This window comes from Sturnus vulgaris, chromosome 7, assembly GCF_052056855.1.
Source record: "Sturnus vulgaris isolate bStuVul1 chromosome 7, bStuVul1.hap1, whole genome shotgun sequence".
Classification (NCBI taxonomy): Eukaryota; Metazoa; Chordata; class Aves; order Passeriformes; family Sturnidae; genus Sturnus; species Sturnus vulgaris.
In genome coordinates this window covers 19,670,570-19,735,887 of record NC_142249.1, presented here as the reverse complement: position 1 = coordinate 19,735,887, position 65,318 = coordinate 19,670,570, and the positions used below count along the sequence as shown (strand labels likewise).

General features: G+C 36.9%; 1 protein-coding gene across 8 annotated transcripts; it reads right to left on the bottom strand.

The window, feature by feature from the left end:
• Positions 1-6,405: 6,405 nt before the first annotated feature.
• Positions 6,406-52,994, bottom strand: LNPK (lunapark, ER junction formation factor). 8 transcript variants are annotated; one of them, XR_001403375.2, is made up of 14 exons: positions 52,394-52,467; positions 48,727-48,808; positions 47,443-47,487; positions 46,090-46,277; positions 42,752-42,810; positions 39,494-39,534; positions 33,496-33,576; positions 33,358-33,409; positions 26,123-26,341; positions 21,102-21,207; positions 20,338-20,408; positions 18,887-19,057; positions 13,407-13,663; positions 6,406-7,041 (listed from the first exon to the last, which is right to left on the bottom strand). XR_001403375.2 is itself a non-coding variant. In XM_088168003.1 (13 exons), exons 2-13 carry the CDS (start codon positions 48,751-48,753, stop codon positions 13,470-13,472), a joined length of 1,254 nt encoding a protein of 417 aa, XP_088024129.1. In that variant the 5' UTR covers positions 48,754-48,808; positions 52,691-52,994; the 3' UTR covers positions 12,708-13,469. The 8 variants fall into 8 exon arrangements, 6 of the variants coding, with proteins under 6 accessions (XP_088024129.1, XP_088024132.1, XP_014735703.1 ...); XR_015804821.1 differs by having other exon boundaries at positions 47,443-47,484; positions 52,394-52,466; XM_088168003.1 differs by lacking the exons at positions 6,406-7,041; positions 52,394-52,467 and adding an exon at positions 52,691-52,994 and having other exon boundaries at positions 12,708-13,663.
• Between the last annotated feature and the right edge of the window lie 12,324 nt (positions 52,995-65,318).

The window sequence follows — 65,318 nt, the reverse complement described above, 5'->3', positions numbered from 1 at the left end:
TTAAGAGCTAAAGACAGCCTTGCCATTTCAAGGCACTATTTATAATATCCCTGCAAAGTACCAGTAGGAGCAGAGACATCATAGCCTAGATCTGGGCATTGGCTGCCATGAGGAATCCAAACTGGCACAGTTTTCTCCAGGGGGTCTTTCATTTCATGCTACTGAGGTGACACTGGCACCAGCACCTGCTGCTCACCCCCATCCTCCTCGGTCATGCCCACCTGGTGCAGACAGGCACTGGAGGGCTCCAGGCACAGAGAAGCCCAAGCCTGGCACAGCACTGGCTTTGCTGTTAAGTCTTGAGAGATTTCCTTGCTCATTTGTTTTTGTTTAAATGTTCTCTACAAAAAGAATTTAGTTTGTGGAGGGCAAAACAAGAGCCAAGGCCTGCATTTTCCCACTGCAAGATAAGTAAGAAACTTCCGCATTCTCATACCAGAATAACCACCACAAATACCATGTAATTGTTGACATGAGAGCTTCTTTCTCCAGTAACTGCACTTCCCAGAGCTTCCTGTGATTTCTTGGCTAAGAGTATTTTCTTATTCAGTGAAAACAGACTCATTCTCTAGAGATATGCCTTAGAACTCCAGTAAATAATAGTTTTTTTTAAATTTACTTGCAGTCCTAGCATACTTTCAGCATAAAAGACAGTAAGTTAATATCTGAAAGATGTCTTTTCTCTCTAACATCTTCTGGCCTCCCACATCACATGGAAAATGACACACATTGCCCACAGCTAAGGAATTTTCAACTAAGCATTACAGAAACCACTAACTGTTTATCTGCAATAATAAATATTTCAATTCATAATTACTTGGACAAACACCACATTACAGTAAGACTTCCAAGGAAGTAATTGGTACAACAAAAGTTCAATAAAAACATGGTGATTCCCTTTAGACCTAGAGACACTGTCCTTGTCATTACAAATGAAAAGTATTGGTAGACAAATCATCCTGTATAATCTGAGGCATTTGAAATGAATCTTGGGTTTATCAAAAGTGCTTGAATTTAGAACTTAGTATTACCATGTTTATTCCTTCTTATACCTGCTGTATAGAAGCAAGCATTCAGCTTATTCAGTGTGCCAGTTATCACCACTATAATCATATACAATAGTGAACACATACAAACAGAACACAAAAATTCACTTTTCTAGAATTCTACCATGATCCTTACAAAAAGGGTCCCTATCCAAGCCTTTTTTCATTCAATGAAGGGATAATCACTCAATTAAATGTTATTAGTCTGGTATTGTTCAGATATTAAATACCAGGTAATATTCCAGCCTAGTATAAGCTCAGAGAGCAGAGTTTATTAAATCATTATTTTTTAAAGACTGAAAAATTTTTTACAAAGAGAAGAGGGACGTTGGTCACTATTAAACACATACATATTGAAAAAAATACATGCATCTTTTATCCGTAGATATATCACAGAATTTAGCCAGAGATGGAGTCCATTGACTGAGAATCCTTACAAAAATAAAATTAAAGCTGGTATTAACCAACTCTTCTGAGCACCAAAATCCAAAGCTTAACAACAGTCATAAGACATGCATTACTCAAATGCAGCTCAAAGTACACTCCCCAACAAGCCATGTTTTGGAAGATGTACAGACACACCTTCCTCAGCCAGTCCTGGGTAACCAGGCATTTGCAGAGCCATGACATCAGCTTTCTCAATCCTCCTGCTCAAGGAATATTTTTCTATCTCAGCTATTATGTCAGTGATGGAAATTAGAGTGGCAGCAGCATCCTTGACCTGAAGAGTGCATTTCTGAAAGCCACAGTATTTGGAGGAACGTCCCTGCAGCCTCAGTGTGGCAGCCTTTGGCAGAACCTGAAGAAAGCAACAGCCAGGCAGCACACCCTGACCAGAGGTGGAGGCAGCACCTGTGGAAGGATCTTACAACCACTAAGCCAAGTTTTCAGTGCAGCAGTACTGGCTCAGGGGGAAATCTCAGAGCATTAAGCAGAATACACTATCCCAAACACATAGCTGGATGCTCCACTATAAACATGAACTTTCAGTTATTTAACAATTCATAAACATGTGTTTAGCTACTGAGCTTTTTGATATCCCGTATTTTTACCAATCTACCTTCTAAGCCCAAAAGCAAAGATAATGGAGAATCAGCATTAGTTTCTCCAAGGGAAGGCAAAAGACAAGATATATTCTTGTACATTTGGTATGCATATTTTTGGGAGTTATACAACTTTAGTTTTGCAAAGCAATTTTCCAAACTTTCAGTGACAAACAAATCTGATATGAAAACTCTTACATCAGCAGGGTTGGTTTGCAGATGTTATTTGTGCTGTTTATTTATCAAAAATAACTAGAAAATATTTTTAAAACATCATTCCAGACTGTACAAATAGGAATGTGACATGGGCTGTCTATTTTACTTATACCATTTTACTGCTTCGTATTCTGAGCAAACAGAGAGGCTATTTTCCCCAGGGGTTCAGGAGGGCATACTATTTCATTTCTTCAGAAAATTGTTTCTCTGGGTTTCAATCTTTTTAGCTAGATATGACAAAATATAATATCAAGAACACTTATGCTTTTTATCAGCTCTATTTTCAAAGCATAAATAATAGATCAGTATATATTTAAGTCAGGTGACCAAGTCTTATTTGTGAAATCAAATAAGCGTTTTGCAGTTTTTAAATGATGCTGTACATTTTCACTAGAGCATCATTATGCCTTTAAAATGCTTTCAAAAGACTAATTTATAAGCATGAAGTGATTTTGAAGATATTTCACTAGTGTTAATAATACCTCACTCAGGTAGCATTCAATTTTCTGAATCCTTGGGTTAATGAGGCAAATAAATCAAAATTAAATTGGCATAGGGAAAAAAAAATCAAACAAAATTGCATCTATTACGTTATACATTCTGAGACGCCTTCAGTACTGTTCACAATGGCAAACAATATTCCAGCTCCCAGAATCATTACACTTCCTCAGAATCTGAGATTAATCTCACAATCTGAGATTTAAAATCAAATAGATCAGACTTCATGACTAGACAAACATAACACCTTATTATGATGTATCAGGAGTATTCACAAAATGTTGTGCACAGTCTTAGCCAAGTACTTTCCATTAAGTGTCCATAACTTCAGCTGCTTACCGTTTCTTCAATAATTCAACCAATTCCTTCCAGGAGGATTTTACCATTGCAAACTGCTAGGTCTTTTAAGATAAGCCTTAAAAAGAAAATAAATTCTGCAACCAGGCCATCACTCACCATTTTTTTAAAAAGCCACAGAATCACACAGATGTAGGCAAATAGCTGAAACAAACAAAAATCCTAGCATTTCTGAAAAATAAATACTTCTAGTCATACTGCTATAGTATGAACCATGGAAAAAATATTACCTTTACCCCTTGCTCTAAAATAGGAAAGGAAATATTTTATAGATACTATAAAAAAGATCCTACTGCTGGGGAATACCAGTGTTTCAGCTCTTTTTAAAAAGTGGTTAATAATATACAATATAGAAAACTATATAGACCAAAGTTGTTAGCAGAAGTAATAAATTCAGCATGAGCAAGTAACAACCAACAAATACTGCCATGCAATGAGCAGTTGCCATTGTTATCCTCTTATTACTTGTAGTCAAGTAACAAATGCACTTCTCCACCCAGAGGCACCTACCTGCACAAGGGCAGCCTTTCAGCCTAAGGAACTTAGTGTGAACATGGAGCCCCAGCTGAGAAACAAACTTCCCCACTGAGCTGCCATCACCTGCTTAGCCAGCACCATAGACTCAAGACTTCCATATATACAGTATTCACATTTTTTAATGGAAAACACTGCAAAAAAGTAGGTTGGGTGGTTTTATAAAGTAAGTTACTACTGGCTATTAACATTTAAAATTTAATGACAGTAAAAAAAACCAAAAACTCTACTTTTTTGCATATTTTAAAGGAGTTAAGGGCCCAAGTGCCCTTAAGTGGCACAGGCCAAAAGCAACAAGAAACAAACCAAAAATACATTTGCATGCTGTCCTCAGGTTGCACCTTCCTTGTGGCTTTGCAAAACAATGTGTATGGTCAAGAGCTTGCTTAGGAGCAAGTTACATGGTGATCTAATAAATTTGTTTTGATTTTACTCCCTGGGGACAAACAACACCACAATAGCTACTTGCTAGAAAATAGTGAGCAAAAAAAGACACCTTACCATTGCATTAGAAAAGCTTTTAGTTTTATCAGTCTATAACAAGTGCATATGTGCAGCAAGTGAGCAACCTCCACAGGCAGGAATTAAAAGACAAAGCCAGCCTAGCAAAAACATCCCTCTGCTTATGCAAGGTTTGGAAGGGAGTGGCTCTATTCAGTTTCTATTCCACATCAGCCACTGAACCACCAGAGTAAGCTGCCTCCTGTGCCCCAGAATGGCCAAATGGTACTGGGGGCTAGGGGTTTACATTTCTGACAGCTTAAAGAAAGCCATTCCAAAAGGTGTTGATTTCACCTCAATATAGAAAAAGATAAGCACTTCCCCAGCTCCTGAATTAAAGTTCAGTGCCTAACTCTGGCACACCAACACCCCTCAGTGCTTGGCTGCTGAGGAGGCAGGTATTTTACAAGAACATGAAGTTCTATTTCAAATTATTCCTTCGAGTTTGGGTTGTGACAGACAACACTGACAGAGTCACCATTCAGTGGTTACTCAACTGTTTGCTCAGAATGACACAGTAATTTTATTCTGATTCTTAGTCCACAGAACAGAAACCACAACTGCTGTCAGTCCTCTCAAGGCCTTATGCTCTTTGGCAAGGAGCACTGATCTGTGTTTTTACAGCACTACCAGGTAGTGGGTGTGCACTATCATTATCCAAATAATTTATAACAACAAGTGAGAAAGAACATCTGGAAATAAACCAAATGCATCTTGATCTGCTCAGGAAAAAGATGAAATATTGCTGGGGTACCTAAAAACAGCCTCTTAAATCAGTATGTGATGCACGTCTGAGATGCTCTGAAAGGCACTTAAAAGCATGTAAACTTGCATTATTACCATGCACAGAACCAACTCATGAGTATTATCACGGGAGCAACATGAACACAGTGACATGTCAACTGCCTGCAGGATCAGGCATTGGCCATAAATTAAAAGATGAAATTTGGATTGCATTAGAACACAACAAAAATGTTTAAAGAAACTCTCGCAGAAAAAAAGTATTGTAAGAACCAATGGCACCAGACTCCTTTCTACCACTAAAACAATGTTAATTTAAAAGCCCAGACTCATTTGAAAACATTCACCTGTAAATTAGGAAGTCCCTAGAGATTAATTTCTGCACTTACACTATTTGCAAAAAATATTTAACTTAAAGGCATCCCTTTTTTCCTGAAATAATTGCTTGCAAGATGAGAACTAAAACACAATCTGAAGTGTAGTAAAGGTAATTGCTGCACTTACTGCTCATGTCATGTTGATGTATTACTACGTATCAAAGGTCACAGTTCTGTACTCATACATTATCAAATTTGAAAGAGCAATATTCGAATCCGACCAACCTTTAAACTGCCCGGAATCTGTGTGAAAATGGATGTGGCTAACTTGGATTTAAAAAAAAAGAAAAATGAACCCATGTTTCGGAAGCTGAGGGGTCAATCAAGGCAGACTGACAGGGTTACGTGTCACTTCTGTGCATCTAATACCCTCTTAGATTATCAATGAGGTGCAGTACACTGATCACAAGCTAAAGCAGCTGTGCTAATGAAAATGAAACAGTCTGAAAAAAATAGGTAATACAGGCCTGTGACACAGGGCAGTACCTTGTGGACAATAATGGAGGAATAAGGACATAAATCACCATTTAGATACAATAAAACCTGCAATACCCATCCTGAAACGTCTATGGAATCGTGGGCCAAAGTCAGCATCTGCACAACTCCACAATTCTCTCTGAAGCTGCCACATATTTTCAATCCTGAATCAAGGCAGGTTTTCCCTGCCTCTACTTCAGCACACACAACACTTCACAGTCCCGTGCCAGCCTGACCTTTGAGGGTGGAGAGCTGGCTGCTGATGCCATGAGCCAGGAGTTCTCACAATTGGTTGTAGCACAGACAAATGGGTCTTATCAGAAACGACTCAACCTTGAACAACTTTCTTCTCCTACATATGCCAGTCCAACTGGGGGGCAGGGACTGCACTAAAGAGGCAGGGGCATATCCTCATCTTTGGTAACATATGGATGGGATCCTTAAAAACATCCAAGTAACTACAAAACTCAAGTTGATTGAGAACAGCCCACACAGAAGGAATTATTAAAACAGAATTATCACCTTAAATCATCAGTTAAGCTCAGGTAAATAAATAGCTTTTTCATAACCAGTTTTTTCCTTGAGAAGTTACATACACAGGAAAGACAGCACATATTCAAATAACAAGCTATGCAATTTAATTTCATATGCTTTAAAATTGGCTTCATTTGGCTTCAAAATAGAAAATTTCAAAAGGGGAGCACAAGTTCAAATATTTTCTCAATTACAAACAGAAAAGCTAAGACAGACATTTCAGGAAGTCTATTAGAGCTTAAGAATTCACAGTAATTAATGTTTCTGCCATTGATTTTAAATGAATTTCAACTGCAGGTGATGTATAGTCAAGGCTACAGCTAGGATTAAAATGATACTTCTGATTAAAGATAATATTTATAGTACATAAACACACATACCCTTTACTAATGCAACAAGGCTATTACAGCAATAGCGTCTATAAATATACAGGATCTCCTGTTTAAATAAAAGCACAATATACAAAAAAATACAAGTACAAACATTCCTAAAGAAATAAAAACTTTCACATTTCCTTTCAAACATCACTCAAAATAGTTTTCTTAAAATGAATTTTCTTGGTGGTTTTGGAAAATGTTTTTTAGTGCTGAACAAGTCAAAATTAAGTTTCATCAACTGAGCAGAACTCCTTGAAGTGATGCAAGTAATAAGAGGGTAGACCACTTGAGAAGAGCTGGAAGGTCTTTGTTGCTTGAGTTTTCTACAAATCCAGCTTCTCTATTTTCAGTGAGGCAGCAAAATGGAGAAAGAAAGAGAGAAAGAATGATTATTTCAATATAAGTTACAAATTTAGAGATGACTTCGAATTTACAAATTGAACACCCAAATCTGTCAGCTCTCCAGTTTCTGCACCCCGTTTTCTCTTATATCTGTTTATCTCAGGATCTTGCTGCATGTATTCCTCTGGCAATTGCAATCTCCCTTGTGCAAATTATTTTTGTCACACAACAAAAGAAGAATACTTGATTTCAGAGTGGCAAAGGCTTATGAAGCCCTCCTGAAAAACATCATTAATTGTTCACTGAAAATCCTAGCAGTACAATGCTAGGTACATACAGTGGCAGTCCTGAAATAGGTTTATTCCCACAGTGACTACTGTGAGAAATAACCAGTATTACAAGACTTGGTCAGGACATCCCCATCTAACCAAAAATTTACGTCATGATCAAATTGATTTTATGCAACCTTGAAAGTTATATTATGATACAGTGCTTTAGATTTTTCACTGTTGCAAAGTTAAATAATCTATCGAGAATCTTTGAAGTGTTTGCTTTAATCTCAAAACCCCTTGCTTTGGGAACAAATTATTGTATAATCAATACATTTCATTTTAAAGCCCTTCTCACTATCCTGCCTATCATACACCTCTCTAGGTCTTATTCTTCATAGAATCACAGAATCGTTATTCTTTCAGAGAAAAGATTGAGTGTGACCTGACAAGATCCTAGAGAGGTCCACAAATCAAAAGCAACGGTGAAGTCAAATTCCTTGAGACTCGCCATCTTAAGGGACAACTCAATTTCTTATTTTTTAAAATGCTGGGGGGTAGCAGCTCCCATTGTTAAACACTATTGGAGCTTATTCTATTTGTTGTGTAAACAAACCTCTAGTAAAAACCCAAGGCTAAGAAATTCCCACCTACTCAGGATGCCATTCTTTTCCTCCAAACACCAAGAATCCAAACTAGGGAGTACACTGAATTTCAGACTACCAGACAATCTCAACTAGGACATATTTCTGATTGAAGGTTACAGTTTGTCCTTTGACAGAAACTTTGGTGCATTACTACACAGGACCTGGAGCCAACAACCCTATGCCAGTCAACCCTATCAGCTGTAATTCCTTGCCTTCATCACCTTCCACAAGCCTGAGGCATATGAATTCCACCTAAAGACCACACCATGGAAGAGAGGAGCAGTGCCAAAGACCAGTAATCATTCCACACACATTTTCCTGTCAGTTAAACAAAACTTTCTGACAACCACCAAAAATCTCTGTCACCCATATACTACCATTAAATACATTCTTAAGCAATTATAAGAAATCACATGCCATCAATCAAATACAATCCACTGGCCATGGAGCAATCTTTTATTGCCCTCTCATTCTCCAACTTAATTTTAAATCTAATCCCTCCTGCAAGCCTATTTGTCCAAATTATTTAGAACTTTCAAATTTCCAGTCTTTATTCCTGGAAAACTTACTCTCCTCCCAATGTTTATGATGTATCTACAGCTTTTTTTAAAATTAGCCTGTATTAGAGATATGTTTTCTGAACAGTCTCCTTCAGAGTCTCACTACACCAGAAATCTGGAGAGGGTTGCATTTTACCAATTCTAGAAGGGAACTGAAACATGAGATGCTGACATCTGAGGCATTAACTTTTAACCACTTGACTGGACAGCAAAGAACCTCTCAGAGAGATTAGGGGAAAAAAACAAATTAAACTAAAGCCAGTCTGTAATACACAGAAGGAAATGAAGGCCTAAAGATTTTGCTTGAGAACACTCAGTGAGCTGGTCAAATGATTATTTGCCACACAAATAATGTGCCAAAGACACAAAATGAATCTTCAAGGTTATTGTTCTAGTGCAACATTCACAGACAGGACATCCCTTGCCCCATGAAGTTTTCCTCATTGTAGGACAAAACCTCACTCCAGCAGCAGAATAAATAAGGAGAAGCAGCTTATTTAAAACTTTCTTTACATCCAGCATTCTTGTACTGAATGTGTTAAGACTTCACAAAAATTAAAGACTAAGTTCTTAATAGCAGACTTAGCTACTGAATAAGGAAAGTTTCCTCTAGCCTACTCATTCCTCCAGCACCACATATCCACAAGTCATAAATGTTGCTAAGTTCAGAACCATGTACCAATAAAGAAGTGTTTCTCCTAGCCTCTGAAGTTTAAAAAAGTTTAGAAGTATCTCATAATAGCCAGATGGCCTTTTTTCCAGCAAGTTATTATCATATGCTCATTCTGGAATTAACTCTAAAAAGCAAACAAACTTCTCCAAAATGATTCCTTGTCAATTGCATTCTTATTATTTCTGAGGTAAGAACATGATATTAACCTGAGTTACATACTGCCTTGTGGTAACAGCCAAATCCTACTGCATTTTCTGAAAAAAATCTCTTCAAGCTCATCTTTTTTATCTCTTGATTTGTCTTTGTTCCAAAAGAAAAAAAACATTATCCCTTTCCTCCCCCAACTGTTTCACTCCATCATTAAGTCCTTCCATCAGCTTCTACTCATGTACCACATGGGGTTCAATCTTCTTGACTTCAAGGCAACCATACCCACCCTTGGTTACTTGCTTTTTATAATCTCTAGATATTTCTAAACCATCAGCTATTGCATTCTCTTCATTTGCCATTCCTTGAGAGCTTCTCTTTCCTGCACGAAGGCTAAACAGATGTCTTGAGAAATCATCATACCAAGATTCCACTAAATGTTTTAACTCAAAATGTCCAAGGGCAATCAATTGTGTTCTCCTTTAGAAGTATTAGAATTTGAAATACTATTGCCTTTTTTAACTCGCTTCTAAAGTAAAATTGACATTTGACCACCTCACTTCAATTTATTTTGAACAAGAACACTCATTTGTCTTTTGTGGCAGAGTTTCTGTACAGCCAAGATAACTCCTCCCTAAATTTAACTATAAATTTAGTTAATTTATAAACTAAGTGAATAAAGGACATCTCTGCAGTTATTCACAATATTCCAGAGTCAATAAAAACACTGCACCAACAAGCTTGCTAAGTATTACTTCACTACCCTACTCAGTTTTGCTTTTCATCCCAGCCACAGAAAAAAGGGGGCTCCTATGACATGGTAGAAGCCTCGTCCTGTGAGAAATCTCAGTACTTCTGAAAAAATTGAGATTTGAGTACATGCCAAGAAGTCAGAAGACAACAAAACATGGAACCACGGTATTTCTGTATTTTCTTCTCTCCATTCTTAAGAGTCAAACTGCAACTGGATTAAATATGACAATTACTGTACTTTTTTTGTCTACATACTCCTACCTCCAAGGGCTTTTTTGGTGTTAATGACATGACTAAGTGTGGTTACTGCTGTTCATTTACAGGTATTTTTGGATTCAATTCCTGTTGGACAGGTGCCCTTTACTACTGCCACACTTCTAGTACACAGAAGCCAAGAAGCAACTGCTGCAGAAACAGAATTCTCTTCCCATATTTGTATCAGGACTGGGGCACCCACACTTGGCAGCAGTAACATGTGAACGCTTACTGTAAAATGAGAAAAGCTCAGTCCATAACAGTCACATGTATCATCATGAACCTGAGTTCACCCACAGATTAACCCTGTGCCCTCAGTTACTAACACTGCTTTAAAACTCTGAAAAATTAGAAAGTTAAAAATAGATTTTTTTCTCTATCAAAATTCTAGGACATCCTTAACATAATCTTCAAGCCTTCTGAAGCAGTGAATGGAAACGAATGCTCAGAAACTTTTTTAATGTATGAAAGTATTTTCAGACAATTCTATCATGCACTTAGAACAGATGTAAATCTTCCTGTGCTCAAAAGTAACAGATATTTTTAGGTCACAAAGCAGGTTTTCATATTGTAAAAAGTATTTGTTTTCACATCAGATTGACTGTCTCACTTGATCCTTCAGTGATATATTAAACAAAAATTACCAATCACTTCCGTGGAAAGTTTCTCATGTCACATTTAAGACTCTTGGGAGAAAAATACCCCACTCCCCTCCAAATATTAAGTCTCCTTTTTCAAAAAATGTTCATATTCCCAAAAACCTAAGAAACATCAGCTTCTTTGACAAAAGCAGGACACATGAAAATACACATGTCCCAGGCTAATGAAAACATTTTTAATACATAGGTCCAATATCAACAGTTTTCTCAGCCAATTCTATAGATATTACATGCATTACACCTCAGTCACTGCTTGTCATAGAAAGGACCTGAAATTACTCTACAAAAGACCAGACACTTCAGATGCACATTTTTAAAAGGAAGTAATATCTGTGCCTAGAGTAACCTTAAAGTTCTGAGCTGACAGTAATTCATGCCTTCATCTCCCATATGATGGATCAGGATATCAAATTTTACTTGTTTTTAGTGCTTAGAATGCACGTACACCCAACAATTTACTGTGCTGAATTACTCACATAGTCTGTTTTTTTTCCTCTCCAAAGAAATAAGCCTTTAAGCAGATAAATCAGTGAGGCACAAAATGCAGTGTAGAGATTAGCAACTTACAAAGTAATAAGTAAGCTTTGCCACCTTTCAGGCAAAATTATTTCTATTTTAAATAATTTCTGTAATCTAAAATATATTCTCTGAAAGTATTAAAAAATTCCCCTATCACTTTGTACCTTGTACTTTTATCATACTGTAATAATACACGTTCTGAAACTGTTCTCTTTGTATTCCTAACTAAGACAGTCACACACAAAATGCTCATTTGCTAATTGTTCACGTAAGTATATACCTATGAGTACTCCTTTAAGCACATGCCTACATTCTGTCTATTAAGACTACTAATTAAAACATTAATTGCAATTTACATAGCAAAGCAGAAAAAGATTTCTTCCTTAATCTAAATACAGACCACACTTGATTCTGACTGATGCAAGGCTGACCTTCTAAACTATCCCCAAATAATGAGATAATAAAGCATGTATTTGAAAAAGAAAATTAATTATTGTTGTTCATTTAATAATGATGTCTTGTATAAAGACATGGATACTAAGGTCACATTTAGAAACATGCTTTCCTGGTAGAGGACTCAAACTACTAAGATGGAGGGGAGGTTTTGTTGCCTTTACAGTGTAAAAACCATTTCCCTTCAGAACCAAAACATTAGATTAAAAATGGTTTTGAAATTTTCCCTCTCCCTGTAGTGCGGTACACAACACTGCACAACATAAAACTTTTATCAGAAGTATTACTAAATCAACCACGTCAAATATGTTCAGCATTTATTTCTAAAAAAATCTGATTGACTTAGGTACCTCACAGACACCAGAAAACTTCTAATCCAGGATCCCAGCTGTTAGATTTAACAGGAAATGTGTAACAAGTGTCCTTAGCTTAAAAAGCAAGGAAATAAAAAATTTACATTTTCAGTAATCCAGCAGCAAATATTCATTGCAATTGTAACATTAATAGTATCAACAAGCTTTAGGTACAGTTAGAAAAGCCTTTTGGCAAATGCACATGCGCTCCCCCTTTTCATCAGGGATCTATTTCTATTCTATCAAGGCCACCTCAGCTACAAATCGACATGCTCCTTTTAAGGTGGCACATTCCTTCTGAACTTGCACAAAGTAACTGTAGCTGCATACAGCAGAACATGAATTCTCTTCAGTTTTAGGAATCACAAAGCAAGTATTGCTGCTAGATGTCTTTATTTTCCTTTAACAAAATACACAAAGGCACAAAATTCACTTTTATCTTGTCATTATTGTACAGATATAAATAGTGCTTTGTATTCAAGTACAATCAAGTGCAGAGACTTCTTATATTTTATGTAAACACAAAACAGTTTTGCATGTAGGTGCCTCCGGTTCATCTGCAAAGCAAACACCAAAGGAGATGCCATTTATCCAAGTGCCATATAACTGAATTCTGTCAAAAAGTTAGACAATGAATAATATTAACACCACTGCAATGACACTTTCATATGCTTAAGTCAAATGTCAGATGACACTTGAGCTTGTAAACATCTGTGTATTAAACATGTACTCAATCCATTTTAACAGGGCAGCATTAGAAAGTATCTTGAGTTCACTAGACCAAACTTACTATGTCAGATGCCATCAGGAATTGTTCTTTATGTGTGACAGCTAAAGAGAAGTCAAATTGTAAGTCACCCTTAGCAAAGCTTGTACCTGGAAGTTTTTAAATACACAAACTAAACAAGGGCTACAACGGTTAGACTTCAACCAACTACACATTCTATGTGTTAACTTAAAGAGACATGCTTAATTTACAATACCCACTTTTACACATAGTTTGACACACTGTGGCAGTTGAGGCAGTTTAAGCCCAAGCAAGATTTTTAAGTTGTACCATTAAAAAAAAGCTCACCTGAATAGTAACAACAGGCATGAACAAAGCTAAAAACTAGCTACAGAAGGCACTTGAAGTATTTTATTCTGCTTTTATTAAAGGTTCTTCACTTTGTTCAGCTGAAGTAGACTCTGAAATAGCCTCTTCAGTTGCTGAAATGTTTTCTGCTTCTTTTTCAGTTTCTTCAGCTAGCTTATCATTTAGATGCTCAGAACTCGGTGCTTTATCATCTGTGTCATTTGTCTCAACGAGCTGGTTCACATCATCTTCAGATTCTGTGAAGAGAAAAATGACAAAATAGCCATTTTCAGAAATTAAGAGGCAGCTAATATTCTTAAAAAGCAAATGAAATATTTTGCAATCGCATACAGGTTTTGACTAGTAACTGCATGATGTTCTCAACTCATAAAAACTTCGATTTTTCTAAGATGGTCACAGGTAAAACAATTAAAATTCAAGGGGGGAAAAAATAAATAACTATGGAAAAGAGCTTAGCTCCCACTAAGAAAATACGTATTATTTGCATGTTCATCCTCAACAGAAGCTTTCTAAGCTTGTTTACTAAAGTGAGACCTTAGAAACACATGATGGCAATTCAGTTTCTGTTTGGTAATGTCAGTTTCACCAACTGTTTAACTTTTTTTATAACAGTTCATTCGGTACACAAGCTAAAATATTCTACTTGATGACAACTACTTTAAACATAAGGAGTCTAATAATCAGGAAAAAAAAAAAAAACCCTAACAAATATATCAAACCAGACAATGAAAATTATTATATACTCTGTCTTCCCAGGGGTAGTTGTAGGATGGTTGCACAGGAGTGAGTATACTTACTCCTCATCCAGGATAAGAGTTTCTTTGAAAATACACATATTTTCAAGATCAAACATTTATTTTAAGTACTGCCTCTAAAGAAGTAAATTCTATCTTCACTACAGGAATTCAGTAGCATATGAGAAGAGTCATGTTTTGAAGTAAGCATAAGCACTGAAAAACTGAACAGTGTTGCATTAAATGATACAAAGGTATTGTAGAATGGTATTGCTGATGGCAGTTGATTTATTGACTAGTATTACTATACTATATACTACACACTACTAATGCATACTGTGAAGATGAATAGTGTGCAAAACTGATGCAAAGTTACAGCTCAAAAATGTTACCCTTATCAAGTGCTTTTAACTTCATAGAGTGGTTTGGGTTAGAAGCAACTTTAAAGATCAATCTAATTCCAACCTTTTCCTACACCAAGTTGCTCAAATCCCCATCCAACTGGGTCTTGAAAATTTCCAGGTATGGAGTAGTCACAGCTTCTCTGGGCAGCCTGTCACAGGGTCTCATCCCTCTTCACAGTGAAAAATTTCCTCCCAATACCTAATCTAAACCCCCTGTTTCATTTCATACCCATTCTGCCTTGTCCTGTCACTGCATGCCCTTGTATAATGTCCCTCCTGTCCAGCTTTCCTGAGGCCCCTTTAGATCCTGGAAGGTGCTCTATGGTGACCCCAAAGCCTTCTGTTCTCCAGGCTGTACAGCTCCAACCCTCTCAGCCTGTCATCACAGGACAGGTGCTCCAGCCCTCTGACCATATTTGTGGCCCTCCTCCAGACCTGCTCTAAAAGGAGAATGTCCTTCTTATGCCAGGGGCCAGTTGTGGTTTAACTCAGCCTGCTACCGGGTTGCACACTAGACACTTGCTTACTCCCCACCCACTCTCCTGCCACACTGGTGGGATGGGGAGGAGAACCACAAAAAAAGTTAAACCTCTGGGTTAAAATTAGAAGAGCTTAATAATTCAACAAATTAGGATAGTAATGACTAAAAAAAAATAATCGTATCTAAGCAGGGGGGAGGGAGGAAGAGAAAAGAAAAAAAATTCAACATACATGATGCCAAATACAATGTCAGGACTGGCTTTGGTTGGCTTTCTGGGCTGCAATCACACATTGCCAGGTCATGCTGAGATTTTTGTCAACCAACATTCCCCACATCCTCCTCCTCCTCACGGCTGCTCCGAATTCATTCTCTGCTCAGCCTTGAGCAGTACTTGTGCTTGTGATGCCTTGATCCAGATGCAGGACCTTAGACACAGCCTTGCTGAACTTCATGAGGTTCACTGTCCCATCTCTCAAGCCTCTCAAGGTCCTTTTGGATGGAATCCCTTCCCTGCACCACACAGCTCAGCATCATCAGCAAACCTACTAAAGGAGTGCTCAAGCCATGTTCCTGCCTAAGACATCAAATAGTGCTGGTCCCAATACCAACCTTTCAGGAAAAGTGTCAGTCAAGTGCCACACGTTCACCTTGATCAAAACATGTTGGGTGTCTGAAAGTAATCAGACTGCTTCAGGCTGATAGAGAATTCAAGCAGAGCTGGAAGTTTTAGAACCATTGCTGTGGCTTCTTGACCCATGACTGAGAATAGGAGGTGCTGCACACCCCTGTCCAGCAGACCTTGTAAAAATGCTGTCTGTCATCAAGAATTTAATACCCCTCTTTCCATACAAAGGTCTCTACCTTAGCTAGCTCCAGGATTCATTTCAGACTGCTCAGAGCAGCCTAGTTTCTCCATCTTTTTCTCAGACTTGATCTTGCATTTTAGCAAGTCTGCAGCTGACTCACATCCTGATTCCTTCCCTGCTCTCTCAACCACAGGCTGCTCAACACTTGCCCTGCTTCTCGTTTCAAAATTTTTCAACCCTCCTGTTTCTGCCCAAGCAAATTAATGTTCCCAGTTACTTTCCCCCTCTCTCCTCCTGCTCTTCAATTTCCATCTTGATCCCATCTGTCTGTGCTCAATCTTTATCTCCCAACTGACAGTTTTCTTTCTGTCTCATCTCTGCATTCTTTCTTCAGCCTCGAATTCTATGAATAAGTTTGTGCATTTTCCTGCTCCAATCCCTCCACACTTGAGTTACACTCCTTTATTGCTGCTCTTCAGGCTAGAGTCAAAGAAAGTATGGGATGCAAGGAAGAGGCAGCTCTATGCCCTCTCAACTCATTTGTAGCATAGCCCAACCATTAACTAAAAAAAATATTTATAGCATTTCTTTATCACATTATTTTGCTGTTCCTTTGAGCTATAAGCTATGGTATAAATGAATTACAGATAACAGTTGTAATCTCCTGTGTTGTCAGCATTGTGGTGAAGTTGGTTTCCTGATGTTGATGTTTGTCTACATCTGTAAGTGAAGATATTCTCTGTTCTTCCTATGACAGCAACTATTTTTCTGTGGTGAACAAAAACCCTCCCCAGAGCTTTACCTCAATGATAGCTTTATAACTTACAACTTACAATCAAGGAATGTGTTCATTTATTAATAAAACCCAACTGCATGTAAGCAGTGATATTTCATATTACAGTTCCAGTGGAAAAAGTGATTTACTGAAAATAGTTTCTCATTCAGAAGAGATTCCTTTGTGGCAAGTCACAGGCAGGCACCGGCCTCCTCTAAATCAACAAGACATTTCTCAGAGCTATGTAAAATACTAAGACATACTCTATTTCTGGCTGTTTAGTAATTATCAAAACAGAATGGTTTGTATCATCTTGGAGAACAAATATTCATAAAAGATCAGCTACTAAACATAGAAAACCGAAAGTCTGTATATCACTTATTTATTTCTTATGCCTCTTGTGCAAAACTTCAGCATATACTTCCTATAAGGAAAAGACAACTGGGCAATGAGGCTCACAGTTGCTTCTTTTCCTGCTGTTTTAAAATAAAGCAGCACACTAATACAAGATGACATCAGAAAAAAACAAGTAATTTCCATTGTTAAAAGTAAATTGGCAAAATCACATTTACTGCAATAAATCCATCCTAGTTTTCTGCTGAAGTGTTTGATAACATTCTGCTTCCATAAAAAGCAACTTATAGTTTTCATTCCTACATCTGAAATGTTTAATGGCAATCTCACAGTAATTCTTCAGATTTTACATTTTTTACACCACCTATAGACTGACTCAGAAGTTCAGACCCATTATAGGCATAGTTTCATTATAATTTCTTTCAATAATAATACTAGATTAATTAGCAAGCACTTCTCCTTACCTCTCTCTAAAAACCTGAAGTAATGGATAATATTCACAAGCCCATGAGGCACTTCTCCAAGAGTAGAGTATCCTTCTTTAAGGATCTCTCTATTTGAGTTAGACAGAAGGAAACAAGAAGACTTTTAAAGATCCTAGTAACAAAGTATGCCTTTTCCTGTAAGAATCTTCTAAGTTCAAAAGTCCAAGCAGCTACTAATCTACCCTCCCCTTGTTAAAAAGATGACCCTATGATTTAAGGGCAAATGAGACATTTTCATTGTCTCAGTTTCAGCCATTTGATTTCAATCTTACTTTCATGCCAATAACATCACTTGTACTGAGGTAAGAGTGCACTATGGCACAGGAAAAGAAAACAAGTTTTCACTACAGTGCACCCTCATGCGAACATGCCCAGAGATTGCCACCATTAAATACGACTTCCCTACTGATTTTGTGCAGCCTTCTCAGGCCAGAAAGTAAAGTCCAGTGCTATTTTGTACTCTCTGTTAAAAATAATCAATCAGAAGCACTCTATTAGAGTCTGACAATTTCCCACAGTTTCTAGCCTGAACCTCGGGGCTGCACACTATCTGACACTTTTCCGCCAGGATCCCTGCTTAAACTAACGTAAAGTCCCATCAAGCACCTAACAGCACATCTAACTGGAGATCCTCTGGTTTGAAATTATGATTTCTGGAGTCTTTTAAAACACTGCATCTTCCTGCTGGCTGTACACCAGATGTCTACTGTATCTGTAGACTATAAAATGTCTCAAAAGGAACTACGTTAAATTAAAATTGACAATTTGTCTTTGAACTACCTGAAATTAACAAGGCAGTTTTACTAGATTTTCCTGCCCTGAGGAAAAGAGCAAAAGGAACAAAGGCAGAAATTCCAACACACCTCAACCACATGACCTGCCAAACACAGTGAAAGTTAACTACTTTGGGATATACTCCCTCCTTAACTATTTCTGTAATTTACAGTTCTTTTTTCTATCCGTTTGTCAGTAACATTAGAGTGAAAAAATTGTGCCATCATTTACACAAGATAATGACAAATATGAAGAAATTTTAGGGTACAGGAAAGAAGATGCTACGATCAACAACCTAAGCTAGGAGCAGAGACAAGAATTGAAAAAATATATAAACTGCACTTACTACAAAGTCAGAATAAACTGTACTATTTCAATTGGAATGGACCAACAACAATCATCTAGCCCAACCGCCTACCCAGCTGGGGGTTGATCAAAGGCTAAAGCACGTTAAGGGCATTGACCAATGCCTTTGACACTGACAGACTTTGGTCACTGATCACTTCACCAGAAACCCTGTTTGAGCAGTGTTTGAGCATTTCAGCTGTTGTCATTCTTTTATGAGAAAACTTAGCTCAACAGAGCTAGATGATGGTGAATTTCATTAGACATCTAAAAAAGAGCAGACCATGAGATCAGTACTTACCTGTTGTCTGTTGAGTCTGCTGGGGGTTTCTCTCTCTAGGTTCTAGAGGCTCAGGTTCAAATCGCAATTCTGTAGATTGCTTTTTTTCAAAACTGAAGTCTGGAAGTCGTGGAGCTTGAGGTCTAGTTTTTCTTGCAGGATTCAGGAAGAAGCAGTAGGCACACCTAAATGCTACACCACAAAGCACATCCAGTAAGCAGCCTCACTAATTAACTTCACATTTCAGCTTTATTCCTACACTATATTCTGATGGTTGAAAATACTTCAAAAAGAGTTAACTAAGTACTATCAGTACCAGGGAGGATACTCACCAATTTTACAAGTTGTTCTATAATAGGTCCTTTTTTAAATTCAGCAGACATTTGGATTTTACAACCCTGCTTGCTTTCAGCTCTGCTGAACTGAGTACTGCCCAACACTGTGAAAGATTTGACCACAATGAACAAAATAATGCAATTCAGTAGCACCAGATGCTGCCACATGGTGTTGTTCTATTCTTTCTTCCAAAAGAATTAAGTTGGCAGATGATTTTTTTTCCCCACCCCTTAAGATGCCACTTCCCTCACACTCTAAGGAGATGTTAGGAATTCCACAAGGTATGTCTCTCTGCTTTTTGAGGAGCATTCTGCTCCAGTGGTACTTAATTAAGAAAAAAACAGTTTTGTTTTGTAGAAGTATTGGATATCATTTAATACTTAAATAACTCTTTGTCCTCCCTACTCTCACCAAGACAAGGGGAGAAGTGGCAATTTCTGGTACAACTGAGTTGTGAACTCATAAGAACTAAGATAACAAAGACTACATATCTTTGGTTTCATAGGAAACATTTAGCTTATTCTTACAATGCAGTATATTTACTCATAAAAACAAACAAAACAAAATGAAATAGAAGATTTATCTAGGAATCCCTAGTTTCTTAAGCATCAGGCTTACACTTGTGGTAGAAAGCAGGCAAAATACAACATCTGTGTTCAATAAAGAGCTGTGTCTGTCTTAAGTTATTGTCAGCCATAAATTCACATATAGGCCCCTGGGGCTTGTTCCCACTCTTTTTCCAATATGTCCCCAAGATCTTCTTGCCAAAGGAAAATTTAGTTTAAGTTCTGGTAAAAGAGGCACACTTTAATGTCAGATAGTTCCTCAACATAAAACCCTTCTGAGAACCATTCATAGCCAGTAGCAATGTTCAGGGATGTATTGGAGGAAGCTTATTTCTACTGAATAGTTTTCTACACATAAAATCCATGACCTGAAGGTCACAATAAAGTACTTCTCTAAGTCTTGAAGTAAATCTTAAGATACAGAGTAATATGTTACCAAAAAATGTTCCCATATGAAGTGGTACTTCACAATGTCAGCTAAGTACTAAGCTGCAACCCAAGTGAAGTATGATGCATGTTTGCTATGATACATAAGCCAAGTAATAGAGTGTAAAAAAGATTAGCTCTTACCTATATATTCAAACTCCTCCTTCAAAGCCATACCATTGTGAGAGAAACACTGCTGACATATAAGGGCATACCTAAAAAACATGAATAATACATACCTGCCTTTAATAAGAACACATTGAAAGGAGATGTATTTTACCTTACATATCGACTAATATCCTAGATCTTTTCTTCCACACAATCACATTGTGATTTCGAAAATGAAATCATTAATTTTGAAAGCAAACTAAATCTGTAGATTAAATAATACTTTTAGAAGTCAGATAGTGAAATATTCTCAGCTACACTTTAAACTACGGTTCAACATATTTTTAATATCATCAGTGTCAGAAAGTATCATCCAAATTAAGCCTTTATTTCATTAGAATAGTTAACATGCAAAGTAACCATAGTAAAAGTGTTAAATTCTGATATGTTTGGACACTTTTGAAGGCAATCTGAAAGGCATTTATAACGGATATAAAACTGAAGTGCTGCAAATGATTTCTTTCTTTTTAGCTCAAAATACAAGTCATTCACCCATGTGAGCATAGATCTTTGTATCATATAGTTAATACTACTCAGAACAGAGGTTAGTTTTGCCCAAATAGTACCAGTTTTCCTGCAAAGCTATTTCAAGTGAAGCATTGAGAAAAAGACATTTCTCAATTCTGAAAATTTTGGACAAGTTCATTTACAATTCTTTTAACCTTGACATGGCTTAAACAAAAAGGTTAAGAAGCTTCCTTTCCCTTAAGTGTTCAGGTATTTCTTAAAGAATATGTTACCTGTTCTGAGGACCATCACCAACCAAATATTCAATAACTCTATCCACAACTCCTCTTTCTCGAGGAAGAACAGGTCTTGCCAAAGGAGGGCCTGGAGGATGAAGACCTAGAACATGAATTATATCAAAATTATTTTCCACTATATAAATATATATTATATTTTACTGTGCATGCTAGTGTAACAAAATAATTGCATCTACTTAATATACATGGGCATAATTCTTAGTCCACTAGGAAAGCTGTAAGATTCTTCAACCCACAATAGTTCACAATTCTTCTTCTGCTCCTTTAGCTTACAATTTTGTTAAATCGCTCCATTTTCACACCTTAGACATGTAATTATATTTATAATTTCTAAAGAACTTAACATATCAATAGTATTCAATTATTAACAAATAAAGGCCTTCTAAGAAAGAACTTAATTAAGTTCTCTTCATATACACTCAACTCTGCAAATTTACACTTGTAGTTTACACGAATAAATCTGCCAGAATCAATGACAACAGTAGAAGAACTAGAGATCAGGGCAACCTAGTCTATGGGAAGGTGTCCTGTCCATAGCATGGGGGTTTCAAAGAGATTATCTTTAAGATCCCTTAAAATCCAGACCATTCTATGATTTTATGAAGGTGTCACCACAGAAACACCCCCTGATTTCTGTGTAATTACAATACCATGTGAGCATGCCCTCAGTGTGCATTGACTCTATACATTAAACTTGTCCAGCTGTTTGCCATTTTGGTTATCCCATATTTAATGACAAGTTGGATACTTTCAGATTTATGCTTAGTCAAAGAAGCCAGACAAACTTGTGACACCTTACAAATAAGACTTGGTTTAAATCTCTGACAAAATTAATTTTAAAAATGCCAAAGTCCTATGCAAGCTCAAGAGAGCTAAGAAGGCTGGACAAAACGAAAAAAAAAAATCAGTGAGTATTAGCAGGCTTCATACTGAGATGAGCATATGGCAATCTAAAGCCCTGTATGAACTAAGTGTATGCAATTCATGGAAATGAAATACTGAAGGTGCAAAAAGAGACCAGTGTTTTCTCTAAGAAGAGTTCTAGCTTGTACTTATTCTCACTCCATCCAGTAAAAACAAACATAGAAACAGCATGGTTTAAAAGAAAGGCCTTTAGTGACCACAAAATCAGGCAATAATTTTCGATTTTCTCTATGCTTCCAGTGTTTTTCTTGAGGTATGTTTCACAGAATCCCCCATAATGACCAACAAACAAAAGTAAAACAGATTAAATGCACTGTCTAAAAATGCAAAATACAATTTTTTAAAAATCCAAACAAAGGACAACTAAGAGAGTATAGTTCGTTATTATGTCGAACTAATTCAGAAGGACATTTAACTGACAGACACTGCATTTAAAACGGCTGATTTCAAGCTTTTCAGGATTGTTCAGATTTAGTTTTCTTACAGCAGCTTAGCCAGGGACAGCATCAGGACATGGAGAGTCATAGCTTCCAGCACTTTGATAAACACCCACACAGAAGTAACACATTCCTCCTAACCAGAGCATTCATAGACTATGGTTAGTTGGAAGAGGCCCATCTCAATCACTGAGTCCAACTCCTGGCCCTGCACAGGACACCCCAAAACTGTGTACACACACCAGGTACCTGAGAGCATTGTCCAAATGCTGCTTCAACTGTCAGGCTTGGTGCTGTGACCACTTCTGTGGGGAGCCCATGCCAGCGCTCTGGGAGGAAAACCTTACCCTGATATCCAACCAAAACCTCCCTGACTCAGCTTTGTGCCATTTCTTTGGGCCCTGTCACTGGTCACCAGAGTGAAGAGATCAGTGCCTGCCCCTCTGCTTCCCCTCATGAGGATGTTGAAGACCCCTCAGTCTCCTCTTCTTCAGGCTGAACAAATCAAGTATCTCAGCCACTCCTTGTAAATCTTCACCTCCAGACCAGGAGGCAAAGACAGCACAGCAAGTCTTACTATTCAATAAGCTGATCCAAGATGGGCTTCATGTTTAAATATAGCACTAAAAGTAACTGCCAGCAAATTACCATTTCAAGCCTTCTACCTTTTCATGTCCACAGATAGAAGCAAAAATGGAAAAAGTAACTAAGGGCACAATATATAACACTGTGGTAAACCTCACACTCAGTGCCACACACAGCTAACTTCCATCCTCTATGACAAACGTTAAACATTGTAGGAATCAAATATTTTCAGCAGTGCCCTCTTATAGTGCTACACTAGAACACAACTAATCTTGACATTAAGGCTGCACTATTTCTAACAGCACACCTTGTCAATATTGGATATTTGACCTAAATAGACTGTCCTAATCTTTAGAAGCACAAGAAAACTCATTCAGAAAATACTGCAATTACAGCCCATCAGTTAAGTACAAAAAAGTTCCATACTCAACACAAATGTTTTTACAATAGGCCTTATTTTCACAAAAAAAGAGAAATTAATTCAGGAGATAACAATCAGTGAATGCATTTCCAAGTTATCCCTGTGTTCTGTCCTCAAGTAGGAACCTAGACCAAGAAAACCGTCACAGCAGCAAGACAGAACAAATTCAGTGCAAATAAACTGTATTCTGCTAATATTCTGTCCAAAGCAGAGGTCAGGCAAAATTCATTTCCTAGAGCTTTATAAAGACCTGAAAGATCCAATACTTCCATCAAAAAAAATAGGCATTGATACAATCTGCAATAAAATTAAAGCTCTAGAATAATTTTGTGAATACCTGGTTTGCACTCAAATGTTTACTTATAGGCCTTTATTCAGAAGACCAAGTTTTCATATGACTTGTAAATCACCAATATATAAAGTTTCTAAAAGTCAATAAACAAAGTGCAAATTGAATAAAGTTACCTATAATGAAACATCACAACACATTCCAACAACAACTTCAATTATCTGCCTACTAATAACTCAAACCAACCATCTTGGTTCTCATGCTGTTATGGACACCAGTAATTAATATAAACATCAAAAGCAATCATTGTAGAAAGACTGGTCATTTCTGCAAAGCTTGGCAAACTCTCAACTACCTGCTGGTTATTAATTTTCAAACATATGGGAGCTCTGTGGTAATACACGTTAAATTGATTCTCTCCTACAAAATATAGTAAAATTAAAATGAATTATTAATCTTCTGTAAAATAGAGATAATTAAGGCTATTCATATTTGTTGCAGGCCATGCATAAACTTAGATGCCATATTATTCTTAGGGATATTGAATTTATGTACTTTTCACTGCAGCTACATGACTGAGATTTTACATGCCTGGTAGGTTTAGGGAAATTCAAGAAAAAAAAGAAGGTTTCCATATTAACTGACAATTGCAGTGGCTCCCATTGTTATCTATGGCAAAGTAACATGTTTGGTCAAAATACTAGTTATTGAGTGGTGGGGGGAAATGCCTGTCAGGCATTTTCACAAAAACTACATTAAAAATTCTAAAATTTAGAAATTTTAAAGACTGGTAACCGTCCTTTCAAACATGTCAGTTACTCTATTTTCCTTCTTCCTCTAAAACATTTATTAGTAAAGGCTGAATTTCATCCAGCTTATTCAACGTGCCTGAATCTTGCCCTAAGAATAAAGCTATTATACACCTAATACTTTATTCTACAGTCAGCTTCCTTAAAAAGGAGCATGCAATTTTAAACTCATTATGGAAGTTTTGGTAATCAGATATCAGGTAATGTGTTTTGCAACCAAATTACCAATTTCCTGGTGCAAGGAGCTAATTTCTGGTACTTCAAGATAATCAAGACTTACTAAATAACTTGCCTTTACAGTTCACTTCAGGGATAAAAACAAATGTAGCAGTTTCATAACACAGGTAAAGAATTACTAACAACAAAACTGTCTACAGAGAATGGAGATCACAACTTTCCATGTCAAGTTTATTCCACTACACTGAATAACAGGAAAAGGGCTTTTAACATTCAGCTTCCCAAGATATTAGAGAGCAGGTGTCAGTATATGTCTACAGCTTTAATTTTTGATTATAGCATGGAAGTTAGTAAGGAAGGACATAGAGTTGGTAAGACTTAAGTAGCTTCAAGTAAAAATCTGGGACACAGGGCAGAGAAAAATACTCTTGATCCCTGTACATAGAGCAAAGAACTACTCCACATTACACTGATACTCATGAGATTCTTGGCAAGTTGTGCCTTCTATTTTCAAGACGGCATTTCATCTCCTTTCTTGCCTGGTGATCCAGCTTGTCAAACATCCCATAAAGAATGAAAGGCCTGGCACAAACCCACTCACAGCTTTACCATCCATGAGGAAAATGACAGCAGTGCTTCCCACACAAAACTCTCAAATTTTGCAATCCTTCCAATGCAATTTAGTTGATATTCTATTTATTAAAAGTCCATTCTATCCGAACACCAAGTAAGAAATCAAGGGAAAAACATTTTCAGGATATGAAACCAAATTTCAAGGACTACTCATTCCTACCAGATGTCAACTTGTTGCTAAACTTTGGACTCTTGTACCAAAATAACAGTGCCATTTTAAAATTCAGCTACAACACGCAGTGTTTGGTATTCCACACTTTAATCTATGAGTATAGGCTGCATGACTATACCTTCTAGAGCAAAAATTTAAATGAATGTCAAGATGCATGTTTAAAAAAGTATGTGCAGAGTTTAGTGAGAAGCATCAATGTATTCTGAAAGTGTTCTCCTCTGTACCTGATTTATACAAGCATAGAGCTCTTCTAAACTAAGAACATAAAAAGGTATGCTATATTGTTGACTACAGAATACTGCAAAGTTTTATTGCCATTTAAACAAAGAAGCCATAACAGTTAAATGAGCTCAGGCAATAGGTTTCAGCATCAAAAGGTGCCAGCTGTAAAGAGTTATGGCTAATTGAATATGGAACTCCTGCTTAATCAGATAACTGCTCTGCTATTTCCAAATGAAATGCCATTTCCATACTGTCTGAAAATGGCCTATTTTATTGGTAACCAGAGAAAACAATATAAACTGTAAATAACATTAAGTGCTGTGTTTACCCATTCCAGGCACTGAAGTAGCAGGGGATCCAGGGCGTCTTGGTAAAACATTTGATTGCAAGGATGGCCCAGCCGTTCTTTCCGGGAGCCCGCTCACAGCCGGAGCCTCTCTCTGCAGACCAGGAGATGCTGGAAGTGCAGACTTTGGAGAGCCTGGTTTAGGAGTTGCAGGTGAGGGCACAGAAGCATTTCTTTGAGCTGCAGTCCTCTGACGAATTTCTGACAAGAACACGTACATACTGAATTTAATATCTAGTATTATAAGCAAAATATTAGTTAAAGTACATTAATATCGTTATACCAATTAGCAAATTACAGAATCAAACAAAACCAGGAAGGTCTAAAACTAACTATCATCAGCTGAGCACATCACAGAAGTCTATACCAGGCAGAATACTGTATTTTAACAGCAATTATCGTAACTGTTAAACACTTTGGGCAAAATTCTTCTAGAAGGAAACTAGAGAACAGAATCAATAAGGTATCTGCTAAGGCAGAACATTGGACAGATGAACAGCTAGACCCAAACCACAATGCACAGAACTGACCACTTCTTACTCCATGGCTTAAAAATGCTTCCAAATATTTAGCTTTCCTAAAAACTATTCATTCAGTGTCTAATATGACCAGGCTAATGTCCAGAATTATTAAAAAACAAACAAACAAACAAAAACAAACAGATTACATAAATGAAACTATTCTAAAAACAGAAGAAAAGGTAATGCTTCATTCAGGTGATACAGTTTCACTCACTTGTTTCAGTAACCCTACCATCAAACCACCTGCATGGATTCTCACTAAGCAAGAACAGGCTCTGCCAGAACATCTCCTTACTTTTACTTCTCACACCACTATCAGTTACTATTAAATCACTACCATGAAAAACTTAATATATTCCCCAGCTGTTCTTCTGAAGCCAAATATCACCAGTAACATACCACAGTTTGAATGTTGTAATAGTCAGGCAAGCCTGTCGTTCACACATTATTGCAACAAATCAAACAGAAATGTAACCATTGCCTTAGCTTCAGCAGATATTTCCATGGTTAACAAGTAGCAGGTTAGTCTCCCAAAGCGACACCCCAATAACACCCACACCTAAAGCTGCAATACCCTATAGAGTTAGTTTGTAGCATCCACGTCACTTAGAACAAGTTCGCATGTCTTCTTGCACAACAAATGGAATTTAACACTACATTTGGACTTTAAAATAATTTCCACGAGTCTCAAGATTAGAGAGATTTTATCTGCTGACTTTGTGTCAGGCTGGAAGAGTTTAACTGCTTAGCAGGCAGTTTACAGGTCCACTGGCAACCAGCCACTGGCAAATCGGTGTGCTGAGCCTGAAGGAATGATCCCTGCCCCTGAAAGCACAGTTCTACCTCGCTTAGCTCCTGCTTTGGGTGGAGAAGGTGAGCATGCACGTCAGCTGGCACTAGCTAAGAAAGAGCTGCTATCACTGAAGTACTAGGTCAAACGTAACAGTTCTGTGGGAAAACTGCCAATCTAGTGCCGTGAAAATTGCAACATACATAGGTTATGGTCTTGCCTACTTATCTGTACCTATAAATAGGATTAACACACAAGAGAAGAAAGAATCAAAAATTCTTTGGTATCACCATTTGAAAAACTACAAGTTAAAAAAATAGTCTTACTCAAAATCCACCTAGCTCAGTTTCCTACAAAACAGAACAAATTACTACTTTTCTCCTGCCACACCACGTGCATGGCTGCATTACTTCACACAACAGCACTGTCCAAATTACATCACCCAATGAATCTGAAGGTTCTGTATTTTAACGTTTGCCCCCTCACTATTTAAGCTGTTCACAATCTGGAAACCAGGATTAACTGGTGGTAGTTGCAGAAATTCTATCAGCATTTCCTTGGTGACTTGTTTCTGGTTTGAAAATGCTCTTGGTGTTTAGAGTTTTATCTGAAGTAAAAATTAATTTATGATGAACCTCCCCATTAACGTCTTCAAGATCTTTTTGTGAGAGACATTAGCAGTAACCTTTCAAGTTTTACTACACTAGGGTAACTGCATTCTCTCTATACCATCTGACCAACAGGTATGGCCCATCTCCAAGCATAAAAGAGTGATTAAAACCCACGATTTATTTAACCCTTACAGTCAAGTCTGTGTCGTAGTTTCTGGATGTGCTAGTTCCAAAAATTAATCTAAAAGGTATGCAATTTCTCAAGTCTTCTCAGGTCCACATATGTACAAAAAATGAGTAATAAATATAAAGCCTAACTCCACTTGTTTCAAAATCATTTAAAATATCTGTGAAGACATCTTAATCCATTCTTTTTTCATTACAAAACCTTCTTTATTGTTGTTTTACATAGAAAAATGTTGAAGACCATGACTGTAATTTCTACATATGGATGTTACTTGTACATTTTGAAGGCCGTCTTTCTAGATCATGTGGTTTAACATGCTAATTCTAATTGTTTAAGACCCCTGAGTCTGTTTCAATAGGTCATGGCTATATTCACATTTATTCTGAGCCCATAATACACTATTTCAAAGTAATTTCCATGCCGGCTGCAAGAGCTTTGCCCCTTTTGCCCATTCCTTCTGAAAGGGTCATTTTGGCAAGTATTCTTTAAATGACTTTCAATTAAAAAGATACTGCTACTTTAATGACTCTTTCCCCATATTTTTGTTCCCATAAAGATGCTGAACCAGTATTTTACAGTCAGTGTTAGAGAGATGTGCTTCAGTAGTTCTAGCTCATTACAGAGTTAAGAATGCAAGACTCATTGCTAGTTTCCACAAAATATTAGGTTATTCACACTGCCTTTTTTCCCCCTTCACTTAGAAGTTCACTTGGCTTTCACTCCAGTCTGTGATTCATACTTGAGAACGAGCTCAACTCTGCTGCTCCCCAAGAAAGAAAAGTAATCAGAATATACATTTTAAGAAAGTGAGAAATGCTCTCTCTGGCACAATAAACAGCCCAGCCATTCCAGTATTTCCTTTCATAGAGTGGCTGTAGATGTTACTCAGTGACAACACACAAACCAGGATTTCTGATGCTTACATTTCCTAATACCACCCCCAGGATTCACATTGTCATGGATATTGAGAGTACAGCGCTGTCTCATGATTTTAGTATCACATATGGACCCTTTACCCATGAACTCCCATAATTCCTTTTAAATCTGCTCTGCACTTCCACAAGAACAGCCCTAATAGTCTTCTGAAGTAACTGAATATGATCTATATACTTCTCAAATTGCCTTAAGATGCAATGTATTCAAAATGAGCCTCTTGCAAAGTTCCAGATTTCCATAATTCCAAGTTGTGCAACTTAGCTAAGAAACATGTCCATTGACCTCAACACTAATGTAATTTACAGCTACTGCTGATGTAGTTTTAATACAGTTATGCAATTTTCCAAGGATTTTCTTCAGTAATGATTTTTGTGTATCCAAAAGTCAATGGCATGAAGACAGATAAATAGCTTAAAAATAGAACTTTTATTCTCCAAATTCAAATTCTGCAGATACCAGCATTGGACACTTCAGATATAAGCAGACACATTACTTAAGAGGTATCCACTCAACTGATGATTCAATATGAGCTCTTAAAGACTGTTACACCACTGCTGTGGTGAGGCAGTGACATGTTTCATGTTTACAAGCATAACTATTTTATTTTTCCCTCACTTCAAAACACCTTGATTTTTGTAGAGAATAATTTTTTTTTCATAGAGCTACAGTACACTGCAGGTCAATAACAGTTTACATAACTTGTTGGCTTCAGTATCAAAGACCAACCAAGCATTTTCTTCCTTCCTCCTCATGCCTATATCCATCCCACTGTCTGCAACCATCTTTTATTGCATTACTTTTAATTCAGGTCACAGAGTGATCTCATTTACAATATAACCCTGCTAATAATCGTATTACCAAAATGAAAAGAGTAGGTACCAACAACAGGATATTCCTGACAAATTTCACTTCAAATATATACTTACCCTATTTTTCCTCTATGGCCAAAGTACTAAATAAGTATATATTCATTAACTGTACCATTCAGAACATTTCTGAACAGGTAAAATTGCATTTAAATTTTCAAATTCCTTTCCTTCTGGATTTCATGATTTTTTTATGCCAAACACAAGACCGACCTAAATCATGTTAAAACTACCATTACTTATTTCAGCAGAACTTGTCAAAATCACAAAAACTGCAAGAAAAGCTAAATATACAGGACAATTGGGGCACTACCAGTTGCTTTTCTGAGAACCAAGTATTATGCAACACTGATTAAACCTTTGTACCAATTAGTATGATGTGCAAGCTTTCATTCCAACCAGTAAGTCAAAAACATACAAACTAAGCAACCTTTCATCAGCTGTCTCATACACAACACTGTCCAACTTCATTATGCATCAGTTATTGTTTATAATCTTTTCAAAAAGACTCAATTACAGAGCTCAAGGAAATGAGCTCTCTAACTTGGCTAGCTTGTGTCCAAAGTGAGCAAAGACAAAATGAAGGAAGCTTTAATGTTAACTTGCTAACAAATATTTTATTATTCCAAACCACTCTAATTCTACCTCATACTACATGCACCAAATTATACCACAACCACATAAAGGTGTAATCTAGTTACAGTAAGTTACATACTGCACAGAACAGAAGCTAATATTCATTTTGGGCAGATATTTAGTGTGAACAGCAATAAGCTAGTAGGTTTTTTGATAGCTAAAAATTGAAATAATTACTGCATATAACAAGTTATTTGGAGCTTAAGTCTCCATAATTTCAGAAGCCAAAGCCAAACACAGCATGTCCCTCTTGAACTATAACACACCTCCAAAATAGAATAGTCTGACTAACCACTTACACAGGGATAAAAAGCTGCACCAATTCCAAATTCAATGCGCTAGAGAACAGATTGGAAAAAAGGAAAATAAAATTGTGCTGTATATGAACAAAGTTACATTGACTCATAGAATCATTAAGTTGGAAAACACCCTTAAGATCATAAAATCCAGCTATAAGCCATGACAGTTTACAAAATTTATTTTCCAAAATCCTTTCCAAAGTTTAACTGCACTTTTATTCAGGATCAAGCAAGAATGCCTATGCACCCCAAAAAGTTGAATCTGTTTTAAAGAGAATTGTACATTTTCTCACTTGTGTCCCCACTTAAGAGGTTATTTGCTCATACCATGACAGTCTCAGCACGCATTCTTTGCAAATGAAACTGTACTAAAAGATGCCTTCCACCAAGCCCATACGAGACCAGTTTACAGCTAGCTCTAAATAAAAAGTTCTAAGCACAGATAGCATGGGCAAACTCCTCAGCAACAACTGTTTCACATATCTATTCATACCACATTTAGTAACACAGACCACAGCCTACAGTGACTGGCTCAGAAATAATTCTAACTCTCTCAGAACCTCTCCCTCTCAGCCCTTCTATTAACAGTCATGACACAATCAACACAACACAGCATATGCTGGATCCAACTGACCTGCTTTTGTCTGCCTGGATCAAAAATAGGGGCACTATGTTTTATTACAAGAAAACCCAAACACACACAAGACTAATTAATAGACACTGACCCACTCACTTCTCACCACTGCTCCTTTCATAGCCTGGGTAGAGGGGAAGAGATCAGTCATATACCTCTTAAGGACTTTCAAAACTGCTGCAGCTCTCTGTTATTAAAGCCAGAGTGACTAAAAACTAACCACTGTCTAATTTATAGCTAATTATCTGTAGATTTCTATACAGAAATACACATTTCCAGGCAGTTTCATCCCCTGGTCAATGTTACTTGCATTATACAAACAGATCTGTCACCCTACTAATAGATTATTGGAGTGATTTTTAACATAGCTCAAGAAGGACGAATTTTATAAAGAGTTTTAAAAAAGCCAACAGACTACCTATACATTACAGGTGTAACAGAAAATTCTTGGCAACCACCTATGAGATGTATTAAGGCAGAGAAAAGAACAGTGTGTCAGAATGACCCTTCAGCCTGAACAAAACTATGAATGTTGCAGAAATGGAGCATGGGAGAGACAGGTAAGGAAAAAACTTGAAAAAAAGCTGTTGTGTCTAAGACATCAGAAGATACTAAAGCTTCACTATTGAGGTACCACACTGCAACTATTCACTGTCAGTGTCAACAAGTAAGGATAGTTTTAAAATGTTTTCATGGCAATTTGAAGCTAAGCAGGAAGAACAAAACAGCGGATTTGTTAGTAAATCCAGGTGCTCTGCACTGAACAGAACAAGTACTCCAAGAGTGAGAAACGGGAAAAATAGAAGTTTCGTTACCCACAAGAGTTAAAGGCAAAGTTGACAATTCTAATATTAAATTCTAAAGCAATCTGTCTATTTTATGAAAAACTATGCATATCAGATTCTGCAGTTTATTCTGAGCATCAGCCCTTTCAGGTTACAACAGAAAGTTAACGATAAAGATTGGTCTTAAAGTGTGAGTACAATCCTCAGCATTACAGTATGAGGCAGCCTTTATACCATGTTCATACAAGCATTTTCAATTCAACTACAGCATATTACACTCAACTTAAAAAAATTAACACTAGTCTGTTGGCATAAATATTTGCATAAATATCACATTTTTAATGTAAGTATTCTACTGTGTGTTAGATCTGTCAAGTTTTGAAACTTGTGTGGGCAATCTAGTAACAAGGCTTCCTTGAAAGACATTTAAGTTTATTCTATTTTATTTTATTCAATAGCACCTTTAAATGGAACATTGTAAACGAGTAAAGAACTGTCCATTCTTTGTAACTAGAAAGTAGTTGAATTATGCACCAGCTTCTTTTTTCTCTGGGCACCAAATAGAAGTAGTTTAAGCACAGCATTAGGAAAGGTCTAACTAGCCATAAATAGGAACACAATTGAAAAGCTAAGTAAATGAATATTACACAAGATTTGAAAACACCTTAGTATTCTAGAAAAGCTGCAAGTATGCCACAAGAAGTTAATTTTCTCTCAACTTCAACATCAAGCAGCATTGAATATCCTGCTGTCTAGAACATCAGGCTTTAGTAATAGATCCCTTGCCTGAAAAATACAGAACAGTAATGGGCATAGCCTAATGAACAGTCTATTAACCCTTAAAAAAGGTCAATTGATCAACAAATTTTATCATAGACAGACTTCTAGACTGGAAATTGCTGAGAAAGATGAGCATCTATGCTAAAGAGCACCCATTTTACAGGGCTATTACCTTGTCCAGGTCTTGGGGTTGCAGATGTTCCAGCAGATGGTAGTTCAGTCTCCTGCCAATTAATTATAAATAACATTATCTGAGTGCTCAGCTCCATAGCACCTTCCATATTACATCAGTATCAATAACAAGACTCACCTTTGCACTTGATGCTGGATCAAACCTTTCAAGGATTAGTTTAGCAGTCTTGTAGGTTTCCTTTTCCATTACTTCCTCAAGCTGGAAACAGAAAGATTCCACACATCAATAGATAATTTTTCAAAGTATTCCCCCCACCATATCCTCCCATTTAAAAACATCATATCAATGTTATCAAAAGATGAAGCTCATCCATGAACCAGCAGCATTTTCAGATACCTGAGGATTTGCTGTATTCAATGGAAAATAAATTTTGCTTTCAAAAATAGTTTCTAAACTCTAATGGACTACTTGTACTTAACAGCTTTATTGCAAGGAAACACCAAATATTGCTAATTGTTTACATATAATGAGGAGAATAATTACAAGCACCAACTTCAATAATGGAATGTGCAAAAATCTATCAGCCATCATTATTGGAAGTTATTAGACATGACAAGCAAATGACAGGCAATTCTTTAGATTTATTTCCTCATAGCACTTAATGCTATTAATTTAAGGAAGGTCGTTAGCCAAGTGCTTTACAGAATAAAGTCCCTGTGCCAATTAACTGCTGTCAGCATCGATTTTAGATTATTTATTAGCAGAAGCAATTAGCTTGCTGCAAATGCTGTGAAAACTCACTAACTAGAGAACAGCCATGGAATTTGCTCAAATGACTTTAAAGCCTGGATCTACATCTTTACAGCAATTCAAACTGCTTTTCAGAAAAAGGAACACGTTAAGAATTTAAATAAAAAATTTACTGAGAACTATGCATACTTTAGGGAGTGTAATTAAAGCACTTCATTATTACTGTGTTTTATTTACAATGCACTCAAGTGGCTTTATAGCTAATACATGGGCTTAATTAAAAAATGTAATCACTAGCAAAGTATCATTTTAGTGGTTAACAGCCAACATCAGAAGCAGCTTAACTTTAAAACTGAGATAACTGAAATTATGACAAACACCTAGTATGTATAGAAATTATAATACATTTTACAATATCTTAAGCACACCTTTCTTCCTAGATATGCTGACTAATGACCACGTTCAGCTAAAAGTGGGGATTTTGTTTGTTCTGAAGTTTGCTGTTGGCATAAACTGCAAAACTGAAAAGGTCAGTGGTCAAAAAATTAAATTCTCTCAAACTCATTTATCACTGCTAAAATAACAAATGGTGCAGGTTAACATGAATTTTATGCCATTATTTAGCTAGTGAGAAACTAAAGTTTCAGCCATTCTCCATACACAGACTGTGCAGGAGTTTTGCATTTAGACAGACCTCAGGATTACAAACAGACCTCAGAAGCTAAATAAAAATTCACTCAATTTAATGGCTGCTGTGTATTCATTTAGCATTCACTCCTCCACACATTTCTTGAAGTTTGAGGCAAGGAATACTATCCAGGCTGTTAATTAAGGACTGTTGAAACAAAAGGGAGTGAAGAAGGAAGTAAAAATCAATTTCCTAAACTTGTATTTCAGCATCACTTTGGAGTTAACCCACTGACTTCGTAAAACAAATGCCACACAGTGCAATAAGAGCAGAATTAATGACCTAATAGGAAAAATAAAGTATTTATTGCTTATAAAAGTAAAAACTCTAAGACAGACTTTTATACAAAGGGGTAAAGCTAGTGATGTGAAGCTGCAAAGTGGGGAAACAATAACAGTGCTAATATTTCAGGACAAAGTGACCTTAGGGAGAGAAAAAACAGAATGCTCCACCATCATTTGACACTTTCTTTATCTAAAGCACTTCTCACCACAGCAGTATTAGATAGTATAGTAGCTATTTGTAGATACATAAGTTTTGCAAAAACAGTAACATTATTTTGAAACATAATTCAACTCTCACCACAAGATTCAGATGTCAAAGTTATCCTCCACATTACATAGTTTCTGGATAATTCATAAGTTAGTCTTCATATTTTGAAATTCATATATAGCCTTAAAACTCCAGTAAAGTTGAATGCGAACAAGAACTCAGTATCACAACTGACTCTTTACAAATTTCTTGAAAATATATAGAAATTGTCAGGAGTTCTACAAGCATATTTACATTTCTCATTCTTTCACTTCTAGGGCATACTTTTCTAAAGTAAATTGAAATTTGGCTGACAATATCAAATAAAGAATCAAAAAGGTCCAAGTTTACTTACTGTGAGCAAATCAGTGTAATTACCAGAAGCCAGTAAGAGCCCATGTAAAATTTAAATACTACTTTTGTGTTGGCATAGCAGAGGAAACGGATTTTTGTGCCAACACAGGAAGCTCATTTATGAATGCAAACCAACACACTGACTTCTGGAACATTCACCATCCTGAAGCATGATCTTGGAAAGGTTGACTTAATGCTGAGCACTAACACAGCAAATTGCTCAACACCTCTTACTGTTTTTCCATAATACAGTCTTCCCTGAGATCCAAAACTTTTCCTACAAAATCATTTTCTACTTTCTGCCAAGGGTTAACTCATAGTCTATCCCTATCAATAAAACTATAAAGCTGAGCAACCCAAATCACAAATGAACTCTCTAAGAAAGATAATACCAGCCTAAGCATGAATTTTTCATGGAATTAATCAGATCTTAATAAAGAAGTATGGTACTACATTCTTCTCCTATGAACAACTGTATAGATGAACTCCTTCCCAACAGGCAACCAAAGAGAATTCCTGTGGGAATGGCAACAGCTGCCTAAACTGAATAGTATGAACAATGTATTTTAAGCTTCTTGTAAAAGCAATTTAGCAACCAAAGACTTACGTACTGGCATGGTGCAAACCACTCATTTATCACCATACTACTGTGTGAGTTCATAAATTGAGAATTACTTGCTATGTCTAACCCAACTACGAGGAGGTCTTTATGTTCACACAAAGCCATGAAAATCATTTCATTCTACCATTTAAGATATACCAGTACACATAGCAAAAGTTTCACGAAAATTGGAAATAAATCATTTAAGTCACAGTAATCAATAATACTCTGAACAGATCCATGCCAATGTTAAAACCACCAAGGCAACTGGCGCTTCATCAGTAAATATGATTTTTAACCGTATTTTGAGTTTTCAGTTGCATATCTGCAGTACTCTTGCATTTACCAGTTAGACAAAATTGGGCTTAGACAAGAACCAACTCCTAGCAGAGGTTTTATCACATACTGAAAGTTACCAAAATATCACTAGCTGTCTACACCTAGAAGGCTGAAGACAAAGTTGATTAAAAAGTAATTTAAGTAACAGAACTCAAATGCTGCATTTTTTCCCCATTACTAATGTAACTCCAAGACAGCCTTGAAATTAGACTAGTTGGGTATTTTTTCCTAGATTAACAGATGCAATTTCTAAACTCTTACCTGAAATGGCTTTGAAGTCTATCAAAGTCTAATATTAGACTTAGGCTAGTATTCAGAGTAGCTGAGCAAGCTTCAGCAAAGTTTAATTCTAAAATTAGCAAGGTAATTACTATACTTGCTTCACAACTTTGTCCTCAGGCTAAGAATTATCCCATCTTTAAGACAGCTGTTCCAGGTAAACTCTCCACTAATACCCCCGTTGTATCAGCTTAACGCATGTCCTGCGTCCTTGCTTTAATATGCTTAACCCTCTGAACTTGCTCATCTACCCATGTGCAGGCTTAAGGGCTGACATCCCGGTTAACTGACAAACTCTGGGGCCAAAACCACAGCTAGTCACAGTCACAGACACAACCACAGTATCTCTTATGATCAAGGAGGGAAACAAAGCTGTATCTTGAAGTAGTGTCTTAATTATAGCTAATTAACTTAACCCCTACCCCCAGTAGGGTACCCCAAAGTACAGGATAGACAATACTAATGGTAATTTCCAGATGAAGTATCTGTATTTGGCAAATATTTTACCCACATGCGTATCCATGTGACTATGTTATCAAAGACAGAAGAGAAATCAAAAAGAAATTAATTTCTATTCAGCAGTCACTGCAAACCCACCAGGGCATTAGACCAGATGAAGAGCTTTCATCATTTACAGGTAAGCCCTGTAACAACCTTATATCCCTTCTGCACACAAGTAATGTCTGTAGGGAAAAGGTGGGCCAAATGACTGTAAAACACAAGTACTGTAACATTTTTCAAAAGGACGATTGTCTTCAATATAAGATTTATCCAGCAATTAGGTAGCTGAGCTGCAACAAAGTGAAAAAACACAGCTGTTGCAGCAGGCTCAGTGGCTAGACAACAATTTGCATTACAAATAAACAGGAAACACATAATTTACTTATCCTAAATACTTGGAGGACCACAATGTAAATTTCTTAGTAACTAATCCTATTTGCAAACTCAGTAGCAAATCAGAATTCAACAGGAAAAAAAGATCCTCTCCCTTCCATTGTTTCACTTGATTTTTGTTTTGCTAAAAAGTAGGTTACTCATAGCCAAAGGCACTCCTAAGGAAGTTAATCAAACAAAATAAAATAAAATCCGAATATTACCAAAATGAAATTTTTACAGAATTCAATTTATTCAGTGTTTTTATCTAAACCATGAATTCTGTCTTGTTACCTGCATCCCCTTCCAGCTCATTTCAACATGTTTTGTTTCATGCATACTTATCTAATTTTAATGCTTAATTGAATATCTTAAATTATGATGAACCTCCTGAGTCCATCTTCTGAGTATAAAATACCAACACTGCACTGGTTCAAAAGGTTGCAGTAAGTCCTTTGTTTCTGGTTCCTTGCTAGGAAGCAGGCACCCACAAGATCACATGATAATCACAGACTCTGAAAAAGAGCTGAGTTACACATTATTGGACTTCCCAAAGCTCAGTTTCACTAATCCTATTTAGAAGTTTGTCTTTAATGATTAAAGCTTGACTTGCATATATACTCGTGGCAATTTATACTTCCAGATTTAAATTCTCCATAGTTACACTACAATTTCATTATTGTCTACAAAATATTTATGCAGTTGTTTCATTTTTGTACTGTGCATTGTTTCATCCTGGTTCTTCTACAGTATGTTGTTTTGATGTTTTGCATATGCAAAATACATATTTAGGTTTTTTCCTGACTAATCTCTTATTCAATGCTTCTTGTCCTAATTGCTTCTCAAACACAAAAATTCAGTATTACAAGTGCTTCTATAAAAAAGATTTTCATGATTACAGAAAACTAAACTTCAACTGAAATGAAGACTTCACATTTAAGATTCCAAAAGCTCTTTTGTTCTCGACTGTGCTTTTCCTGTTTCAAGAATTTTTCCTTTAAGGCTACCAAATGACTATTGTTAATTGGAAACATTATCTAATTTTATTTAAGCAGTTTTCTTAAAATAAACTTGACATAGTTGTCATGCTCATTTCTTTCTTTCCTAGAAAATGTAAGCCTCTCCAACCCCTTTATATTCACTGCTACAACCAAAGGACACATCCATTTAAATATGAGTAAATCCTCTTTACCAAAGAACAATTACATAATTAGGTTACAGATTCTCTTTTTTACATCTACATTTTAAAAGTGATAAAACACAGATCATGACATAATACCAAACTCACCCAATGCATTTTTGGTACCTTTGTTGTGGGTTTTTTATTTATTTAGCTACCATGGCAAAATCCAGAAGGTATGAGGCAAACACTTTGGGAAACTCATTAATAACAAAGCCACATAATAGAATTTTTTGAGGTTTTGGAGGGAGGAGTTGCTTTGGCAGGGTAGGGCTGGGGGGCAGACAATGTTTGGGTTGTGGCACTGTTTAAGTTCTGCCGTCTAAGGCAGGTGAAGCCAACCACGTAAGAAAACAGTTTCCTCTCTCAACAAGCTTCCTTATGCAGTGATTAAACAGAGACGAAACAGCTTTCAGTGCTACAAACTTCACAAAGACGGCAAGTTATCCAAGACTTGGAACTTCTTCCATCCTAAATTTTTCTTACTGAGATTAACTGTTGATCAACTTTGGTGCAAATATCTGGCATTCACCAGTTTTAGTGACCATAACAACCATATTTTTTTTTAAGTTTTACTTACTATTTTTTTCTTTTGGGATTTTAAATCTTCCAGCGCATCATCTAAAAGAAGGACATGATACATTAGTTTTAAAATATAAAGTAATTTCAGCACACTCTAAACATTGACTTCACCTTGTGAAATCAGAAAAAATTGCACACTGACCACTACCAACTCTAGACATCAGTAAACTTTGTATAAAATAGAGCTTTTTATGTGAAAATAAATCACTTAAAATGCAGAAACTGCTTATAAATTATAGCCCACTGTTATCATTTTACAGTTATAACTATTAAAAATTTTTATGTACCATTTCCTCATTAAGCAAACCAATTCTCACCAGTGCCCTGCTCTGACCTACATTAAAAACTGGTACAACAATGGACCAAATACATTTAATCTCATGGGTCAAAAAACAGAAAAAAGCTTGAGGTCTAAGCATTAATATATCTGAGTACCAGATTTACTGGCTTCAGTATTTCACATAAACCTCTTAACACATACTAGTTTCAAATGCCAGGTCAATTCCAAGCTTCAAAGCTCAATCTATTTCCTCCTTTCTATACTCTCAGACTACAGCAAAGCCTCCTGTTGTAAGAACAGGAGGTGATTTTACTACTAAATGTTAAGAGACTGTTACAACAGATAGGCATAACACCTAACCTAAGAGGAAGAGAAAGAATCAAGGCCAAATGGATGTGGGTTTTTCCTGAAAGTCAATATTTGGAGCTTGACACTCATGGAAAACTCACTGTAATAAGCCACCACTTAATGCAGAAGATACTCTCTCAACAAATTAGCTTTCTACTACCTCTGTTCACAGCTAGAAGATTTTAACAATAAACTGTACAACTTTTTACCCTTTCTCAGTGTTCTACTAAACACTGGCAGCTTACTTCCTGTAAAAATATACCTATTCTTACCCATTGTTCAGATTTTAAAGACAGAAGAAGCTTCATAGAACTACAAGACAAAACCGAACAAACTAAACACACTTTTTTTTTTGTATTTTTGTTAATTTTAAAGAAGTATTCCATACCATTCGAAGATACTTCAGGAAAACTGTCACTTAAACTTAAGGGAACAAATAATTACTTGAACTTTTCCAGAATGCAGAAATCTATTTTGATCAAATAAACCTCTTTATTAAATGTGCAAAATACAACAACTGGCACTCACGTATTTGAAAGGTTATTATTTATGCAATAAAAGGGTAATTACAACGCCCAGTATTTGTTAATAGGACATGGAAAAAGACAATATTAAATCCTGGTATGGACTACAAAAGACAGATAATTACAGAAAGCGTCCATCTTCAAATTTGTAAGGTATGTCCTTTCACCAAATTTTACATTTATATTAGAACACAGTCTCACATGTTGTCCCAGACAGATTAACAGCTTAAAATGTACTGCAATGCAGTGTGGTATCATGAAACCAAATAAACAGCAGAATACAGCCAGCTATTTATGGTTACTCAAGAAACTGCAAGTGCTTTTGGTGCAGAAAGGTCTAGAACACCTTCAAGCATAGCTTCCACAATGCAATGCAATCAGTTTAAAGTGTGGGTGTTTCTCTCTGATCACTTTACCTCCTGTACTCAACAAGAACCTTATGAAACACCTGCCCCTTCAAACGTGGCCAAATGGCAATTACTGCAAAATACTCTCAAGAAACCAACATATCTCATCTTAATTAAGCCTACAAGAAAAAAAAAAAAAAAGAATTTATACTAGAGTAGTCAATACCTGCAATATACGTCATTTATTTTCTCCACGCTTCGGGACAGATCAGCCTAAATCTTTAGCAGTCGTTTGTCTGAAAAGTGCTAAAAACTCAAATTCCATAATCTCTCTGCATCAGCTTCCCTGGAGTCCAGCCTCAAATTTTCTTCATTCACAGCATCATTCCCAAATCTGGTGTATACCGGTTATCCAGCACAGAGCTTTATTGTATTAAATAACCACCTCCAGTGTCTCAGTATGTTTTACTAACTTATCCCAGAATAAAAACTTAGCTTTGAGCAACTTGGTTGACAGTTTGCTCTCTCAGCTACACTTTCTCCTGCTTTACTGCTTCAACTCTACATTTGATTTTTCTTTTTCAAATATAGGACTTTTATCTCCGAGGTTAAACACTTCATTTTTATCCAGATTCTGGAACCACAGAGAAATAATCCCTTTTGGCATGTTCTATCATCTACTAAACCCTTTAGACACAGGTTCAACAAAAGCACTAGATCTGCCTGTATGCTCAAAATAGCAGTAAAGACATTTAAGCAAACTAGAAAAACATACTTTTTTTTCTTATTCAGCCATGAAATGCAAATCATTCATCTCACCTTAGAAATGAATCACACAGCACCACAGAATATATGGACAATTTTATTTCTACATAAAAATGTATGTTCTGTGCTTGCATATCAAATGCAAACATTAAGTTTAAGAAAAATTCTAAAAGTGATGTTTAACTTGTAAGCTGTCACAAATTAAATATATCATGCTGTTCTGCAAGTCATAAAACACAGTGCAACACTGAAGTTTCCCTGTATTATTGCTCACATCACCATGAGATATTGTTACAGGCTGGACTGCTTTCAAGGTAAGTCTCAAATGAATTCTAACTATGGCAGACAAGTGCCACAGATGCTGTTTTTAAATAGCATGCAGATTCAGTCTAATGCAAAATTTAACAACTTTTTATATATATTTGAACACCTCCATTACTTTTCGGTTTTGTTACATGACTTCCAATTTTCCTTAGCTCTGAAAAAAGCAGAAAAAAAACACCTTTCCCACTCAGGAAAAGATAAGTATGCTTTGGAGAACTTGGGAGAGAAAAGATATCTTGACAAATAAATTAGACACATCTGCTATAAATCTCTTCCCTTTTGTATAAGGATAACAGATTAAGACTTCTGGAATATTTGTGAGATGCAAGTATCAAGGGAATTACTACTACTGCTTGTATTTCCTTTCCCCTTGCTCCTACTTCTACACCGTATTTTATCCATTACACATCTGACACATGCAAAGACAGGAGAAAGTTAGCACAATTTTCTAAGTGAAGTGAAAGATTAAGCAGTTTCCTTCCTGCTCCTTCATGAACTACGTGGTAGAAAAATGTTTAGCTAATACTGACCATTTCAGTATCAACTAAAAGGCTACTCTTGTCTTCCTCGAAGCCAAACGACCAGAAGCATTTACATTATCATAGCAAGCACCATTCTTAGCTAGCTACATATTCTAAGAAAAAAAAATACAAGGAAAAAGTACTCACTATTCCTTTCTGTCCGTTTGGAAAAGAAAAAAATGAGCAGTGTTCTTATACACCAGATTCTTTAGGAAAAAAAAAAAGAAGAATTATATTAATTAAAATATATTACACTAATCATTTCTGAAGTCATTTAGCAAACACAACACTTACCAGATGAGATTTTATTGCACAGATACAAAGGACACAAACCTTCAAACAATATTTACAGAAAAAACTAAAAATTAAATTAGCATCTTGTCAACAAGACATCAATATTGCTCTAAATAAAATCATCTTTTCTATTAAAATTAACTGTTACTTAAGGCAGAAATATTAAGGCAGCAGCACCAGTATCATCACTTGCTAAAAAACGTTCAGCTGAAAATTACTTAGTCATCACTTTTCATTTGATAGATTTATAATGCCTTTTATTGAAAAAAAGAAACTTACCAGTTAAGGCCTAAGAGACTAGTGGGAAGAATTCTAATACCAATGAAAACCATGAGATAGAGCTACTGTACAAATGCTCTCCCAAGCAGAATTAACTGACCCGAGTCCTAGTGATTTTAGAGAGCTCTAAGTCTAAGTTTCTGTAGGGTTTCAGCTGACTTAGCTGGAGCAGTTTATGTCAAGATGAATTTAAACTAACTTATGATCATTTAATATTTGAAAGGTTTCTCTGCCATCATCAGGACTTCATTTGTTTTAGAGCTTAGAATTGCTTCTAAATATTAAGCTGACAGTTTTCCTGATAAGTTATTCAGTCTAAGCCAAGTGGCAAAGCTCATATACCAAGCCATTCCAAGCATCCAAAACTCTCCTAATGGCAATTAAATAATAGAGTCTAAATTAGCAATATTTTATTTAAGAAAAAAGGCTAGAAAGGTTATCTGACTAAAAGCATGCATAATAAAGTAGGCAAAAGGCCCTAAGAGTTTTGACTTAATTTGTAAGAACATCTTCTCTATTTATATAACAGCTGCCCACTTAAAAATGCCTTGAAGTATTAACAACACAACCCAAGTTAGGCAAGTTAGATGAGGCAACTGGAATCTGAGAGCAGCCTATCCAAGGTAAGAGAAACAAAAAAGTTTAATTATTCCATATCCAAAGGTGTGTTATAATAACTGATCTAGTAATACAGGTGGATTTATCTGCTTACACAACACAAAATGTGTCTTCATAAAGCACCAGAAGAAATAAATGTTTACAGGGTTTAAATTGCCTTTGCATACCTTGCTATACAGGCAAAAAGCATTATTTATCTTTTAATGTATGCTTAATAGTTTTCTACCTAAAGCTGTATTCTAAATATGAAATAAGCCAGACATCATGAAATAAAAAAGCATTTCCTCTTTAGCAAATCAGAGACCAAAGTTTAACAGCAGACCATTTCAACCAATTTTACAAAAAAAAAATAAACCAAAAAAAACATATTTCCATGATAAATCGGAAGATGCAAATTGAAACTAATTCAAATAAAAATCAGTTCAAGAAGAGCACCCTTCTAACATGCTAACATATTTCTTCAACCTTTGAGGTATTCCAATATACATTTAAAATTTAAAAAGTTATACTCCTAAAATTTAACTTCCTCTACCAACATCAAAAACTGGCTGAGACCCTGAGGGACTGACCTAAGGCAGAAATAAGTTGGTGACTGACTGCAAGCTGGAAAAGGCAGACATACTCCAGTTTGATTAGGTCTGAAAAATCTCTAGAGCTATTACTGGGTGGCACCAGGCATTGAGCATGGAGTCACCTCTTGACCGAGAACAAAGACAAGCTGGCAGCTGCTTGCCATTCATATCTGCCAAAAAAAGCTGAAGGGGAATAGCTTAAGGAAAAAAAAAATCTGATAAACAGTTGCAAGTCATAAGAGAACAACAGTCTGATTCTATCAGCTAGTAAGCTGATATCTAAATCAGAATTTTCAGAGAGCCATCTAGAGAAAAATAAGCAGAACTGGAGGACAAACTAGAGAATAAAAGTCCAACATGTAAATTCAAACCACAGCACTAGAAGCCATCACCTTCAATAATAAAAGCTTTCATTCCTACACTAATTCTAACACACCTATGTGAAAGCAGGCTGTAATACTTCTTTTACAAGCCTTTCCTACCAGCATGAACAAGCCACACATACTAACAACAAAGACTTTGAAATGCTTGTCCTCAAGAACAGAATTAATTCATATTACTGCCAAATATTAAACTGAGCTCTAATTCCTATATAAAATCCTTTCCAGTCAAGATACTATACTGCTGCCCATGTATCTTCTCTACAGGAGTCCACAACAGCAGCACATCAGTATATTATGGATAATGAAGTATGACGTACAAAAAGCATCTTCAAGTTGGAGATTTTCCACATGTTACATTATGCTGACCCACACTCATCAAACTTGCAAAGCCTCGAATATTTACTTTTGACTTTCCTTTTCAAGTCTAAAGCTAGGGCATCTACAATCCAGGCTTTCATACAAAGGTGCTGTACAAATGGAAGTACTTATGACCATTTTAGCAAATCAGTAAATGCACTGTGCTCCCCATGGGTAGGAGAGATGCTCAGGAGGCTGCTCTCACCTCCCTGATGGTCTGGAGGAAGGGGAGGCAGCAGAGCAGCTGTTCCAGTGAGGTGGGAGCCCATTCTAGTACTTTCAGAAAAGTAGGTTTCTTAGACAACAAAAGCCACTCATCAGGAGAAGCAACCAATCAGCTGGGTGGAACAAATATGTAGGCAATACTTTCTCCAGTTCACGTACAATGAAGTCTGCATATTTACTTGTTGAACAAAACAGTCAATGATTTTCCAGAAAAACAGCTAATTATGTAGAACTAGTCTTCAGCACACTTAGGTTAATGACTTTTCAAGTCAATTCTGTGTTAATAGTCACCTAACACATGAAAATAAGTTTCTCCATTCATTCTTGTGTTTTTCCCAGGTTTATACGCTATATTTTACATTTTACCTTTGGTTACTCCCATATATAATATGACTTTATAAACTGCAGTAAAAATAAAACCCAAGATAATGCTCTTATGCTTATACTACATTACCTTACAGCTGTTCAGACACAGCTCTCTAGCCCCAGCACAATTTTGATAAGCCAAGTAACTTTAGATGCTATTATCTTTTGATGATAAGATTTAGTTCTATACTAAACCCAGACCCATGAGACACATTCCCCTCAAAGAAAGTGACTGCCTAACTACTTGAATTTATTTTAGAAGGAAAAATTCAGCAAGTTATGACATCTCAAGAATTGTCAAAGCAAACCCAAACCCCTGCTGAGATGTATTTTCCATCTCCTTTTATCAAAGAGACAGCAGTTAGAAAATAAAAAAAGCATATTTACTTACATCAATGGAAATGCAAAAAATGGAAGTGTCATTGTCAGCCTTGCTGTCCATTCGTCAGGAAGACACCACAAATATACAATTAAGCAAGTAATAAGATAAACAACTGAGGAGTAGAGAAGAAGCCTTCCAACCCATAGTTTCTGTAGCCTCTGATTTTTTTCTCTAAATTCTTCTAATGTCTGTATTTCCTGCAAATAAACAAGGTTCAGCCTTATTAGTGCAATTAGTAAGTGGTTCTACAAAGCTGCCTTTAAATGTTCGCTAAAATTAGCCGTATCAGTTTAATACTTGATTAGAAAAGTCAAGCAGCTTTTTGATAAATGACAATATTTGCCCAAAGATAACTTTCATAGCATAAATACTCCACACTAATAAGGTTATGTTATGGGTCACATGCACCTTATTAGCAATTGGTAAGAAGAGTTTAAAATTAGCACTTTTTCCCATTTGTAATGCATTAGTATATTTGGGACAAGTGAAAAATACCAGTGTCTTATTAATGGCACATAAGTCACTACCAGCCATACTTGGCATTCTAAAGCTTTCATCAGGTACTTGTGGAATTTTAAATGTCTCTAACACTTTTCTACTAACATGGTGAATTGCTGGAACCTCTCCATCATTTTACTTGTTTTTTCCCTTCCAGTACTTTCCTCACCTTAAGAGTGAAATTCTGAACATCTGTATGATGCTTATGGTATATTAATAAGTGATCTAGCAATGCTCTATGTTAACCATTTTGACTGTATTTCAAGTGACAACAGAAGTACTCACACTTCCATTAAAATGAAAACAAAATATCAACAGCGTATTTCAAAACAGTTAATTTCCCCATGGAGTACAGACATCTGTCACAAATGTTGATGAAAAAATCACAATTGATTACTGAACAAACTATTCAGTTATTCTGCCACTGGCCTTACTTACTTCCACTACAGTCACAACTTCTACATATAAATCCATGCATTGAAGCTTTTCTAATCAACCCAATGGATGGAACTCTGCATTAGTGACATTTGCCATTACATTGGACTTTAACAATTAGTTATAACTGAATTGTGTAATCAAGGCAGCTTCATATTCATTCCTATTTCAGGCTCTCTAAATAAATATTTGCCCTCTAGTTTCTCACTATCTATTATACAGTATTGATATTTTTTAAATGACTAAACAGTAAGGGGGAAAAAGATAATTCCTCTGATATGCAGAATCTCTACTACTGTAATAAATACCAAAATAATTTAAAATTTCACAAGAGTATTTTACCTAACATGAGAGAAATACATGGCCAGCAAAAAGGAGGTATATTTCTAAACAAAAAATCAAACAAAACACCAAAAAGCAAATACATACCTTATCTAATTTTTCTAATACTTCTACAGTGGAAGGCTTTGCCTGCTTACAAGGGAAAGAACAAAGATATTAATCTCACTTTAAAAACTCAGTATTTCAAGGATTACCGTATATTAACAGTTTCCTAGCAAAAAGATATATTCATAATAGATTAATAAATTATCTATTTTACATAAAGGTAAGAAGTTCTCCTACTTTAGTATGACAAATAGAAACGACCATAATAAAATACTATTCTACAGCTGGCATTATTCTTAACTGAAGACTCCTCTCCTACATCACAAAAAACGAAAACCTATAATGCATCTACAGCAATAATGAATGTGTGGGTGGAAAGTAAAACAAGAACAGAATTGATAAGCAGCAAAAATAGGCAAAACACAGAATACAGAGAGGAAGCCCTAACCTGAGTATTCCAGTTTTTTATTACTATTCATTCCATATAAGGACACATGGTGTAAATAAATCATAAGGAACTGCAAATAAGGGCTGTCAATACCAGTAAAATTCTCCATAGGAGCAACTGGAAATCCACCTTCTAGGAATCTTTCCTGATTTCTGAGAATTGTCAAGCCACAATCTTTCCCCACTGTTCACACCATGAATTCAAGAATCATAGCTCGCATTTCATCACCTTGAAAGCGAGTTTTAATTATACAAAACTGACATTCCACCTGAAGTTCCACCTTTAACGGAGTTTTGTATGGAAGGCTCTGAAGTCAATTGCTAATAAACAAAGTCAAACCCAGACTCAACTCACATCTGCCAGTAAAGTAGACAAAAACCTCATGCCTCTTCTTCCTCATAAATTCAGTACACCACTCAACAACCAATAAAAGCAGACAGGAAGACAGACTTATATAGGAGTAAGTAGCTACCAAACTATTGGTTAAAACAGACAGAAATGTATTCTGCACATACCCATTTTTACTTATGTTACCAACCTTTCAAGTCACAGATGCTGCAGTTTCTATCCCAATGATGGACCACAAAACTATTTAGATTTACAGAAAGAGTTAAAACTGCATATTTTTAAGTTAACTAAGTCAGTGCCAGGAACAGTGCTGGTACTGCAAATGAAACGAAGGACAACAGCAGAGTTCCACAGCTTAGTGATTTAGCAAAGAATACTTTCGGTCAGGATATCCACTACTGGATTTTTAAGTGACATACTCACAGGAAAACTTTAGCACTATCATTCAGCCAACATTAAGAGTAAACATGTCCTAGGTACTCCCATCTTCTAGACTAAAAGTTATTACATTGTTACACAATGTTACTTACCCTCCATCTTGAAATTAATCCACCCATCTTCTATTGTGGACAAATGTTGGCAGAGCTATCAATCTTCTACAAGCATTCACAGCTAGAAATAAAGAATTAAGCACTCAAAAGCAATCTAACAACATAATCAAAGATTCTCAAATTCATTCCAACATCTTTAAAAAATCAAAATATTGTATAAGGCCATTGTCTAGCTATCTACCTACGTGTTATTTTTAAATTCAGTTTTCTGATTCATAGGCCATCCTGTAAGTCAGGTCAGCAGACCAGATGTGGCCGAAGTTATTTTTATTTTGGAAATATTTAACCAGAGGGGAGTTCTCAAAAACACAGGTGCAAATGAACTGCAAAGAGAGTCATCAAAACACTTCAGCAGAAAAACAATTTTAAAAACTTAGTATTGGGCAGGATTATTTTAGATACTGATTTCCAGTTCTTTCCTCTGCTGTCCCTAAGCATAACTCAGTATTCCTTTTCAGCTGTCACTCTAGGTATTCAGCATTAACATCCTTCTGTTCATGAGAAAATTTCTCAAATAAATCTATTTCCTTTTTATGTTCTCATCAACAAGAATATGCTGGATAGCACTACTGTTCTTTTGTGTGCTCAGTTTTAAGTTTAAAGAATCGGTTTCAAAGATTTCATTTGCTATACAAAAGCACTACACTAGCAAGTCTTCCCTGCACAGCCCACGATGGACAGCCACGATCAGCACATCAAATTACTCCAAAGCAGCTCCAAAGGGGCAAGAGCAGCTCAACCTACACAAACCTGGAACCCATAAACAACATTAATTTGATGATTGGATCTAAGCTCCTAAACTAAAATTGTAGCAACTTTCCATTAGAAGATAGTTGAATCAATTGAACCTTAGGATGGCAGACTTTCTCTCCAGTCATTTAATACACAAGTTTTTTACCTATTGAACAAAATAGTAATCAGTTCAAAACAACCCTGACAGTAAACTAATGCTCAATACCAACCAGGGCTCAAACCTTTTTCATTCTGGAATGAATCACTAACTGATCTAGCTAAACAGAAACATAAGTGATCATTATCTTGTTTATTAAGTCTCCTTTGGCCAAAAATGGATAGATACATTTCAAACCAAATTTGTTTCAAATTGTCTGAGACTGATAGAACAATTTAGTATGTATAGGATATGCGCTGCTCATTAGTACAACAACTACTGTAGTCTGGTAACCTCTTCACCTTTTAAGAAAGCCAAGGACTTCAGAACTATAGGCCCTACTGGTTTCAGAAACCAGTCCTTAAAGATAAGGAAATCCATATCAGAAATGCTGTGAAAATTAAGCTAGAACAGATGGCCAAACTAGCTCCACTGCTGCCAAATTAGTAGCACAAAGGGATGAGATACAGAAAAAGCAATTACCCCTTGGACTCGAACAAATTCTCAAAATAATCACTACTGCAGCAACTCACCTCAGTAAAACAGCAGTCTTTATTTTTAAATACACAATCTAACACAAGAATTTTACACAACTGTGACTTTACAAATACAGGCGAGCTTTTACATGATGGGTATTGAAGATCTGAGCCTACACTTTCTTCCCAGATACTTCTACATAGAGATAGCTTTCATATTGTTTTGCAATATAGATACTGTGTCAAATAGGCAATTGAGAAGTCGGTAAAGGCAGCACAAGGCTCCAATGTTTCCCTAGCATTACCACTGCCATTAGGAGCAATGGTAGCTCTCAGCTGTGGACACAGAGAGACACAGAGATGCTCACATGGCCTTTGTGTGTGCCATTTTCCTTCAAACCATACTTTGAGAACCCCTCCACTAGAAGTGTTAGAGGATCTTTTGAGAACAAATTATCCATGAGCTACTGGTGACTCTGACTTAAATCAGTAACACATTGACACTGCTATTGCTACACATGGTTTTTTTAAACATCTGGCAAATGCTTGGAAGAGAAACAGGTTTGACAACTGTCACTATGCATGTGACTTTACAGGAGCTATGATGATGACAGACTTTACAGATGCTGCTCTGCAAGTCTGTAATACTACCAAAACCCTTCCCCAAAGAGGTATTAAGTGATTAAGGCCACTAGATTCACATTTAGTTTATTACAGTTTAGTCACTGAATCCTCAGTGAGGAGACAGAAAATTTTCTATGATTACTATGGAGTGCCTCAGATGTTTTCCTTCATCCCCTCTCTTCTTCTTGACATGACAACACAAATTGTCTTCAACTGCTTCAAATTCTCCTCCTTATCTGCCACTCCACATACCTACCACTAATACCCTACTACTCATGGCAAGAGATAGTCCACAAGTTGCTTCCCTCCCATGCTCTAACCAAAAAAATTATTGCATAGGACTTTTCCCTTCTGAAGAATGCACTCTAGCACAGAGCTGTGCATTTTACTGACTAAGCAGTAGTGCAGTTGGACTCACTTCCACATTATCACTGATGTAACACACATGTAAGATAGCTGCAACATGTCCCATTAAAAACACTGAACAGAGAAGCTTAAGAAAACACTACTACCAGTTTTATCACCTGACTCTCCCAAAAAAATATTTATAGCAGCTCCTTTACTCCAAAACATCTAAGTTATTTAATAAAAAGCAGAAGTGCCAGACTAAGAGACTAGAGCAGAAAAAGTTTCTCCTTTGAAAGAGGCATAAATCCATGAAGTCATCCACACCCATCCACCTACGTGGAGAAAACAGCTTCATGATCTCATTACACTTTTATCAAGTCAGTCTCAAATTTCTTCAGGCTTGTTAATGTTTTAAAGATCAGAAGTTCTCCCAAAAAAGTCAGTCTCCCAAGTAAATTTTAATAACTGACATGCAAAAATTCAAGACTGAATAACATCAAGAGAAGACATATTACAAGAAAAAGGAAGTTAGAAACTTGTAATCAAGGCCTAGGATACAGAGATACAGACAAAGAACACAAATTTTATCTTTCAATCTCAATCGCCAGTTCTGCTCACAGTTCGCTCACAATTTACTGGCCTCACAAACTTCCACTGGGACCATAGAAAGTTCCTCCAGCTGAGTGCCGTGGACAAGGAAACAAGCAAAACCAAACCAGGAGCATCACCCATCACCTACTGCTGGCCTGTCCTAGGCCGCCTCAGCCACAACAAAACACTAAACTTTTTTCCATCTAAACTTAATTTGCGGCTGTTTCCGCCCGGAAGCATCCCACAGAGGTCCTATGTTTTGTAGAGCCTTAAATAAAAAGCCAAATTAGCTCCCCCACGGACTGCACAGCGACGGAGCGAGCAGTGGGTGGGTCAGGCGCTCTTTTTTGAAACCCAACCCCCGGCAGGCTGCGCGAGGGGCGGCCAGCGCCGGGCCCGGCGGGCAGGGAGGGCGCTGGCAGAGGTCAGCGCAGCCCCCGGCCCGCCAGCCGGCACAGCCGCACGGCGCCCGCCGCCCTTCCCCGCAGCCGGGGGCTTCCTCCTCCACGGCCGCACCACGGCCCAGCCCGCCCCGCTGCCGGCGGCCAGGAAGGAGAGGGAGGGGGCACCTGCTGTCCTGCTCCGCTTCGTGCCCGGGGCCGATACCTGAGTGCTGCTACGGCGAGCGCCACTCTCCCACCACCCCGCGCCCCTCATCCAGCGCGGAGCCGCTCGGAGCTGGGCCGGGCCGGGCCGGGCATCCCGCGCCATCACGTACCTGCCGCGGGCCGGGCCGCGCATCCCGCCCGCCGCCAGCGCCGCCGCAGGAGGAGCGCGGCGCCCGGGCGCTGCTCCCACCAGGCCCCGCGCGGGCGCCGCAGCCAATCAGCGCCTCGCTGCCGCAGGGCGCGCTGGAGCGGGGCGGGGCAGGGCCGCGCTGCGGGCGGGCGGCGGCTGCGGCGGCGGCATTGGGCGGTGCGGGGTGCGCTCCGCTCTGAGCCGCGCCGTGTCCAGCCGTACCGTCCCGTACAGTACTCTACCCGGCCGTACCGTACTGGATCGTACCCGGCCGTACCGTGACATGCCTGTGCGCCGCTCCTGCCTCCCTCGCGGCCCGGGCCGGGCGGTGTCCGGGCGGCTCTGCTCAGCCAAGTCGAAGCGGGCGGGTGTCGGAAGGCGCTCGCCGCCAGCGGGGCCGGGCACGCCAAGCCCGTCCTCCTGCGGCTCTCGCTGATCCCTGTTGCAGAAAATAAAGGTGTTTTAATGCCAAAATCGAGGAACGTGAGAGTCAGACTGTCATTGTGAGGTCTGCGGGCCTGCTGGCGCTCGCGTTCAGCCGGTGAAGCAGCGCTGACAAAGAGGCGCCGCTCGATGTGTGTTCTGCGGGCAGGCGCGAAGTCCCCTCGGGGTCACAGCGAAGGGCTGCTCTCACTGTCCCCTCCGTGCCACTCGCCATGTGTTGAATCTCTATGGAGAGAAGCAGAACTCTGAATTTCTTTAAATCCCATCACTGTAATAACAATGTCCTCTCCCTTGGTGCTGTACTTTGATCAGCTTTCTTACGTCCTGACACCCATCCCTTAGCTCATGCCAAGAGGACACAGGAATAGGGAATCAATACTTGCTCTGTTTGCACTAACTTTCTGCCCTGTTCAGAAGTTTTACCACTACAGTGACACAAGTGCATATGCATAGATGTGGAAGAGTGTCCTTCGAAGTGCCTTATAGTAAAATATGCTATGCAAAAGCTGTACATCTTCAGCTGATCCTGCATTATTGAACTTGTTGTATCTAGCAGTGCATCATAATACAGCCTATAAATGTTGGGTTTTTTCCAGTTGTGATAGGCTGACCCTGGTCAGGAGGTAAACACCCACACAACCTCCTGCTCCTTCCCGCTCAGGAAGGTGGGAGAGATACCAGGAAAAGTTAGAACTCACGGGTTGGGTTAAAGGAAACTTTAATAAATGCATGAAAGAGGGGGGAAATGATGCAAGGGAAGTAACTAACCGCCTCCCACAAGCAGACTGATGCCCAGCAAGTCTTCCAGCAATTGATGATCCTGGAAGGTAACCCCCCCCAGCCCCCCCCCCACCCCTTCCACCTTCTTATTCTGCAATCCCAGTTTTATTGCTGAGCGTGACAATATGTGGTATGGAATATCCCCTTTTTGGTCTGTAAAGAAAATTACTTCATCCAAGCCAGATCCTGTACATGAACTCAAAAAGAGTAGGCAAAGCTTTTAGGCCAGGAGAGGACAAAAACTATATCCCACCACTTGTCCAGACAACACAATCAGCTTCAAGCTTTAAGTGGTAGAGCTGCAGAGTCGGATCATCTGCAAGCATTCATTCTTGGTCTGGATATTTAGAAGTTGATCCTTTTAGTTCCTGCCAGTGTTCAGTGTGAATCTTGCTGCTCTACATGATTACATTATCAGATAAATAATAACTTAACTGCAAATCATGGTTTAGAAGTGGCTTCAAGTCACTTCATTAAAATCAAAATAATGGTGGTCAATGGAGAGCCACTGACTCTACTGGAAATTCTCTGCTATTGAGTACTGAGGTCAACTACATTACAACTTCATTTTTCTCATTGAGGCCTAGTCTGTTCCTTGCTTTCTAAGTGGAAAAAAGACTCAGTGACTGACCCTCTCCCACTCTTCAGGTTGCACTTTAGAGCCACTCCTACTGAAATCCTTGACTATCACTTTGCTGAGAGGATATATTTTTTTTGTTTCAGATCAATAATCCACTTCTGACTTTGATACTTCAAAGTGGTGTGTTGCTGGAGAGAAACTGATTCAAATCTTCATTTTTAAGCCAACACATTGAAGTGTTCTGACATCTCTTTCCATAATCTAGTATCCACTTTAAATAAATGCAAATAATGAAGATACCATGTTTAAAGGCGTTTGAAAATGCTGCAGGCAATATTCCTGCAGTATCTCCAAGAATCTGCTGCATTTTTTTTTTTTGCTTTTTTCTTTTTCCAGAAATGTCATAAATACTTTTAAGATTTTGAACTGGTTCAGGCTTCAGAACTGTGAAGGAGATCCCAAACTCCTGTCCTTGGGGCCTTTTGCAGAGCTGGTTTTTATGCAGGCCTCTGCCATGAAGTTCTAATCATTGTTGTTCAGTTATGGATCTCTATAACTGGTAGTTTAAAAAAAGTATTGTTAGCTACCATTGCTGAACCTTACATGCAAATAAGCCTCTCAGCTGGGTGATGTTATACAATAGCATGCAGCTCCCTGTTTGCTTAAGCACCAAGATCTACCTAAAGAAATGAAATTATGCCCATGTAGCTGCTGAGGATATTAAAACTGAGTACAAAAGCATAACTTTGAATCAGCCGGCTTAAAATTTTCATTAATCTGGTTCAAAACTGCCCCCTACAGAGTATTTAAAACTCTTAAATAATTCCCTTCAAAATTCTTCATTATCAGTGGGATTACTGTTTAACCTGACTTTGCATAACCACTCTAGCAGCAGAGTACATCTTCAGAATTTTCCTGAGAATCATAGGCATCATTTAGCACTTTCAGTCATTCTATATGCAGAAGACTGAACAATCAACTTATTTTAAAAATCAAACAATAAGCTTCTTTTAAAATGTTTTGGTCTCGCACCCTAAGACTGCTATTGAGAAAAATTTTTCCATGGTAACGTTTGTAACATTGCTATATTTTATCAATATATGTAATCTAGTAGTCCAATTTATTTTTCTGAAAAAGTATCTGGGTCTGTACATCATTTGGAAAATGCTGTCTGGTTAAGAGAAACTTAGTATTGCCAAACTCTGTTTACTTGAGGTTTTTTATTTAAAATGGACCCTTTTGAACTTCTCTGGCTGGTGAGGCCATATGAATGCTAGGGAATTTTAGATGGGGAAGCAGAACATTTGTTTACACTGCAAATGGAGATGTGATTGCAGCAAATGCAGATGTGTATATAGCCTAAAGATCACTAACTTCACTACCCATACCACTCTGACTGTATTCTGTGCCATCTCACCATTTTTTCACAGTTTCCTAGTTACTGGGAATTAGATGCTGCTGTACATTGCATTGCTCAGGCTGAAACAGGGGTACTGTGCCCCAGTCACTTGGTCTGCCTTGGCCATTCTGTGCTCATTGCTGTACAGCACTGGGGATTCCTCAAGAGCACAGCTTCACTCCAGGCCACTTCCTCATGCCCTGTGGGCACCTCAGTGATTAAAGCAAGCCCAAGCTGTTAGGGACACAATCCAGGCTCTCCTCAGCTCTGCTCTCCACCTGCAGAGCCACTCTACCACCACTGGTGCAATAAAGGTGGTGCCAGGTTTGAGGGGCTGCAGCATCCTGACATCCAACCCTCAGTGGAAGGTACCACAGCCAGTGGGGTTAGTGGACACCAAAATTTAATCTGGTCAACGATGGACCTCGTGTCTTCAGACCTGGAATCTGTTTTCTCTGTGTCTTGAGCAGAAGAGTGCTTACTGGTATTTCATAATTGACACACACATAGTAACTGACACACATTTTTCAATGTCCTATATAATTCAGATTTGGGGAAAATATAATTATATTTATGTATACTTTATTTATAATATATTTGGAAAAGCAATAAAGGAAGTAATTTTTTTTCACCAATGGAAGGAAATACATATACAAGTCATAATTTTTGTGTGGGCATATCTGTAGTTAAAAAAAACCTCTACTTAGCTCTTAACTGATGTGACTGATTATGATGACTTCAAACTATTTTCTTGTCTTGTTTTGCTGCAAGTTCCAGTTAGGACTGGGACTGTGAAAAATGCAAGAAAAAATTGTTAGTATTACAAGGGACAGAGAGCCCTAGTAGAGGGAATTGCTGAGCCGAAAGGAGTTGAGACCTGAAGGCAGATATAAATTAGTAGCTGCAAAAAAGTTTAAAATTGGATTAACCAAATACATTGTGTTTAATTATTGACATTCAAATAGTTTCAGATCATACAAAATGGTGGAACTCCTAAACTGGGGTTACTTCAGTGACATATTTTGACAAGATGTACTTTAAAAATGTGTACTACAACAAGAGCACTGGGAAAGATATCCTAGTTTTGATTTAATATTTCATACGTAATAGTATATGCGTCTTTTGATGTTCTGATCCAACTGTAGTATTTGGAGTATTCCAATGTCTGTATTCTTACAGCTGCCTCCAATTCCCTGAGCCTTTTGGTATTTCATCATGTAGGGCATTTGGATGCTCCATCACTTTCATTAAGTCCTTTCCATCTGACTCTTGCCAGAAAACTATTACCTCGAAAAGAAATATATAATTCATCAGGTCAAAAGGTGTAATATCAAGTGAAAGGCTCATATAAAAATCTCTTAGCAGTTGCATACAGTCATCAGAAAAAGCCAAGATCAACTTTTCCACTCCATAAAGTATTCTTGTTGTGATTAAAATCTTTGCTTTGGTTAATAATATTTATATTATTACTACTACTTACTTTTGTTATTGCCATGGCAACTGTTACTGTTGCTGTTACTGTTGGTATTGTTACATAACAATAACTATGTGGTTAGTTATTATTACAATTGTTACTATTATTATTTCCATGGTTATTTTACTGATTATTGTTCTGTCACCAATGCAAACATTTTAAAGCATTTAATTAATTTATTAAATATATATATTTTGTGTCTTAAACCTCTTGGTTGAAACTCTTTTATATACTTGGAAGGCAGTCAAGCTTAAAGTAGAAATGAGAAGCTCTTCTTAATTTGAGTACTGTACATCTCTGACAATATGTTTAGGAACATGGTTAGACTTTAGATAATTTTTGTGGTACAATGAATTAGGCAAGTGACTTCTTATAAAATACTGAAGTGAATGTGTTCTGCCATTAAGATCTTAAGTAAAAACAGAAGAAGCCTAGTGTGAAATTGTCACATGAGAAGCAGAAAGATGATTTTGCCTCTCTTTAAGTCATGCTTCAGATCATGTATGAAATTTTAGAAGCAGTTATTTTATATGTGATGGACATGACTTCAAGCTTCTGACCCTTTAATAGCTATCATGATTAATTTATGTCTATAGTTATAAAATTAATATATAAGCAACAACTTAATGTTCTGTAAAAAAAAAGTGCTAAATCAATTTTACCTAAGTTCCAAACAGAAGCGTGATTCTCACTAAAAGTATTTGAGCTGTACTAATACCTAAGTCAGTTACATTTTTGCTTCCTGGACAAGTTTGCTCTTTAAACAAATTAGAGTTCTGATTGAACAAGATTCCTCCTATTTAATAAACATGTAAGTACATCCTTAAATTTTATTAACATCTATTTCCTTGAAGCTAAATAAAATAAAGAATACAAAAGCCTTTTTAATATGGTTATGCCTACTGGGCAAAGTTGAAACCACCCCAACAAAATGAGGGCCAAATTATGAAGTAATTTGAGTGAAACTTCTGTTGACCTTAAAAGGATTTTTACTTGATTAAGAATAATGGAGTTTGGAACCAAGTAAATGTGATTCAAGGGGTGAATGAGAATGTGTGGTGTTACCACAGCAAGCCTTCCTCCCAGGGCACTGCGTGTGTGTGCAGAGCACAGGCAAGTGCAGGAAGAGTCTCCCATTTCTGCTCAACCTGACTGCATTTTAATGCTTTCTTATTAGTCAAGCTGGAGGAGACAGGCAATGAGAAGGAAAGTTCTAATTAGTACATATATTTTGCTTTTGATAACTGTTCAAATGGTAGATAGAACATTACCTACATTGAATGCATTTCATACATACTCCTGATTGTCACAAGAGCTTACTTTAATGAAGTATTAAATTTGCATATAAAATTGTTTTCAGTAAAGTATGAAGAACTGGATCTGCTAATAAGCCTTGTTCTGGTTGGAAACCAAACGGAACCAAAAGTCCCAGAATGCCAGAAATAGGACAATAAATATTTCTGGCACAATTTCAAAGGTGCATAATGCCAGACACAGACATGTAAAAGTAATGGCAAGCTCTACAGAGATTATAAAAGAAATAAAATCACAGTTCGTAATTCATATAATCATGTTAAATAGCAGGCTTATAAACCAATTCTTATAATAAAATCCATATGTCAAAGTTTCTGTGATTTTATTCCATTAAAGATGACAAATATTAGGGCTCCCCTTAAAGCAAATATATATCTTGCAAACTGAAGGACAATGAACAGTTGCTTTGTGTTCATGTTTAATGGTATAAACTGCTAGTCTTTTCACATGTGATTTTCAAATAACTTCAAAGAATGTGAAATTTGCAAGTGTTCAGAATTTTAGAACATATTGCAGCTACTGAGTATCCTTTACTACAACTATTACTGCTTCAAGTTTAGATAATTTAAGATCTGAAATTACAGTCCCATCACATGCAAAACTCCCAAGCAAAATAATTTTCTCATGCTATGTCATACTAATAGATATCTGAAACAGAGCTTGAATTAATTACATTAGAAGGATGTCCAAAATATTCCCTTTCTCGAAATAAATTTATTTCATTAAATGCATTTAGAAGTTGGACAAAAAGCAGAATTTTTACTGTAATCACTTCAATAACTTCAAATGATAGTATTCAAAATCATTTCAAGCCTCCTTTGGCTACATAGAGGTGCTTAGATAAAATTAATGTGTCTTGAAAATACATTAAAACACACTTGGGAACCGGCATTTTGGAGCAGTGTGTGTTGAGGTTTCATTGCACATTTTCGGGGTACTCTCCACATTCTAATTGTAAACTGACCCGTAATAAACCAACAAAAAGCAAGATCAATGATAAAGGTGTAAAGAATCAAAGATTAAATGCAGATGAGGTGTGGGGAAAGAGAAGAATTTGGAATAAAACTTTAGGGGTTTAGACAAAGTAAACCAGAATAAAATTCTGCTGGTTTTCCAGCAGAAGCAGCACATCAATTTGAGTCCTATTGAGAATAAAGGGAGTTACTAGAAAATACAAATAGCATGTAGTGAAGTCTAGGACTTTTGTTTTAGGGCAAAATATATTTTTTTGTTCTATCTAGGTTATTTTATTAAGTGATATACATTTATCAATACTAGATCAGTTCTTTTATGCCAGAAAATCTGAAAAAAAAGCTGTAATATAATTTAGGTTTGTCAGTGACCTAAATTATTTATGAAGAATAGTAGTTTTACGCATTCATTTCATTATTTTCACCTTAAGATAGGTGCTAATCTCAAACCTACTAACGCAAAGTACAATGAAAACTTTGTTACTCTCATTGGTCGCTGCCTGTCTTAGCAACTTGTTCTTCAAATCATCACGAGCTCCCTTCATTTTCACAGAAGTTCTAACACCATAGTACACTGAGAAGACCTGGGAAAAATAACTATATTTGACACATTAATAACTAAGTAGAATTGTCTTATTGATGTCTTCTTGATGGATGCTTTATGTTTCTTTCCCTATATATAAAATAGGTACAGTTTGATGCTGTCTCTGTTTTATGCTTGAATGACCTATGGCTAGCAAATTAGATCCTAGGATTGATGGGATCTTCTGCAGCACAATTATCCCTCTCCTATTTTATAATGTATAAATTATACGTCTCTGATATATGCATTGACAAATAATAGGCTTTCCTATTTGAATTGTTTGCTTACTGTTTGATTTACCAAGAAAACTTTCAGAAAGGCTTCAGGTGGGATATTGCAAGGGATCTGATTTTCAGCAAGTGCTATCTGACTAACCTTTGTAAATCAAGGGGATTTAAATGTAAAGGAGCAGAGGAATCCATTCATTCTTGCTAAGTATTTTTTAAACCAAACCTCTGCATCTTCCTATTTTTTCCCAATTTTTAGGAAAACAGCTTCTGAGGTATGTAAATTATTTTCCCTTTTTTTTATAATATAGCTTAAAATTAACAGTCAAAATAAATCATTACATTATTGCTGAGAAAAGTGCAGGCACCACACATATTTCTAACAATCTATAAATGCATTCCTACAAAGTTGTTTATTGGATAAGTCTGGCCATAAATTGGCCAGGACACAGAGCTTTATATGAAAAAAGCAGAACATTGAACAAAAACGTTATATGTCCATGGTATTAGATTTAAAGTAAAGTAACCACAAACTCCTAAACATGAATCCCAAAACTCACAATCTTTATAATGAAAGGAAAAGACCACATCATATAACTGTCTTAGCCAGGCAATTCGGCATTTAACTTGTTTATTTTTCAGTTAAACAAAATCCAAATATCTCCAGGGAAGACAATGCTAATAACAAACATAACCACATAAGCTTTGTATATGAAGTTCAATTTTAGCTTTAGTAGGGCCTATCAAATTGGAAATTGTAGTAAAAAGCCAGTAAAACTTAATCAAATTCTATCACACGGATAGATTGGGCCTTTTGGTTTTACCCAGTTTGCTCCAGAATTTCTGGTCTGATCCTGAGATACTTGCATATTCCTTTGATAATAATCTTAGCTTTGTAAATAATTTACCAAATTCTTAGTAAGGAAATTCTAGCTTAATAGAATAAATCCTGCTTAATGAGCCCATTAGAGAAAATGAGGTATATTTGCCTATTGTTTTTCTGGAGATATTAAGAGTTTTCTTGAGTATGTGATTCCCTACTGGTATAGCTGTTGTTGTTTTCCCTAAGAAAAGGAGCAGCCTGCTCATGGAATAGCCACCTGCAGCTTACTGATTTTAAAACTCTCCTGAAGACACTTATTTAGCAGAAAAAGTATATGCATTAATTAATTAATTAACTAATTAGTGTAGATCTATAATATTGATACTGCATAATAATTTGTATAGAGATATAATAATTCTTCGCTTTTTCCACACACTGTACCTAAGTGCTTTTAATTACACTGGCCTGATCTTTTGTTCTTTAACATGTGCTTTCCTCAATTTAGAAATTATGTTTTCACTATTTTTTGAGTGTTGCATGAAATTATACCCTAATCTTTCATCAGTCATAGTAGGATATTTTATCTGCATACTTCCCCAGAATTTCTTAGGGTTCTACACTGCGGTAGGGATCCACCCCTTAGGCAGGGCTGAAACTTGCTAATCCTGTGACACATCTTCTTAATTATTTGACAATTTTAATCTATTCTTTCAACTCTTGTCCCTCGCAGTGTCTGAAGACTGGCAGAGTTGAAGTATGGCATATGTTTTTATCTTTGCTGCTGCATTATCTGAGCTGTGCATTGGTCTAGGAGATTGTCCTATCCATCTAATTTTGTAACACCCAAGCCTTCCAAAGCGACAGCTTGTGTTGGGTGTCGTCGCAGTGAAGAAATTCCAGAGATTCTCACTTTTAAGAGTAGACTACTTGAAACATTAAATGGAGGCACTTAGAACTGAACATGTTAAACATATCAAAAATTGAAGACTCCTCTGCTCTAAAATCATCTTTGAACATTCAGAACTTTCCTCACTACATCCTTGCTTTATTGAAGAGTTTTTTAGTTATTAACTTACATCACATTGCATACGTTTTTACATTTTGAACTAAATTCTGTCTTCAGATGAGCTGAAGACTGCTCTTTGGCTTCAGCAGAATTTTGTGCAGGGATATCTACAATCTCTATGGAAGAGCACAAGGCTTCTGTCTTGATAGGAATCACAGAACAAGCCTTTCTAAGTTTCAGAGAGATCCTAGAGTAAGAGCTGCCACCCTCATTCTTTAGCCCAGATCTCAAACAAGAGAAAGGGCCCTTCCCTGGTGCTCATAATTGTGACAGCACTCATGGCACGTATATAAAATAGTTTCATTTCCAGAAGGGTCTGTATCTCATCTACTTACACTTCCACCAACCAGCAGTTCCTTCAGCTCATATTACATCTCCCAGAAAGTCATTTTGGTTAACTACAAGAATGCACAGAAGAATAGGATTAACAGAGGTTGGAACCCCTTCATCCACAGCCTCAAAACCAGACTGGTGCCAAAACCAGACTCATGACACTGGTCACCCACTTTGGGCCTGAGCTGGTCTTGCCTTGCTGTGGTCAAACACTACAAGGGAGACTTTAATTCCCAGCACATGGGGAAAACCACTTATCTACATGTCAGAAATGGGTCTGTTATGAGGAGTTGATATCTAATTAATTGTGCTTTTTAAATCTTTCTCTTTGACATGAGAATTCAGTGATCCACCCACCTGCACACAATTAAGAGCAACAGTTCAGCATAATAGGGTGAGGAACTTTTAGTGGGTGTTTATTGGTTAGAAGCATCAACCCCTCTTTTAAATTACAAAATAAGTAGAATAAATAGTAATTACTAAAAGATAATTCAAATGCAGAACGCTCTTAGAAGAGAGAGATCTTGTCTTAGAAGCTTCAATATGCCAGGCATTCAGAAGACCTCTGTGTTCCAGTATCACCAATAAGGAGAGTGGGAAACTGTTCTTTAAAATTTTAATCTGAGAAGGAAAAAAAATCAAGTTGCATTAGCATTTTTTAGCTGCTTGATAGTTTAAAAACATTCCAACAAAAGGGTCTAGATTGAGGTCTGTGAGGCAAAAACAAATATTTCTCCATAAAATGGCTACACTAGCATAAAGAGAAATACTTAGTAGATTCAAGGTGGGAATTTAGGGAATAGTATTTTTTGCTTTTTTAACAGGAAATACTATTTAGGCGTTTTATATAGGGGGTTCTGCATTTGAGAAGGGATAATTTGCTCTAAAATATGTGGGCAACAAGCCTAAATTCTCTAATTGAGTAGTTTGCTTATAACCCCAGGCCATTAGGTGAATGTAAACTATTACAGGCTTAGTAAGAAAATAGTCCCATTAGGATTTTTGTATTTGTATGTGGTTGTGGGTTAGTGTGACTGTTTCCAAAAGGATGGATTAATCAAAAGGTCTTTTTTTTCTGAATTTGCAAATACTCACACTTTTTGAAATACCCACACTCAAACTAAGCTGAAAATTCATTTCTTTCTTATTCTATCAGAAAATACCAGATCAAGGCTTAGCTATTAGTTTCAGTGTGAGTTATCTAGGATAAATCACAAGTATGTTTGCAATCTTTACAAAACAAATATTCCTAATGAAATAACTAATTCAAGTTTTTATCCATATTTATTAAACTGTCCTTAATTTTAAATGCCAGCCATCAGTGCAACAGAAAATGTCCTCTGGGAAAACCATGGTCTTTCTGGAAGTGTTTTTAGCCTTCCTGCTTTGTGAATGTGCTTCAACTGCTACTGTTAAGGTGTCACACACGCTGATTGTAGACTCATAATTCTATAAGGAAGAAGACAACTTTATGTGCAGCTTCCTTTATACTACTAGTATTAAATCTTGTACTTTTCACTACATAATACATCTCTCTGTTGTATAGTCTATTGCTTTTCCTCTTCCCAGGCAAATTTTAGTTATTACTTTTTCTTTTTTTCATGGCCACTCTATGTACATAATATAGTAAGATGTTAAGAAGAGGAAACATATCTTCAATTAAAAGTAATAGTAATGGAAGACCTACATATAAAGACAAATTAGAAGTCAGCTCTAAATTCATTGTCAACTTTCAGCATTCTGCCTCCTTTTCACAAAACCTGGGAACCAAGAGTTATGAGAAACTACAAAGTCTATGAAATGAGGAAAGTCCTGTAGTGGATTTGATGCAGGAACAGGTAAAGAAAAAGTACTTGTGTCAATGGTGCCTAAACTCCAAGGGAAAAATGTGATGACAGAGACAGATAATTCCACAAAAGAAATCAAGGAGGGATGTAAGTTGCTCAGCATCCCTTGTACTCTAGAAAATATTCACCTAGCTTTAGAAATGCCTGAAGACTGTTGCAGTGTTCATAGGAGTTGACCAGTTTATCAATAAAGTAGGTACTGTAATGATTACAAGAAAGAAGCTCAAATCAGAACATTTTTGAATCCGGGCCAAGTAAAACTGAAATACTACATTGGAAACAGAAGCTACACACTGAAATAAAAGGTGATATTGCAAAAAACAATACTGCTTGCCTGGGGAATTAGAGGGAATAACCCCAAATGCAGCTTCCTATAGAATTAGGAAACTATGTAGAGGCGATTTGTTAAAAATTGGATGGTCACATGGCTTGTACTCCTTCTCTTATAACATCAAAAGATTTTAAGTGGATGATGTTTCTCCATTATACCAGCAATATAATGGATTTTGTTCATCAAGTAAAAGAGTGATAAATAGGTAATCCCTGTTGTGATAGTTTTAAAAAGTTAAAAGCACTGCAAGTCCAATTTAAAAAAAGCAAAAATAAAACAGAATATGCATAGAAATGCAGTCAGGAGGGAGCACTATGTGCAATAGTGTGTTGCTCTGTCTATATCTGGAAGATCTGATATAGATGGCAAAAAAACCAGTAAAGGGCAAAAACTGAGCATTATAATTTGAATAGGCTACCAGGACACCATTTGAGAGAAAACACAAATATTCCTTTCTTTTTTTTTTTTTTTTAAGGCAATCTTCTTGGCATCACATTCAATCTTTTCTTCTCACACAGAAAGTCCTGCCCAGGCATTCCTATACCTTCATCCTTCCTGTCCCATACTGTTAGCACAAGACCTGGGAGCTTGGAAATTCAAGTGTCTCAGGTCTCAGTCCCATGCCCTGGATCCATAAGATTCACAGTTACAGCCACAAGCAATTGCAGTGAAAGGGGAAGGTTCGTTCAAAGCACCTCTAAAACCCTATCAATGCATGCAGCAAGCAGGTCTG

Coding starts and splice junctions, on each gene's coding strand:
- LNPK (XM_088168003.1), bottom strand. CDS start 48,753: ATGGGTGGATTAATTTCAAGATGGAGG. Junction 39,535..42,751: donor CAAACGGACAGAAAGGAATA/GTGAGTACTTTT, acceptor TCCTTCTTTTAG/ATGATGCGCTGGAAGATTTA. Junction 19,058..20,337: donor GGAGGAGTTTGAATATATAG/GTAAGAGCTAAT, acceptor TTTGTGGTGTAG/CATTTAGGTGTGCCTACTGC.